Here is a 72,089-nt window from a genome sequence, read left to right on the forward strand (position 1 = left end):
GAGTTGACCTTGGGCGCCTCACGACTGAGACTAAATAGCTTTTGAAAAATGGCCTTTTTGCGGAAGATGGTTCAGGTTTAACCCTTATCTTAAGAGGGGGAAAAATACCTCATGGAAGAACGAGGTTCGGGTTTTGACCCTTGACCTGAACGGGAAAACAGAATTCTTGAAAGGAGAAACCATGATGAAACCTTCAGATTTTGCATAATAAATCCGAGAGGGGTTTGCAAAAGGATGAAAATGGAATTCCCTAAAGCTTGAAAAGGGATTTGATCTTGGATGTCTCATTGTTGAGACTGAATGACTTTTAAAATAGATGACCTTTTGCAAAAACAATTCAGGTTTAACCCTTACCCTGAACGAAAACTGTCTATGGTGGGATAGTGGGGAACACAGAGAAGTGTGTGAATCTGAGAGCTCAGGCGCTCAGATCAAAACAAGAAGGGAAGGATCGTGAAAACTCCTGTTATCAAGTCCTAAAGAGGGACAAAAACAACACCAGGATATATCAAAATAGACATCAAGCCCTCACTTCATGTCAGAATAACTTAAAAAGTATTATTAATAAGATAAAAATTATAGTTGATTCAAGTTAATTGAAATGTAAGTACATTTGTTTGAAAGATATTCCCTCTTCTACCTAGAGTATTACCTCCAACTGAGCTAATTCCATAGAATGCAGAATCAAAATCAAATTTATTGTCATTGAGTTTCTTTAAGGAAGCTATCCATTTTCTTGATATGAAAAGAAAGGAATTTGTTCTCAGTATCATAAAAGAAATTAATGAAAGTATATTGATAAAAGAATTTCACATAAATAAAGATAATTCTTGATATTTTGATATCTGGCGTTTACCCATGATGATCTTTTTGCACTCTTTTGAGACAGAGATTGAACTTTTCTTGGGGTTTGGCAAGAATTTTATCACATCAGCCTTCAACTCGACGATGTTTTGATTTTCCCTGGAAGGTCATGTCACATACTCCTTCAACTCAGAGATGATTCAAGTCTCCTTTGGTCCCAAGAATTATAACAATGTTGTCTCTTTGATTGAGGTCTCTTGATGGTCTTTTGTGCTCTTTTGAGACATGAAAAGTAAGTTCTCTTGAGATTTGGCAAGAACTTCATCACATCAGCCTTCATCTTGGCGATGTTCTAATTTTTCCTGGAAGGGCACGTCACACACTCCTTCAACTTGGAGATGATTCGTGTCTTCTTTAGTCCCAAGAATTATATTGATGGAATTGTCTCATTGGATTGAAAAAAATTTTATGATAACAGTGATCAAATATCTTTTAGCGATTGGCAGGAGGTTCATTGCATCATCCTTCAACTTGTCAATGATTTAAACTTTTCCTTGAAGGACACGTCACATACTCTTTCAACTTGGAGATGATCTGAGTCTCCTTTGACCCTGGGGGTCTAACTCATCCATCAGTCTTCATCTTGACGATGATTGAGAGATCCCTTTTGCAAATAGTTGATTAGAGAGATATTGAAATTGAGATTGAGTGAATTCTTTTATATCACCCAGGATGTTTTCACTGCCTTATTACCAGAAGAATAGATCTTTAAAAATGTGTCATAGATATGATCAATATCGGATCATTTATGGCTTTTCAACATCATTGAATTTTTTCTTTACTGGTCATATCAAAGATTTTTCTTTATCCTTTTGGTTGACCAACAAAAAAGCTTGAATTTTATTCTTTCTTCGCAAAAGCTTTGTCTTTTTGGAAAGAATAGTGAAGGTAATTGAGGTAATTCTTTGTACAATAAAAGTTTGAAAACAACTACTACTTTTTAAGATAAATTGGAAAAAATATTCTTGAAATCCTTGGTAAAAGAAATCGCTTGACATCCAATTGACACATCCATGACTAAATAGTGAACCTTGAAAAAGGCATGGTATTAATAAAAAAATAACTCGAAAGTCGAATTTTGAAAGTGCGACCAGTATGAAAACTGAATTTTGGTGAGAGGACCAATATAAAGTTGGATTTAGTAAAAGGATCGACGCAAGGCTGGATTTTGTAAAAAGACCAACGCAAGGCTGGATTTTGTAAAAGGACCAACGCAAGGCTGGATTTGATGGAAGGACCGATGCTAAACTGGATTTAGAAGGACCAGTGTTAAACTGGATTTGTAAGGACCAACTCAAAAATTGGATTTTATAGAAGGACTGATGCTAAACCGAATTTATAAGGGCCGGTGCTAAACTGGATTTGGAAGGACCAACTCAAAATTTGAATTTTATGGAAGGACTGATACTAAACCGGATTTGAAAGAACTAGCGCTAAACTGGATTTGTATGGACCAACTCAAAAATTGGATTTTATGGAAGGACCGATGCTAAACCGGATTTGGAAGGAAAGTTTGAGTCGGAACTCGAATCTTCGAAGGAAAACTAGACAAATTGGATTTGAAAAAAGGTTCGAGTAGAAACCCAAAATTTTTAAAGAAAAACTAGATGAATTGGATTTGGAAGAAGATTTGAGTCGTAACTCAAATTTTCTAGACCAATTCTTAAATTTGAAGGAAAGAAAATTATATGAATTGGATTTGAAAGAAAATTTGAGTCAAAACTCGGATCTTTTAGACCAATTCTTGAATTTAAAAGAAGGTTCGAGTAGAGACTCAAATTTTCAAAGAAAAACTTGACGAATTAGATTTGGAAGAAAGTTCGAGTCGAAACTCAGATTTTTTAGACCAATTCTTTAATTTAAAAGAAAGAAAATTTAATTCAGAACTTGAATCTTCAAAGGAAAACTAAACCAGCGTGGACTCGGTTCGGAAACATTGACCAGTAAAAATCAAATTTAGAGAGTTCGACCAGTAAAAACTGGATTTAGGAAAAGGCTCAACCCGAAGGTTGATTTCGGCAAGAATAGCGAAAAAAGGTTTTGATAAAAGACTCAACCCGAAGGTCAAACTTGGAAAAGACTAATTTTTAAAAGCGCTTGATGATTGTGATGGGAGATTTTCAATCTTCACCTCCATGATGACTTGGACAACTTGTCGGGGGTCTCAGGATTATCCCTTATCCTGAATGGGTAATGAATTTGTTGCAAATGATACAAACAAATGCAAATGAATACAGATGAATGCCAATAGATGCAAATGAATAAAAATAGATGCAAATGAATGATGAAAGATTTTGTTTAATCCTGCCTGCATACAGGGCATTTTGAAGTAAAGACAAATTTTAAAAAATGCCCTAGTGTAACTAGGAATTAAGATGTTGGACGAAAGGATAAATAATTGATATTTGAAAAGGACAAAGAGCAATAATATATAAAGAGGATGGCACCGTCTATAAGAAAAATTGATGATTTTATTGATACCTTAGAGAGAAAAAATGACAAATGGAGACTAAATTGTTCCTTCAAAATGACAAAAGCAAAATTAAAGAAATGAGGGAACATTGGCGTCATTATCTTCTTGAGCGGTTGGGAAAAGTGTTGACAAGCTAGTTGGTTGACTCTCCTCCTTGCCTTCTATAAGAAGCTTTCGGTCAATGTAATCTTGCATGATGTTTTTGAAGACGAAACAACATTCGATATCATGCCCCATTACTCGGTGAAACTTGCAAAATTGATCTTTCTGTTTGCCCTTTGTGATAGGAGGATCAACAATTTTGGGGAGTTTAACCACTCCCTTGACCAACATATATTCAAGGATCTTTTCGAGGGGCTGATCTAGAGGAGTAAATTTGCGATCGTAACCCCAACTGTCATATCTTATCTTCTGTCAAGTGCTTGCTTTCTGCTGAGAGATGGATTGGAAAGGCTTGGTCAGGATGGCCTGTTGGTCCTCTTCTTCGTTCTCAATGAAGTGATTCTTGTCGATGCAATCTTGGATGATGTTCTTCAAGATGAAGCAGTGCTCAGTGTCATGTCTCATTGCCTAATGAAATTTGCAGGATTGTTCTTTGAATCTGCCCATAGTTGTTGGGGGATCAGCGGCTTTAGGCAAACAGATCATATCTCTCGCGAGCATGTCTTCTAGAACAATCTCGAGTGTCTGGTCCAGAGGGGTGAACTTTCGATCAGTACTCCAGTTCTTGCACTTTGGTTTCTCCCAATCTTTCTCTTTGTGCTGGGGACTAGATTGAAGAGGCTTAACATTGGTGAAGAACTTTCTTTTTTGGCCTTTGAATCCCTTCGAATTGTTATTATGATTATTTTTGTTGCCTTTATTATTGTTGATAGAAAGAGTGAAGTGAGTCTTCTTCTTGGTGGGAGCCTTTCTGAGACTGGCTTCAGCTTGCTCAGACATCATTCTAATCATCATCTTTCGAAACAACGAGTACATGTGAGGATCAATATCATCATTGGACTACTGACTCTGGTCCCTGGTGGATCGTGGAGAGATCATTTCTTGTTCAAATGTGGACGAGTAGCTGATCTGTTTGACGGGTGCGGTTTTCTTGTTGGACCTCGTCTGAACCATGTAGAATCACAAGTGCTCTCTACAGAATAGGATGGGCAATTAGAATAGTTTTAAGGTAAAACAAATAGGAGAAATTTTTTGATGAGAATTAGGTTGACAATTTGAAGGATATCTCATTACCAGAAATTGGGTCATCGCTGGAATCACGACAATTACGTTGTTATTCTTGTAAAGGAAATAAATAACTAAAATATACCTTGTTACCTAGGTGTGATCATCAAATCATGATAAAAAGATCAATTGTTGAAGAAGCATGATTTTTATTAATAATAGACTTGACAGAGAGGGGGTAGACAAACAATCTGCCACTACTCATGATAGTCAGAAGACACTCGAGGACCAAGAAAAATAGTAAGAATGACAAAAGAATTTAAGCTATGTTTGGCAGAATAGTATGTTTCGGACCACTGAGTAGACTTTAGATCAAATTCTAGCATAATGCCTAACAATAATCGAACTTTAATGCGCTTCTACCTCTGTGAGAACTGACTAACACATCGCTCTGGCTGATAATAGATGGAAAAGAAGGGTCTGAGCAACTTGAATCTCTTGCCATATGCATAAGTATACCGAGGGGGTGATTCTTGCCGGTTGAAGTAGTCCCACACGATTTCTTCTTCATGGACGTTCTCGATCAAGAATTTGTACCAAGAAGTAGGTAGTGGCTTCTTGCTATTGTATCTGAATGAGCTGGATCGAGTTGGCACATGCTGAAAGAACCAAGACTGCAAGGCGTAGATGCACCCTTCTACTAAGATCGAATCTTTGAGCATGAAGCGGGTCAATCCACGATATAAGAAGGTAAGTGCGGCCATGGCGATTGAGAGACAGTTGGTCTGCCGACTTCCCCATCTTTGCGAAAGTTATACTATTCTGATGTCAACGTAGTTCTGTCTGTCTTGAAAAAAGGCTAGTCCTACTATGCACAAGACCATCGCATGTTGAATCCTTTCTCATGTTGCTTGGGATAAAGAGTTGACTTCTTCAAAAGTCCCATACTGTCGGTATAGAAATAACTTTGGAAAATTTTGATTTCTTTGAATTCAAACTTTAAAATTGAAAATATAACTTAGAAAAACGAATTTGGAACTTGGAAAATACTTGAAATATCATTGGAAAATCAATGTTTTGAGAAAATTGATTTTTTTGAATAAGACTTAGGAAATTTTGAAGAAAATTGATTTTCTGATTTGGATTTTGAACTTACAAATTGAATGAAATGAATGAATATAGATTTGAAATACTTGATTTTGAAAAATTGAGAAAATCCTTTTGTATTTTTGAGAAATGCAGTGCATTTTGAAGTTAGCCTAAGAGTGTAGGCTGAATGTGGCTAATACGAAGATTACAAATCTAGGTATCATTCGTATTCTAACTATGGCCATAAATACAAATTCCACCGAGTTTGTCAACTCCATAAGAGCTAATGCACGTGTCATTCGTGTAGACCATAGTGAATTGGTAAAAATATGCATGAATAATGCATTCATCAGATATTAAGATTTGCAAGATTAAACTATATGCAATGCATCCTATTCTATGCAGGAATTGAAATTCTAAATCCAAATTTACATTTAATTTACATCACTAATCAAATTTAAATACAGGAATTTAAAAGAAAAATAAAGTCTTCAATGTTCCTGCAAAACTAGAAAAACTGGTTAGTGAAAATATGTTGGCTTTTCTAGATTTATCCAGTAATATCTGGAAATTGTTGGATTTTACTAGATATAAGCCTTTTTGCCATGATTCTCTTAAATCAAAATGATGAAATATGAAATAAGATTGAATAAATAAGGAAGATAAGATATGAAATCTCGAAATTGGGGTCAAAATAACCAAAATACCTCTGATAGCAAGACTATGGCCTTGAAATTAGGGCTTTCAGAAAGATATTTTGTAAAATGCAACTTTTGAAATACAAATAAGAATAAATTGAACTAAGTATGATGTGAAATGATTAAAAATATGAAAATTAGGGTTTAGAATTTCGAAATTGAGGTCAAATGACCAAATTGCCCCCGATAGCAAGACTATGGCCTTGAAATCAGGGTTTTCTAAAATAGATTTTGGTAAAAACTTGGGATTTATTATTGAAATAAGCATAAAATCAAACATAAAACACCCTAATTTGATTTTAAACATGAACAAACCCTAAAAACATGAAATTACAAACGAAAATCGAGAAATATCCCAAATATCATGATTTTAGGAGTGTTTTTGGATCTTTCGGGTACCCTATTTTGCAATTTGATCTATTCAGACATCAAATGAATTTTAAATTTCATGAAAATTGGCACAGACACTTATTATAACCCTAAACTCAGATTGAAATTGCAACAATGTTTTTTTGACATTATTTTAATCCGAAAATTGCATTAAAAGTCTAAAATAAGCTATTTTCAACCTAGGTCACAAACCAGTTTCAGAGTTAGACCCGAATCAGGGGTCAATCCTCCATTAAAACTTCTTAATTTTTACATAGGTAAACTAGAAATAAAAATAGAGATTTTCCAATTTACAGATTGGAAAAATCATCTCTGGTTAGGGAGAAACCCTTCCGGCAATCAGAACTAAAATCTAACAAATCTAATAGGGGTTAAAACAGCCACTTAGGATTTAAAATATAGAACTAAATATCCAACTTAATCAAAAATTTCTGAAATTTTAGAAGTGAACAGAGAACAGAAAAATAATAATACTCACTTTTTACAGATCATAAATCGGATCTGTGGTTTGGGATCTATGAATAAGACAAGTTTGATTAGGGTTTTGGTAAACCCTAACGAGTTTTAAATTTAAAATCAGATTCTCTGACAAAGGAAAAATACTAAACCGAGATAAAAAATTTCCAAAATTTCACAGTAAATATATCTCATCAATATGAATCCATGGCACTTTACAGATCTTGAATCGGACATCGGATGAGAAAACCCACACAAGTGCAAGTTACCCTTCTGATTTTAACAACGATTTTAAAGTTTTAAAACCCCAATTTGATGTCTGATTTTTCTGACAAAGTTCACGAATCCCAAAATCTCTGATTTTTTTACAGTAGTTCATTTACACATTCATGTATCACATATAAAAAAATTATAAATTAACAGTGAATATTTCAATCCCAAACAGCATGCTCTTTTTTGTTCTAAAGTAAGAACACACAGAAATCTAATAAAATCTAATAAAAATGCATTAACTAATAAAAACAATAAAAGAAATACTAAAACAGTAAAATAAAAATTATTTCTATGCTGAAAAACGTATAATAAATATGAACAAACACATAAATAAATAAAACTTAGGGAATCAATGGCTGGAATTTGATGTTACCTTTAAAAGCATGGATTTAACCCATTAAAAGGGTAAATCACATGTTTTATTGGTTAATAATGTAAAAACCAATACTAAAATTGATTCTAATGGATTAGAATCCCTGTAAACACCATAAAACAGAGTTAGATCACTTTCTTGAATCTCTCTTGAGGTTCTTGGACTTGAATCCATGGTTTAATCCATGGAATAGATGGTATTAATGGCTAAAATTGATTTAAAACTATTAAAAACATTAAATAAAAGCTAAAAATTAAAGAAAATATTACCTTGAGGTTGCTGCAATGGACGGAGGGATGGAGAGGAGATAGAAGCTCCAAGAATCAAAGGGGAGAGAGTTGGGAAAATCGATCCCCTATGGGTTTCAATTTATAGAATTTTTTTTAGGTTTTGAAATTTGACAATTTTGAAACTTTTGGACTCTCTAAGGGGGGGGGGGCGATTTTTGGGTGGAGTTACTATACTACCCCTAACCTAAATTATCCTAAATAATGCTTAATTAACCCCTAGCCTATCCTAGAAAATCCTCAAATGTGATGCCACTTGGCATTTTCCACATTTGGGTTTTTAAAGTTCTTTAAAAACCTTTAAAAACACTAGTTTTAAAATCAAAACTTCAAAATGAGTTTTTAAAATAGCTTTTGACTCTTCTAAACCTCTAACACTCACCAAGACACTGACTAACCCTAGTCTAGCCCTGACTTACTCGAATATGGCGCCGCCCCGAGTGGGCCCTACTTGAGTTTTTCAAAAAACGATTTTAAAACTTGAAATTGAGAGAGTTTTCAAAAGCAAACTTGAAATTAAAAGTTTTGAAATGGCATAGGGTCCTATCTGGGTTAGAACTCCTCTGGATATGGTGCCAACTGAGTGGGCCCACATCGATTTTTGAAAATTCTGAAATAAACACTGAAAACAACTTTGCAAAGGGGTTAAAATCAATAATCGAATTTCAAGATTTTTGAAAATAGAGTCTCAAGCGAACTGGAACTCCGGGTTAGAGTCTTGAACTCTTAGGACTCTGAGATTTTGGATTTTAAAAGCCAAATGAAATAATTTTTGAAAAGATTTCATCGAAAATGGTAAAACAAGTCAGAAAATACAGTCAGGGTTAGACTCCTAACTCAATCAGAACTCTGAAATAGAGTCCTGAATTAACTGGACTCTATAAAATGACCTAAATTTTGAAAACAAATGGAAATAAATGAAAATGGAAGTAACAACGGACTTCAAAACAGACTCGTGACTGGACTAGGACTCTGGGACAGAGTCCTGATCGGACTGAAACTCTAGATTTTTTTTGGTATTTTCTGAAAAACAGACAAAAGAACTTGTAAAAACAATGCAAACAATAACAAATATTGAAATAGAACAGAGTTCTGATTCAACTGAGACTCTGAGAACTGAGTCCTGATTGAACTAGGACTCTCATATTTTTGGATTTTCTGAGAAAACAAATGAAAGAATTTTGAAAAACAGTTAAAAACAGGATGAAATGGAAGTTTTAGTTCAGAGTCCTGATCTGATTAGGACTCTGGGAAAGAGTCCTAATTCGATCAGAACTCTAAGAAATTTTGGTTTTCTAGTAAGTAAATGATGAAATTTAAGCAAAGCTTTTGAAAACCATAGAAAATGAAATATGAAAATGAACCTTGGATAGAGTCCTGATTCGATCAGGACTCTGGGGTAGAGTCCTGATTTGACCATGACTCTGGGATAAAACCTCAAAATTTTGAAATTCTTTGATAAAGGTGTAACAGTTTTGATAGATGGAAAGATTTTTGAAAGATTCTTTCAAAATTAAAATCAGGATCAGAGTCCTGATCCAACTAGGATTCTTTGAACAGAGTCCTGTTTTGACTAAAACTCTGAGTTTCTGACTTATTTTGAAAGATTTGATTGAAAATGGATAAAATAGTTGTAAAAGATTAGAGTCCTGATCCGATTAAAACTCTAAAGAAGAGTCCTGATCCGACTGGACTCTTGAAGAAGAGTCCTGATCCAACTAGAACTATGAAATTTTGGCCAAAATAGAAGGTTTTAAATGGTTTTCTCCAAAAATAGGTAAAAAGGTAGTGAAAAATAGAGTTTTGATCCGACTAGGACTCTGGAAAAAGAGTCCTGATCCAACTAGGACTCTAAGATTTTGGCCAAAATGGAGGAAATGGACAAGGGATATGACTATAACTGGTTTAAAATCAGAATGGAGTTTTGAAAATGTTTTAAAAAGATAAAAATACAGATGAAAATACAGAGTCCTGATCTAACTAGGACTCTAAAATTTTTGAGATTTTTGATAAATGAAAGAATCCAGAAGCGACACCACCTAAATGGGCCTCATCTGAGAATTGAAATAAATTGAAATTGAGTTTGAAATGAATCCAGATTTGTCTTTTAAGAAAATACTTCAAAATATAAGGTCCTGGGGGTTGGCAAACGACAGAATGTTGATTAAAAACCCAGGTTTTAAAATTGATTTTGAAAGAAAAGTTTTAAAACTCAATTCTGGATTGAATATTTTGAAAACAAGAATGCTGGATCTCGAAAATGAGATGTGATGACATGCAATGCAATGAAATGGTATGTCGAATAGATGAAATGATATTGTGATGATATATAAAATGTAAACACTAGATGAGGGTGAAAATTTGGGGTGTTTACAGGCATTGCCTATACGGAGAACAATTTAAGATATTCACAAACCACAAAAGTCTTAAATATCCATTCTCACAAAAAGAGCTAAACATGAGACAAAGGAGATGACTAGAATTCATAAAGGATTATGAGTTCACCCTTTCCTACCATCCAAGGAAGATGAACGTTGTAGCAGATGCCCTCAGTCAAAAGTCGGGCAGTGGATTGGCTAGTTTGATAAACATAGAATAAAAGATAGTGGTAAACTTCATAGAATCAAATCCATTCACAATAAACTCTGGTATTACAAGAGTGAACAATCTTATGATACAACCAGAATTTCAAGAGAAGGTGATAGCAAAACAAAAAGAAGATCCCCAGTATGGGAAGATAGAGGCACTGGCCCAACAGGAAAACACTGAATTCAGGTGAAAGGATGATGAAAGCATATGGATGTGGGAAAGACTCCGAGTTCCCAGAGACCTGGAGTTGAGAGAAGAATTACTAAAGGAACCCCACAAAAGCAAGGCATTCGGGGAGTACAAAAATGTTCAAGGATCTACAACGCGGATATTGGTGGAATGGAATGAAACGCGATATCGCTAGGTAAGTAAAGTAAATTATAACTCCCAATCTATTTCGAATTTGGTCAAGAAAACACACTAACTTACACCAATTAAATTATGTAATAGATATGTTGTGAAATGCTTGATTTGCTAACAAGTCAAGATTGAACAACAAAGACCAGGAGGCACGATGCAACTGATGGAGATTCCCCAGTTGAAGTGGGAGAATATCACTATGGACTTTGTAATGGGGTTACCCTGCACACGGAGAAACCATGATGCTATTTGGGTCATCATCGACATACTGACTAAATTGACACATTTTCTACCAATGAGGAAGGGACAATCGTTAGAGAGCTTGACAGAGTTGTACATTCAGGAGATAGTTAGGCTACATGGAGTGCCAGTTTCTATTATCTCAGATTGAGATCCTCGATTCACCTCTCGATTGTTTCAACAACTTCAGTCTACGTTGGGTACCAAATTAAAGTTCAGTATGGCTTTTCACGCACAGACTGACGGACAGTCAGAATGGACCATACAAACATTGAAAGATATGTTGAGAGCTTGCATGTTGGACTGGAAGGGTGAGTGGGATACTCACATGGTACTAGCAGAGTTCACATACAATAATAGTTACCATGCAAGTATTGGAATGGCACCGTTCGAAGCTCTGTATGGAAGACCCTATAGATCGCTTGTACATTAGAATGAAGTAAGCAAAAGAACAATTGAATCTTCGATAGTGCTCTAACATTATACGGAGCAAATTCAAAGGATCCAGAATAGACTATGTACCGCTCAAAGTTGAAAAAAAGTTACGTGGATCAACAACGTAGAGAGCTATCATTCGAGGTGGGAGACTTGGTATTTGTGAAGGTATAGCCAACCAAGAGTGTTTTCTGGTTTGGCAAGAAGGGAAAACTTAGTCCTCGATATATGGGACCATTTAATATATTGGAAAAGATAGGTGAGATGACATACCGAGTAGAGTTACCTCCTCAATTTGCAAATATTCATAACATGTTTCACATATCAATGTTGCGAAAGTACATACCAGATCCATCACATATGATTCCTTTAAAGATCTGCGAGTAAAGGAGGACCTGACAGTGGAAGAGCGACTAATTGAGATCGTAGATCATCGCGAAAGGGTGATGTGAAACAAGACCATCACACTGATTAAAGTCCGATGGCAACATCATGGGCTCAAAGAATGTACCTGGGAGCCCGAAGAAGCAATGAAAGAGAAATGCCCTGACTTATTTGTATTTGACTTGTAATGAATTTCGCGGACAAAATTCTTTTTAAGGGGAAAGGATGTAAAACCCTGAAAAAAATTTGAGTATTTTCAATAAATAAATAAGAAAGGAAGAATGACTCCAGTTGCATAATATTAGAATACTATAATGAGGTGATTCAGACCTTCCGAACAATAGACTTCAGGTTCAAGTAAGAATGCTTCAGAGCACCACACCAACTTAAAAGATATTTACGTAATAAAGAAAATAACAAAAGGAGTGGCGTTGTGGTGGAGTGCACGGCCAGACGTGATGACATCCCAGGTTCGAAGCCTCTCGTCCATGAAAGTGATGTATAAAGACATATCTTTTTGGGGATTTTGTAAAACTTGTCAAAATATTGAAAAAAAGATAAAAAAAATATTATTGCAAGAAAATGCAACGACACAAGCAATAGCGCACTGGTGGGGCTCGTTACCCCTTAAGGAAGAGAACCCCAATTCAAATTCCCCGGTGCACCAGGGAGACTTTTTGCTAAAACCGACATTTTTAAATTAGGCTTGTTGAAATTCAAAACGAGCCATAAATTAGGTATTTAAAAGAGCATTAAAACTAGAGAGTGCATTTTTTTTAGGAGGGCAAAGTGGGTAGCCAAGGTTGGAAAACCAACCATCGGGAATGGGAAAGGTTTATTCCACGACTTTTCAAAATGGGAGGTTTTAGCCCATAATGAGCCTCCCACGAGTTTCAATCTTGTGGGAGTTTCAAGACCTCAATAATGAGGTAGGTTACATAAAGAAGGAAGAAAAAAAAATGGAAACCAGAGGGGGTTTACAAAAAATGAGTTTCATTGAAACTCTTTCCCTTTCTCTCTCAACTTTCCCTCTCAAACGAGTTAGCAGCCCCTTATCCCTTTCTTGCTTGTTTTTCTTTCACCACCATTGTTTTCGGCGATGATCTGTAAGAGGATCTTCGACGTACATGAGGAAGAGAAGCTCCTTAGTGCCGAATTTTGTATCTTCAAGAGGTAGGTGTACATACCTCTATACGTTGTGGGTAGTATCATGAAATCTAATCCATGAATATTTTATTCTAGAAACCATAACAAGTAGATACATGTTGTCCAAGCTGATTTTTTTTTGAAATATTACTAGCTACATCGATGTTACGATTATTCCATCACAAGGCTTCAGTGGGCTTGGAGAGAGAGAGAGAGAGAGAGAGACCGTTCACGCAAGTTAAAGTGTTCACATCTATAGAGGGGCTGAGAACAAATACAATACAGCTGGAATTCAATCCATTTCCAAGCATATAAAGCTTTACTATCGATAGATCATGTAATATCCAACTAAAAATTTATGTAACTATGGTTTACCAACATACAAGTCAAACTCAACCTGAGTCCATGCCGAATGCTCATCCACCATATGTTTGCTTGTATAATACAAACATTTTTAGACAAAGTAGAGCGAACAACGGTAAATGGGTTGGATGTGGATATAAATATGGTAGAAGGCAGTATATGCATGCACTACACATTTAGAAACAGAAAATACAGTTACAATGTGACTGTGATGGAACCAGGGCTGGGCATCGAGCCAGCTATTTGCATGCTACCTGTGCAGCTTTTGCGTCCCAGCATGGTCTGCACAACACATATGCCCAATCAGTGCCATCAGGTTAACATATGACCCGGCCTGGCCGATGGTCCTGCCCCTCCCAAAAGGACAAGCAGCCTGCAAGGCACCAGCGCCTGGTAGGTCTTGGTATCCGCATGCGGAGAAGCAACCATCATGGAAGCACAAACAAATGAAGATGGAAAATATCTTGGAAATAAAATTATCCCAGTAATTCTAAGCTTTTTGTTAAGATCAGTCTACTCGGGCCCGGGTACCCCAGACCCGTGCCTAGGTGATGACGCACGAACCTCGGACGTAGACCGGGAAGGATGCTCTCTCTATGTATGTGCGCAGGGCCATGCAACACCTATATGTATTAGATTACTCGGATATATGTACCATGATACATATAAAACTTTCAGCCTGTTTTACCTAAACGTAATGGTATATATATCTTGTTTAGAAAATGTATTGAAAATCTATACAATCATTATAATAAACTAGCATAGTGATTATTTGTTAACTATGAAAAATGGAGAAGCCATGAGACACGACTACTTCATTTTGTCTTTCATTTTATATTAATATGCTAGTCATATTGGAAACTTCACAAAATTGGCTGTATCCCTATATCCACAACCGTCTCCATGTAATTTAGATACCAAGGTTCCTATTGGAGGAATTGGAGATGCTAGGGTGCTACGTCATCCCACCGTAGGATTCAATTGGACTGTCCTACTACCGATGCATGTGAAAAATAATGAGGACAGTCAAATTGTGGGCTGAATATATTGACCTTGGTTAACATTGGTGTCAAGCCTACAGGTGAGCCTATTGGCTCACATCTTGGTGCTGAGTAAGAGCGCACCGCTTTGGTTAATTACAAAACACATGGTTGTGTATTGAACGACGTGGTGGGAGGGTCATATCATGATGCAGGTAATCCGTGGTTGTTCAAAATACTATGGCATGATAGGGATGTCGGATCCTCCGAACGATAACACTAAACATAAATAAAATAATGATTAATAAGATGAGAACTAGGTATACCGAAAAGGGTGTATGTTACCGGTTTTCATCGGGTCTTTGGGTACACCACAGTGGTGTATGTTACTGGATTCCCGGGTTCTAGGTACACTGGATCACAGTGTATGTTACCAGACCCATGGTCCACTTTGGAGAGAGTGGGTGGTACACACTCCATGGGACATTCTTGTGTTGTGAGAGCAAGACGTCTCACCCGGTCTCCAGTCCGCAGAGTTAGGGGACCAGGACTACCAGTGAGTCCTAGGTGGTAGGTTCTAGTCTTCTGCAAGAGAGTTATGGGTGCATCCAGTGTTAGTAACTTGCCAATTGGAGATTTCTCTCGGTCGAACATGTTTCCCCTTTTGGGTATCCGTACGGCTAATTATACGGGGTATTATATAATGGACCCCTGTATAATCTCGGTCCGCTACGATGTTGAATGTCTGTGCGTACCCACAGGGTTAAGAATGGAATAAAGAACAAGAAAATACAAATGTTGTGACAAATGAAAAGATAGGGATCCAAGGAAAATAGAACTTAGAAATTGAACCCATAAGATCACATGCTAAGTTAGTTTATGTTGCATATGTGTTCAATATAAAATTCGGTTATACTTAGTTCAATTTATTCTTATTTGTATTTCAAAAGTTGTATTTTACAAAATATCTTTCTGAAAGCCCTAATTTCAAGGCCATAGTCTTGCTATCAGAGGTATTTTGGTTATTTTGACCCCAATTTCGAGATTTCATATCTTATCTTCCTTATTTATTCAATCTTATTTCATATTTCATCATTTTGATTTAAGAGAATCATGGCAAAAAGGCTTATATCTAGTAAAATCCAGCAATTTCCAGATATTACTGGATAAATCTAGAAAAGCCAACATATTTTCACTAACCAGTTTTTCTAGTTTTGCAGGAACATTGAAGACTTTATTTTTTTTTTAAATTCTTGTATTTAAATTTGATTAGTGATGTAAATTAAATGTAAATTTGGATTTAGATGTTCAATTCCTGCATAGAATAGGATGCATTGCATATAGTTTAATCTTGCAAATCTTAATATCTGATTAATACATTATTCATGCATATTTTTACCAATTCACTATGGTCTACACAAATGGCACGTGCATTAGCTCTTATGGAGTTGACAAACTCGGTGGAATTTGTATTTATGGTCATAGTTAGAATACGAATGATACCTAGATTTGTAATCTTCGTATTAGCCACATTCAGCCTACACTCTTAGGCTAACTTCAAAATGCACTGCATTTCTTAAAAATACAAAAGGATTTTCTCAATTCTTCAAAATCAAGTATTTCAAATCTATATTCATTCATTTCATTCAATTTGCAAGTTCAAATTCCAAATCAGAAAATCAATTTTCTTCAAAATTTCCTAAGTCTTATTCAAAAAAATTGATTTTTTCAAAACATTGATTTTCCAATGATATTTCAAGTATTTTCCAAGTTCCAAATTCGTTTTTCTAAGTTATATTTTCAATTTCAAAGTTTGAATTCAAATAAATCAAAATTTTCCAAAGTTATTTCACCTTTCTCAAAATCGATTTTCACAAAACCTCTAGATTCTTTAAAAATTGATTTTCATTTTCCTTAGAAATGTTCTTTCTCCATGATTCACGATTTTCCAAGTGACATTTTTTCCAAGAATCTCCAAATATTTTCAAATCTCAAAGCAAGCATCATGTTTTCAAATATGCATTTTCAAAAATTCATAGCACATGCCTGATTCTTTGTGCATTTAGGAAATAGAACACGATTTAGACAAGTTGAGCAAAGCTAAGCACACAATTGATCCTTGGTTTGATTACCTCTGGTAAAGGCGCCAGGAACGGTTGAACCTCGTACCGACAGCGAGTCTCATTCTTCGAAATTATCCCGCATTTTAAAACGAAGGCGAGTTGTTTTCAAAATCTTTTTCAAAAGTCAGTTTGACTCGCAAAAAGTAAAAATTTTGCGATGATAACAATGCCTTCATACTTTTAGAGCGAACACCACCGCTGCCAATTCGAGGTCATGAGTTGGATAGTTCCTCTCATGAATCTTCAATTGTCTTGATGCATAGGCTATAACCTTGCCATGTTGCATCAATACACAGCCCAATCTGGTACCTGAAGCATCAGTGTATATAACAAATCCACTGCTTCCCGAGGGTAACTCTAGTACAGGGGCTGTAGTCAGTTTGGTCTTGAGGTTCTAAAAACTCTCCTCACACTTTTCGTTCCAATCAAACTTCAGTCCCTTTTGTAAGAGCTTCGTCATTGGCATCACAATTTAGAAGAAGTCTTGAATGAACCGTCTATAATATCCCACCAGTCTAAGAAAGCTCCTGATCTCGCTAACATTCTTTGGTGGAGCCCAATTAGTTACAGCCTCCACCTTTGTTGGGTCCACTGAAACTCCATTCTTGGGGATGACATATCCAAGGAACATGACTTGATCGATCCAGAATTCATACTTTGAAAATTTGGCGTATAGTTGGTGTTCTCGTAGGGTTTCCAGCATGATCCTCAGATGTTCTCGGTGTTTGTCTTCATTCTTTGAATATATTAATATATCATCAATGATAACAATGACAAAAGTGTCCTGATATGGCCTGAAGACTCGATTCATCAAGTCTATGAAGGCGGCAGGGGCATTCGTGAGTCCAAAAGGCATCACAACAAACTCATAGTGGTCGTACCTAGTGCGGAAGGCCGACTTAGGGATGTCTTCATCTTTGATCCTCAACTGATAATATCCTGATCTCAAGTCAATCTTCAAAAAGACTTTGGCTTTCCTCAATTGATCAAACAGATCCTCAATACGAGGCAAAAGATATTTGTTCTTTATCGTCGCCTGATTGAGCATTTTGTAATCAATACATAGTCTCATTGATCCATCTTTTTTTTCACGAACAACACTGGTGCACTCCATGGCGATATGCTTGGTCTCACAAACCCATACTCCATCAGTTCTTGTAGTTGCTTTTTTAATTCTGCTGACGCCATTCGGTAAGGTGCCCGGGAGATTGGCTTAGTACCTGGTACTAAGTCAATCCTGAATTTTACTTCTAGAGGTAGAGGTATCCCTGGTAACTCGTTCGAAAATACATCGGGGAAGTCTCTGACAATATCCAAATCGTGGATCTGGACCTTGACCTCACCCCAATCACATTCACCAAGAAAGCAATATCTCCCCTCTAGAGATACCTATTCACTTTTAAGGCTGATATCATCCTCTGTTTTATAATAGGTCTCAAAAGATGAAATTCGACTTCAGATTCATTGGGTCGGGATAAGATTACTTTTTCCTCTCTACATAGGATTTTGGCATAGTGTTCATATAGCTAATCCAAACCTAATATAATGCAAATTTTTAGGGTATTTTTAATAAATAAAATAATAATAATAATAGTAATGAATTTTATGAGAAAGAGATATAAAAATATAAATTAGCCTAAAACAAGATATTAGAAACATCCTATGAAAAATTAAAGTTGATTTGAGTTGATTTAAGTAAAATTCACATTCAGAATCAAATTTCAGAAAAAGATAAAATTTAATAAAATAACTGATAAATTTTATCGAAATAAAGTCGAATGGGATTTCAGACGAATTTAGGATAACTTGATATGTATGTAATGTGAATTCAATAAATTTGAATTTAATTTGAAATCTAATGTATAAAACCAAAATAAAATCAAATATTCAAAACGACAATGGGTCCTGCCAACCGTGGTAGAAATTGTTTTCAAAATGCATTTTTGAGAAAATGGTATTTCTAGAAGAAAAATTTTATAATGATAATTTGACTTAAGTATTGTGCTATTGGGTTTGCAGGATTTAGAAAAAAATCTAAGTATAAGAAATATACCCCTATACGCCCAATAGTTTTATCGACCCTATTGAGTTTCAAATTTTTTAGAAATTATTTTTGAAGAATTAGAATTAACCTCTAAAAAAATATTTAAAATAAATAATTAAAATGTATGAGTTTTTAAATTTTAATAGGTGACATCTAATTGAAATAAAGTCTAATTCAAATTCATTTAATGTCATTTCATTTAAGTTTATATTTCAATTTGTAAAGAATTGAATTTGAATTTAAAATAAATTTAATTTAAATTAATTAAGAATCTCATTTAGTGGAATGGAACTCAAAAAACTTAATTAAAATTTATAAATGGGTAGGATTCCATAGATGGGTCATGCCATTCTATGTGTCACTCCAATTTCAAGTTAAAAAAAAAAAGACACTTTAAAATCAAGTTTTAATTAAAACTTACCAAATTTCAAGACAAGTTTTGAAAAGTCAAAACTTGCCTTAATTCAAAATAAGGCTCTTAGAGAGAGGAATCCCCTCCTAGTGGGTTCTAGGAGGGGGTGGGCTGGGGCCAAAAAAAAAGAAAAGAAAAAGAAAAGAAAGAAAAGAATATATATATATATATATATATACACCTACCTTGTCAACTTGCCAAGCAAGCAAGTTGACAATTAGAAATATGGAAAGGGCTAGACCATGGGGGTCAACCAGCCCATTTGGTCTATTCCCTATATGTTATATAGTATATATAATATATAATAAGTAGGAACTAAATAATATAAGCTAACCATATTAAGAAAAAAATAAATATATGGACATGTTGCCATTTCACAAAACAGAAAAGGGGTCAACACCATGAGGGTTGACCAGCCCATGAGGCTATTTTGTATATATATCATATGAGTTACATAGTACATAATATGTATGAAATAAATCATACGCCCTAAGCCAGTAAAAAGGAGAAAAAGAAAGAAAGTAGGGTTTAGAAAAAAATAGAAAGAGTGCCCTAGATCTAGATAAAGGGCTGGGATTTACTCCAATTCTTGACTTCCCCTACTCCCTATTTAAGCAAGAGAGGGTCTCACAACCCCACTATTTGCTCACCTTAGTTTTTCTTAGTCTTTTTTCCCTTCTCTAAAATCCTTCTTTTCTTCTCTCCTTTTCTCACACTAAAACCTTGGTGTTTTCACCCTTGACTCAATAAGGAAGGCATCCACGTTCATGTGAGGAGCGTAAGAAGGTTGTGAGTGAGGCCATTGTTTGTGTTGGATGGTTGATTTATGCTAGAAGAGCAATCTATGCACATAGAACCGATTTTTCATCAAAAATGTAGGGGGGTTTATACTCTACACATAAAATAGAATTTGTGAGCAAAAATTTCTTCAATTTTTCATAAGTATAGACCCTAAACCATGTCTCCCATATGCGGATTTATCTTAGGCCTATCGAAGTATATAATAGAAAGGGGTTTTCGAAAGAAAACCCTCTAAAAATCATTTTCTTTGAAAACCGATTTCTCTAAAATGAAAACTATAAAATTTTTAAAATACATGTGTTAATTATTTTTCTACAAATTTCGGTTAAGATTAGTAGATCATGATCACATGGATATACTGTAAAACTTAGAATGATTTTCATGGTTGATTTCATAGGAAAATACGTGTTTTATTTTATCGGGTTTCTTAGAAAAATAATTGGTAATTTTAGCAAAATCCATGATATGTCTAATTATTTTCTAGCAAAATTTAATTGGAGATTGTAGTGTATGTGCATGTGAATACTCTGAAATAGTAGCATGAGTTTCTGATTTTTATTTTATAAAAAAATTATGAACCTATCATGTTATATCATAATTTTACTGAAACTATTTCTGAGAAAATAGTCCTTGGTGAGACGGGTCTGTTTTCCAGCCCAACGACTGCAAACATAGGATTTGTCCAATGTAGTTTATCTTAGTTTAGTGTAGTTAAAATTTTATCATTTTTATTGCTTACTTCATACAAAAAAATTGGAAATATGAATTTGGTTTGCCTGTTTTGGCCTCTCCCCAATGCATATACTCATTAGTACATATTTTTGTCTTGATACTCGATCGGTAAATTGCACGTATCTCCCTCATTCGAATGAGTTTTAATAAGCAGTTTATTGCGTTGGAAAGATAACAAACTTTTACACTTACTATAAAATTTTGAGATCTATTTATAGACTGAGCTTTATTTTATGATAGTCAAAACAAAAAAGTATACGTTTATACAAAAATGTTTGTAACTCTCTCATACGAATGAATTTTTACGAACAATTTGCGGCATCAGAAAGCTATCCTACAAACTATGAAAAAATCAGCTCTAACAATCGACTGAATTTTTTTTTATAGTCTCTGTAACAGTCGGACAGAATTGGGTTTTCGCAAGTTTGGACCCGGTTTAGAACTCAACCAGCTAATTGTAGCAAAAACTCTACGAATGTGTATATGCTGTTTTGAATTAATGTTTAGCTGCTATGAACTGTTAAAATTATGAGTTTACTATAGGGAATTAAAGTGTCCACGTATGTGACATGAATTGATAAAAATGTTAAGGCACAAGCATGCCCCTATGGCCTATATCGAATGGATGGACTGAAGTGCCCATTATGCGTATTGAATGCAAATGTTATGTATTATTGAACATGTTGTAATTCCTTGTATATGACTGCCATGTACATGATTTGAATGATGTAAATGAATAAATGCATCTGTTGTTAAAGAAACTTTTATTTCTTTGTTTATGCATTCATGCACGATTTTAAAAGAAATGAAACACATGCTATGGTCTCAAACTAAAGGTTTCAAAAATGCATCCTTAGGCCCCAAGGTGACCGAATTTATTGAATGAGACTGTTAAATGGGTGTTGCATATAAAACAAGTAATTAAAAGTTAAACATATAACATTAAATGATTGATACTAGTCTAGCTTCATAGGTACTGATTTGAGCACAGAAGGTTGTTCCTCCCCAACCACGAAGATAGGGGAACCCTCCACATTAGACTACAACATAGAGGATACAAAATCTCATGAGTAAAGTCTGATGCATTAGGATGGTAGTGTGAGAACTTCTCTTGCTCTTTGCGTCCCTCACCCGATACTGGCAAATTGTTCCTAGCCAGGATAAAGTCACCCTTTGATTGAAAACACCGCCTACATCATGACCTTGACCTAGGACTTTTCTGCCTGTGTTTATACTCACAGGGTTCTAAAAACTATAACCTACATGATTGTGCATTAAATAAGCATAGCATGCATCATATAATAAAGAAAATTCAATTAAAGATAAGAATTAGTTCATGCATGAGAATCGACTTCTGCATTGGTAAGTGCATGCATTTTTAACTGCTTGTGCATCTTTAATTATGTCTATGCAATTTGAATTGTTTAAGTTTGAATGAATTAGTAATAAATGTTAAATTTTGCCATTGTATGCTTACTTGGACTATTTGCAATACATGTTAAATTTGTTTGTATTTAATTTTGTTAAATACATGAAAATTTGATATAATTACGTATTCTAGATTACATGTTTAGTATAACTCTAACCTACTGAGACAATTTTGTTTGACCTATGGTTTAATGTTTTTCAGAAAGTGAGTGAGCTCATGTGCGATGGTGGGAGGTTGCAACGGGGACCAAGCCATACCTTTTCCAAACCTCTGACATTTTGGATTGAGAGCATTTTAAATAGCTCAAAGAGTTTGATATTTGATTTAACTTGTTAATGGACTTTTATAATTAATTTGTACATGTATGGATGTTTGATTCAATTTATAAGCATTTGATTTTTGAATTAAATGCATATATGAATTTGATGTAAACGAGAAGTAACACGCCAAGTTTTAGTCCCGATTGATTTTTCTAATGTAATTTTATAAAGTGATTTAAAGGCATTTAAAAAAAATCCATGATTTTGGGGATTTAAAAATTGGGGTGTTACAGGGAGGAGCTGAAACCCCCTTCGTCAGTGGAGCTTTTCACTAGTTGAGATCACCCGACGGTGGGTTGCCACGATAAACTCGACTAATGACAATGTCTCTGTTGGCCAGAAACTATCCCAACCCTAGGGCACAATTGGCGATGGATTAAAGGTCATTGGCCTCTTTCCCATTGATGGGGCCTCCTCGACTGAGTGCCACCAACGCAAAACCACTGGTGGTGGTCATCCTTCTAGTGGCCTCTCTTGGTTGAGTGGGATTCTGGATTGGGTTTCTACCTTGTTGTAGTCCTGATGGAGCCGATTCAGCTAGATGTTCTCTCATGTTCGTCAATGGGTGATTTAAACCCATGGGCTCCAACCTAAATGGTGATGCCATCTGCTTCAAGATCAACATTTCTGGTGTGAAAATGATTGGTGATTGCGACATACTAACATGGTGATGAGATTCATTGTTGTGGCCTTCTTATGGGGTTTTGAGAATGGGCAATCGCTTGTTCAAAAGTTACATCAACTGTTGCTCCAATCCCACCAATGGTGCCTATCAATGTTTGTATGTTCCAAACTCTCTGATCAACTTGTTCAACTTTCTATCGATTTTAGCTACATAAGCTTGCCGCCCTTTGACATCAGACTCCATCAGATTTACGTGTTCCTCCATAGATTATTCAACATCACCTTTTGAACTTTGTGCCATCACATATCTTGATCAATCAACTTTGGCTCTAATACCAAATTGATGCACCTTCCAACCCAAAGATGTGATAAATCCCTACGTTGCCCTGCTCTTATGCCCAAAAACTAAAATTAAAAAATAATAAAAACTACAAAAAAATTCAAAGAAAATAATAATATTCAACCATCCATCTTCTTAATCCTCTCACATAACAAGTATTTATAAAAAAATAAATCCCTAATCTTACTTTTGGATCTTGGATAAATCCAAAATTCGAATAGAACTCCAAAAACTAATAATAAATTTAAAAAAAAATTAAATGAATTGGATCCAATTGGATCTCGGACCAATAGTAGTCCTCCGACTTCTTCTTGCTCTTCTTCTTTTTGGTAGAATGCCATGTATCCGGATCCGTGGGTGCATCACCTGATAACATATCCTTCTTTTCATGGTTGAGTCCCATCTTGAGTCCAGATATAATTTGGATCTTACAGGATAACCCTAGGTCCAGTTATTGTTCTGAGTCCCTATGGTACTGGATCTGCTGAAATAGGGTAAAATAGTTTGGGTTAGACCTCATTCAAATCAGGATCCATTGTCTGATTTTGGTGATCTGCCTATATTTGTCATGCGTCTGATGCAGATGCTAGCCAGATGAATAGACAATGGTTGGATACTGTTCAGACCTGTAATGGAATGATGAGACTCCAACCAATCTGCTACCTGTTTTGGGAAGCTAAACCGTCTTGGAATGCTTCTACCTAATTAACCTGGTCCAAGTCGTTTCAAATGCAAAATTTAAAGGATCTACGACTTGATATACCTGATTAGGTGGGATAATGCTTTCTTGTTGAGTGAGATCAGTTGGATCCAGATCTTCCCTTGCTTACAAGGCTCTGAACAAGCCAAGCATCCCATGTCAAATCCGCCATGAGGTCTCTCTATCTGGCATAGGTCAATCTAAACTTAGGCATTTGAACTTTGAAGAAGGTGCCTCGTGTCTGGTGTCAGGTTGTTAATGGATCGGGTTTGTATTGGATACCCAACCCGATCCAGACCTGAATAGTACGTAATGCAAACTCTTTAAATTATATACGTATCCAGGTTTACGATTTCATCTTATTGACTTGACCAAAGCCGAACCTAAACCAGAATCTGGCACTTCATTATTTGGGTGGTTTTGAGTACAATTTGATGTGTGGATACCCAACCCACTGACATCCCTAGTTTGTTGCGATGCGGCATTGGGAGCACAGAACTAAATTGCATGCTGTTATACAGCAGGCTTCAATATTATGATGTCATTATTCCTTCCTCTTTCTTGGTATGTACGACCATCCTATTTGTTGCCAACTGTAAGGGAATTTAATCGAAAACCTCATTTTGTGCCACTAGACCAACCCTTTCGTGATCGATGCGACCTAAATAGCATTTAAGAATACTTCTTTTTCTCTGAAAGAGAATCTGCAATTTTGTAAGCGTTGAAGAAAATAATTTCAAATTTCAAATAAAAATCCTTTTTTGAGAGAGAAGAAAACAATTCTTTTTATTAGAAAACCTCATACAAAGAGTAAGCATTGAAGAGACATGAATGACAAGAGAATGAAAGACAACAGGACAACATTTGAAAATTGGCAGAAGCAAATTAGCCGAATCAAGGCTCCACTTATGGCCAACAACAATGATAACGTCCAAAGAAATATTATCACATGTATGGCAATGTTTGTTTTGATCACAGTGCAATTGTAAAAGATTTGTCCCTATGAATAGATTTATTTGACTGACATTATCAAGCATTTTTGCTTTTAGGTTGTGAATTTGACTTGTAACAATGTGTCATGTCATTATTTTTTAACACATTCACAGCTAAACGTTGTAGGTTAGGATCGATAAATAACCAACAGAACTTAGAAATATTGATGATATTGATTTATTTGAATAATATGTATTATTAAAAAATTAATTTATTTGAATAATACATATTGTTAACATAAAGATGCGGATGTCCCAAACTTCATGCAGCCATAGAAATATCTTAGTCATGTTTTAGTGAAGATATATGTATGATTGTTGATATAAAAAAACAATATAACAACATAACAATATTTTCTTTTAGTTCTAACCAAAATTAAGAATATTTTCAAACATGAACAACAACCCATAAGAAAACTTGATTTTCACATAATTCATAAGAATCAATAAAAAAAATACTAAAACAAAATATCATATTCCATGTATTCACTCATGATGCAAGGATGAGTACGTCATGGTCGATGCCCATGTGAGGATGTTGTCGTTCATGTTACATATATTCATGTTTATGCATTATAACATTATAACAACTTGACCATAGTCTATTCAACTACAACATGTCATGATTTATAATAATAAGGTCCACGATGCCAATGGGCCTGGTTTACCAGGACCCAACCCGAACCAAACTCAATAGGATCCAAGTATGGTGATAAATAAGAAAACCCAATTAAGACTCGAGTCTGAACCTAAAGCTTTGATTAATACATGGACTCGAGTATAGTTTGTGAATTTTTATATTAGACCCAGACTCGACCGGAGTTTCGACTAAAACATGTAATTTTTCAATGTAAAAATGATTAAAAAAATGGTTTTACAGGGTATGGTCTGGATTTGGTTTATGTAGTTCTTATCGAGTTCAGGTATGATTTTTCTTATAGTGGACCCGATTAGACCCTGGTCCAAACCCGATACCGTACTCAAAAATTTTTGTCTAAGTTTGGTTCCACCTGAGTCCAAACCAAACCCGACCCATTGACACCCTTAGTCTATGGTTCACACCATTATAAATAAAACAGAATAACATTATAACACCATGAAAAAGAAAAATGTTGTCAGGACAAATGTTGACAACATGAACGATCGACAACATTGATGCATCGAATCAGTGTAAGCACGTGGCGCATCTGACTGCATACATAACCAATGAACTGGCCAATCAAATGTAGTTGATAAGATATTAACAAAATTTAAAATGGCTATTCAAATAAGTAACTAATTTAACATGCTTAAACTAAATAAGAATGGCAAAACATACTTGCTTTTACCTGATGAAGCCTCATAACACGTTGAAAGAGGAAATAAAAAGAAGCACAAGATAAAACCAACATACATTTTCCTCAAGCCACCATAAAAATTTGAACCAGGCTTGAGGTTTTGTGTCCACCCTTGGTATGGGAGAAAACTGAATGGGGGCGGACATTAGGCTTGCCTTTTGACTCAATTACACTAGGTTACCTAGAAGGATTTTTTCATACTCCCTCCAAAGGTGTGACTCTTATTTATAGTGTTGAGGACCCCTTCTACCATTAAGACAGGAGTTCCAGTTGGCCTTATCTCCAACTACACTTTCTTAAACCAAGCCAAACTCTCAGTAATTATTTTAATTAATAAATTCAAACTCTTTTAAAAGAAGATTGTAGAGATTTTAGGGGTAACAAAATAATATTCAAAAACTTTGGTTTTTATAAGCACATCCCTAAAAACTTGATTTATTAAAACTTGTAATGCTCCCAAAATTTTAACCTTAATTATTGTTCAAATATTGAAATTTCGAGACTAATTTTTTTTTTGTAATGTATAAGTAAATAAGATTTTATAATGCAGAATCAATTTTTATAAACGGTTAGGACTTTGAGTGGGGTTACACTAAAGATCACAATTAAATCAAAATATACAGGATCTATACATTTCAAACTACGAACAATATAAGACTGAAATACGAAGAATTTTAATTTTATTTCAAATCAGAGTATAAAAATAATAGATCAGTTTCTACATGATCAAGTACTTAAAACAAAAAGATCATGTCTACCAAGATCGTAAGGTAAGAGTGGAGCCTCAAGGATGTAGCTTGACCAATTTTTTGCTTCACTTAGTCATCATACTATACCTGCATTACCTGTCCCCCATAAAACGAGGTCAGACTCGCTACAGTCCAGTACAACAACCCAAACTCAAACTTAAAGAAAGCATATCAAGCATTCACAAGTAAAAACATGATATATTATTCATCAATCATCAAGTGACAGACAAGGGAACAACACCCCATAAGTCATCCATTCAAGCATTTAAACATAAGGCATTTAAAAGTATTTCATCACTTAATATTTTATTCAACATAAAGTCACATCATAAAGCATAATTCACATGCATTCAAGACATCGCTTGAATATATATATATATATATATATATATATATATATATATATATATATATATATATATATATATATATATATGCATCTAAAACATTCAGGTCATTGCATCATTTTCATATACATTCATAATTCTTATAAATAATAGGTCAAATTATATTTGATCATGGCTAGCATGAAACACACACATATGCTTTCTAAGTAAATTAGTTAGATGTTCATGATACACATCAATCATAATACATAGGTGTGATATATTTCAAATCAGACAATCATAATGCAATCATTTATAACAAAACTATGTAGGCATGATGTGTTATTCACCTAATAAGTCAACCTAGTCATTTATAAGTGTGGTGTGTCATTCACCTATATGCTAACATAAGTGTCACAATCATAACTTCATATCAATATCTAAAATCGATAAGAGTCTAATTCTCATATATGAGTTCAACATATAATCATGTTATAACAGAAAATCAAGTCTATAGATTCATAACTGGCTATCTCAATCAACTCAAAAGATCATCATAATTCATCATAACATTTTATTTAGTTTTTTCTGAAAACTTGCATGAATTTGATTTATGTTTTTTCTTGCCTTTTTGGATTTTTAAAGGATTTCGTACAAAGAATCTGTGATTCTTATTCAGTACTATTTATGTTTTTCACAGGATCTGATGTTCAGTGATGAGGACGACTGCCACAGGGATCCTACGAGATTGCCTTACTTACCTTCTATTATTTTGGACAGTGTGACACTATGATTTTGAATTTTAATTTACTTTTGTTCTCAGACTTTGATTTTTTATTAATAACGTTAGTTATTGTATTTTGATGGTTCAATGAAGAAATACCTTGTGGTTTGGATGTTAAGTTTGTGAGGCCCCAGATCCTTGGGTTTTGGTTTCTGCAATTGTTAAAAAAAAATCTACTTTTCAACGGGGATGAGTTGGGGTCGTTACAAAACTTGTTTGGAAAATCATGGTTTTTATTTAATAAACTTAATTACTATTATATATTAATATAACTCACATTGAAAGATGTATTAGAGGCATGACTTGTATGGTGTGCTCACATTGAGTACCATAACAGGTATTGGAAAAACCCTGCTTACCTTGGACATGAGAACCAATAATTGGCACATTAATTACCCAAGACCAAAGTTCGCTTAGTCAATTTCATCTCATGGTCACCAATGAATGTGTTGTTAACCATTGTTACTGCAGAGGGCTACCTGCCATTCGCACACGAAAAATATCTAACAGATACATAGAGACATTAGGGGCCTCTTTCAAGCATGTGTGTTGCATGTTCCACAAGTTTTTGTTGGGTCCTCAGGTGATTTCCCAATACTGACACCTTGAGTAGGTCCATCTCCTTAAGGCATCTTCTTCAGAAAACCCTACTGCAGAAAAAATAAAAGAAGACACACTATATCACCCCAACTAACTCAGATGTATCCTTAATCTCATATGTGAGACATCCAAGGTAGTGCATCTAATAGTCTCGAGGCTGGGGTTTTTTTATGTCAATTTGACGTATTTCATGTTTAATTTTCAGATGAGCTCAGCCTATATATAACCGATTAGTACCACAATATAATCTTATACAAGCCACAATTACATGCAATAATATGAAATTGTTCATGAACAAAACATGAATTTATTTATTTAAATATCCATGGATTTCATTAAAAAATTATGCAAGGTCATACAAAATCCAACATCTCCCACTTGGCCTAAATATTTTTTTTGAGAGTACAATCTTATACCTATTTCAAAAACATGTTTCACAAATGATCCTGGGTTTAGTGCTTTGGTTAATGGATCTGCAAGCATAGTTGAGGTAAGTATGATAGGATGACCTATCCCTTTTCAACTTCATCTTCAATAAATGAATAACGACCAGCTATATGCTTTCCTTCCATAAAATTTTGGATACTTCAATAATGCAATAAGTGACTGATTATCACAAAATATGGTGACAAAAAATATACATCATTATATATACTCATGCCAATCATAATTTTTTTTATCCATATGGCTTCTTTAACTGCTTCTACAACTACATGAAATTTTGCCTTCATAGTAGATAATATAATACTAGATTGTTTCTTTAAGCACCAAGAGACAATAACACCACTATATCTGAAAGCATATCCAGAAGTGAAAAATCTTTTTCCGGGTCACCTTGACAATCAACATCTGTATATCCCAGAAGAGAGAGATATGTACCTCTATATACAAGAGAAAGAGATTTGGTACATTTAATATAACACAATATCTGATTCATCGTAGTTTAATGCTACAGTCCTAGACCACTCTAATATCATCTCACAAGACCCACAACATAATATATATCTCGTCTAGTGCAAATCATGGCATACATGTGAGGACCCATAACACTAGCATATGTAATTTTCTTCATAGATTGTCATTCATCATCATTCTTGGGTCTCATCTCAACATTGAGCTTAATGGACTTATTCATTGGTGTACTGTTAGGATTATAATTTGTCATATTGAATCTCTCCAAAACATGATTTAGATAACTCTCTTGGGATAAGAAAATAGTCTTGTTAAATCAATCTTTAGTAATTTTGATTCCCAAAACATAACAAGTTTCACCAAGATCTTTCATAGAAAATAAAGATGAAATCCACTTTTTGTCTCATTGAGAGTCTCAAATCATTATTAGCAATGAGAATGACATCTACATAAAGAGACATATAAATAACACTTCTCCCATTATCCTTGTGATATATACAATGGTCACATTAGTTTATAAAAAAAATCATAAGAAACAAGTGAATCATGAAATTTCTTATACCATTGTCTTGATGCTTGCATCAACCCATAAAGAGATTTAAGCAATTTGCATGCCTTGTACACTTTTTCTAAAACTTAAAACCCTTCTGGTTGTGTCATATAAATTTGTTCATTTTGATTTCCATTAAAGAAAGCAATTTTGACATCCAATTGATGTAGTTTAAGATCATGGAAGGCCAAAAGACAACAAAACTTGAATAAAAATGAATTTATCAACTGGAGAGAATGTCTCATTACGATCAATTCTTTCTTGTTGATTATAGCCTTTGGCTACTAAACGAGCTTTATATTTTTCAATAGACCCATTAGCTTTGAGTTTCCTTTTAAAAATTCATTTGCATTTTAAAGTACAATATCCTTCTGGCAAGTCAACAAGAGTCCAAACTTTATTCTACATGATTGAACTATATTCATATTTTATTGCATCTAACACCATGTGAGAAGATCTGTTTGGGATGTTTATATGAATCATATGTGTAATACATAACTCCTTTTATATTGTTTTGCAAATATATTATTCTGATTGATTCTAAAAGGCATATTCTATTGAGATATTAATTATTGGTAGTTTGTATGGCATGAACTGAGTTTAGGTAATGTGTATTCATCTTATTTAAGCATGATTACAATTGAACGTAATTAGGAATATGTGGGTCTTTTTGGTTTAGGCTTATGGAGGCTTGCATCGGGGAAAAAGACTTATGTGTTTTAGTTATGGGTTAGTTGTAATGAGTTCCTTAATGTGTATGCTATCATAGATATTTTAATTAGTTTTAATATGATTTAATGACTGGAATTTTAAAATATTAATTGTAGTCATATCGATTTGATTGGTAAGAATTTATGAGAGCTTTTATCAAAAAAGTCGAGTTAATGACTTCGAATATATTTTGATGTTTTCTTAAACTTTTCATAAATTCAGTGCTTGAGTCATATTTGATCTGAGATAAATATTTATGATAGAGTTAATGATAAGATTTATTGTTTCTATACATGTTGCAAGTGAGATTTGTAGACCTGTTCAATTATAACTGTTTGATTATGTGATTTTTATGATAAATCAATTATGAACATGACTGTAATTGCAAAGCATGTGAAAAATGAATAATGAGCATGTTAATGTTGTTTTATGTTGGCCATAGATGTGGATGCATGACTATGTATATGTGTTATTGTTGCATGTTTATCTTGAAATATTGGAAATAATATGATCATGCACGAGTGGATTGCTAAATGGCATGTTAACATGATTCTGGATTTTTAATAATGCATGCTATGATTTTGGTATGCGATATTTGTAAATACATGTAGGAAGTGTGATATCCCACAGGGTTTGATGGGCACTTGGTATACTTAATAAAATTAAGATAATAATGGTTTCATAAGAGGGAACAATGAGATGAAAAGTGCACTAGCTTAAATGGTAGTTGCATGTGTTACCTATGGCCTAATTTAAAGATACCTTGTGATAGCTCTTCCAGATATGCCTTATTTCGTAGAGGTATGCTTAATTGATTGCTTGGCAGCGATCTACCTTAGAGAGGGTAGAAGGTATGAAATTCTCTGGACCCTTCAGTTTGAATCATAAGAGGTATTTTCTCGACAGGTCCTCCAACTAGGGAGATTAGGGAGACTAAGACTGTCAATTTGTTTTAGGTGGCAGTTTCCGAGTACTTCTGCATAAGAGAGTGATCATGATTATCATTGTGATGCTGGTGTCATGCCTCCGAGTAGAGTTTTCTCAGAGCGTCCATTTTCTCTCACGATTTTGGGCTCCGTCCTTGAGGGATATGACTTAGGAGGCTACTTAGACATAATAAAATATATAGCATAATAAACACCTGAGCTATTCAGGCTGTTTTAGGTTGGTCTACGTCATACCCAAGTAGACCGAGAAATCAAGATGAAACATAAATCACTTTCTCACATTATTTTCCTGCACTTTGCTTTACTTTATCTTATATTATTGCAAATTATTATTGGTCCTGAAGGTTGATAAATTCATGCTCATTGATATATGTCTTATTCTCATCTGGAGTTGATGTTAGCATGCTTAAGATTGTTATTCTATACTTGCTTATGAATTTTGAATTCATGAATAGCTTATAGAAATTTTATATCTGCCTTATTGTTAGTTGTTGCAAATTCTGAGATACTTATATCATGCAAACTTTATGTGTTGTACATTGCATTAGTTGTGTGAGTTTTACTGAGACTTTTCAAAGTCTTATTCTTTCAAAATAAAATGTTTTTCAGATATGCGATGGTAGCAGTTCTCTTAATATAATGTGTCTGAAGATTTAATCAAGAAACCAATTTATAAAATTGATTTCAAAAATCAATCTTTTTCCGCTATGTTTACTCACCTAATAATAACATAAGAATTTTATTATTTGGATGCTTTAACTTCGAACCTTGTTCTACAAAGCTATTAAATGTTGGTGCATGCGCAAACTGACTTTGTAGAGCTTGATTCGATTAAGGTGAAGCCAATGATGAAAAACTTAATATATTAATAATTTCTTTTATGTAATGGTTCAATCGGATTCGTTAATGGATGGTTTTGTATTGGATCTGGTATTAGGAGGCTATGATACGCTCGTGCTTGCACTCAGGCGGGTCATCTAGTACTTGGTATGGTTTGAACGAGTTCGTTGATGAGACTCTTATATTATTACATTTTAGAAAAAAAACAAAGAAAAGAAAGAAATAAGATTCAACCTTAAAAAGAGTTCTAAATTTTTTTTTTGGTATTTTTTGTTTGAAATCATTCAGGTCGTTACACCACTAATGATAGATGAATCAGTTAATTTATATCGTAGATAAGCATGATCACCAGAAAAAATCAAGATAAATCCAACTGCAATAAGAAGATTAACTGAAAGGAGGTTCTTCTTGATGTCTGGGGCATAAATAGCATTTTTAAATTTAATTTTGATATTCTTTGTTTGCAAGAGATATGTACCAACTCCCAAGACCTCAACTTTAGCATATTGCCCATATAGCATTAACTTTTCCTTACAAGTATCTCCTAAAAACTATTTAAACCATCTTTGTGATTTATAATGTGATAGGTGCATCCAAAATCTAGCCACCCTTTGCAAATGCTTGTAGATATCTCAATGTCCAATGAAAAAGTGCACACAACAACAACTGTAGGTGCCTTAAAGTTTCCCTTGTGATTATGAGGCTTGTTATATCTTTGACATTCAAACTTTAATGCCTTATCTTCTTGAAAGCACAACACTTAATATTATTTTCATAAAGAAAATATTTTTTCTTTTGTACTGCTCCCAAGCTTTCTTAGGTATCATGGACTTCTTATTATTCTTGCCTTTTTAGCAAAAAGTATGTTGCTTCATTGATCTGGGTTTCTCTGCAGTTTCACCTGTGGTAAGAAGTATATTATTTGACTTGTTTGCACTATGCATCTCTTCTTCATTTTTTATCATATTGTAGAGTTCCACGAAGCCAATGTCATATTGATCTCTTTGAGCAAAGAGAAGCCCAATCAAATTATGCCATGATGATGGCAAAAACATAAAAGGGCCATCACCTGCATATCCTCATCGATAAGTTTTTCATCAATGGCCAAATCATTCACAGTCGTATTGAATTCAAGAATATGATCTCTAATTTTTGTATCCTCCTTCATTTTCATGCTAAACAATTTCTTATGAAGATTAATAACTCTAACAATAGTAACACTCTCATATTTAGCCTTGAGAGCATCTGAATTTTCTTACTAGCTTTATAATGCTCAAAGGATGGTATGAAATGATCCTTCATCGGATTGATAATGGTATAAACAATTGTATGGTCATCTTTGTTTCACATGTTTCACCAAGTGTGTGCCTCCCTACTTAGAATTGGATCGGGCTCATGAAAAGACATGAGCATGAGTATCCAAGATATACTCCAAATATTTAGAGTTGAGGAAAAACCAGATTTTGCGATGCCACACAGGAAAATTATTTTAATTCAATTTATCCTTTTTTGGTAAACCAAGCATGTAACTTAAATTACCATTAGATGCCATGGCGTATCTAATATAATAATCTATAGGTTATTAATGTAAGCTCTGATACCAATGTTGAAAAAACATGGTAGGTTAAGATTGATAAATAACCTTTTAGAACTTAAAAATATTGATGATATTGATTTATTTGAATAATATATATGATATTAAAAAAAACTAATTTATTTAAATAATACATATTATCAACATAATAAGATATGCAAACTTCCCAACTTCATGCATTGAATCAACAAACCATAGAAACATCTTAGTCATGTTTTAATTAAGATACATGTATGGTTGTTAATATAAAAAATGCTATAATAAAGTGATGACAATATTTTCTTTTAGTTCTAACCAAAATTCAAAATATTTCCAAATATGAATAGCAACTCATAAGAAAACTTGACTTTCACATAATTCATAAGAATCGATAAAAATAAAATACTAAAACAAAATATCATATTCCACATATTAACTTATGATGCAAGGAGGGGTATGTCATGGTTGATGCCCATGTGAGGATGTTGCGTGGTTCATGTTTCACATATTCACGTTTATGCATTATTGCATTATAACAACTTAACTATAGCGTATTCAACTACAACATGCCATGATTTTATAATAATAACGTAAATCGTTCACACCACAACAAATAAAACAAAATAACATTATAACACTATGAAAAGGGAAAACGTCGTTATGATTAAAGGTGAATATATAATTTGGTGATTGCATGCATGGCCAAGATGTGTATGCAAATGTTGCTAACATGAACGATCAACAGCAATGATGCATTAAATCGATTTGAGCATGTGGCCCACCCGACTGCATACATAACCAATGAACCGACCAATCAATGTAGTCGATAACATATTAACAAAACTTAAAACAACTATTCAAATAAGTAACTAATTTAACATGCTTAAACTAAACAAAAATGGACAAACATACATTTCACCGGATTAAGCCTCACAACACGTTGAACGAATAACTAAAAAAAAAAACAAGACCAAACCAACTTACTTTTTCAAGTCACTATAAAAAATTGAACCGAGCCCAAGGTTTTGTCTCCACTCTTGGCAAACTGAATGGGCCGGACCTTAGGCTTGCCTCTTGACTTAATTGCACTAGGCTATTCAGAAGAATTTTTTCATACTCTTCCAAGGGTGAAACCCTTATTTATAATGTTTATGATCCCTTCTCCCATTATGATAGGAGTTCTAATTGGCCTTATCTCAAAGTATATTTTTCTAAATCAAGCTAAATTTTTATTAATTAATTTTAATTAATAAATTAAAACTCTTTTTAAAAAAGATTATAGAGATTTTAGGGTATCAAAATTATATCCAACAACTTTAGTTTTTACATGCATATCTCTAAAAACTTGATTTAAGAAAACTTGTTTGGTAAATCATGATTTTAATTGAATAAACTTAATTATTATTATATATTAATATAATTCACATTGAAAGACTGTACTAGAGGCTTGCCTTGCATAGTGTGCTCACATTGGGTACTTGAACATGTATTGAAAAAGTCTTGCTTGCCTAGTACAAGGACATGCAAACCAATAATTGGCACGTTAATTATGCAAGACCAAAGTTCGCTTAGCCAATTCTATCTCGAAGGTTACCAACGAGTGTGGTTGTTAACCGTCGTCTCTTGAGAAGGCTACCTACCCTTTCTTATGTCGAAAATCTCTAATTGACACAAAAGACAATGAGGGTCTCTTGCAAGCATGTATATGCTCTATGGTTTTCAAGTGGGTTCTCGGGTGATTTTCTTGTACTGGCACCATGAGTAGGTCTATCTTGTAAAAGTCTCTTCTTCAGAAAACCTTACTAAAAAAACAAAAGAAAACATACTGCATCACCCAATAACCTGTATGTGAGACATCAAAAGCAATGCATCTAACAGTTTTCTCTTATCAAATTAACATAATTCATGTTTAATTTTAAGATGAGCTCATTCTATAAATCACCAGTTAGTATCTTAATATAAAATTGTAAGTGTATGCAATAATATAAAATTATTCAGGAACAAAACATGAATTTATTAGTTTAAAATATTTTCATTAAAATATTATGGAAGGCCATGCAAAAATCCAAGTGTAAAACTTTATGAAGTGTTGAGGCTTTAACATTTACACGTCAGAGTTATTTTCAAAGAGCTCCACCCAATTCTCTCTCTTTTTTTTCCTTTTTTTGCACATTCCTCAAGTCTTTTCCATCAATCTGTCCCAAATACCAAGTCGTAAGAACATAAACCGAATAAAGAGGGGGCACCGGGCAGGTAAGCTGTAAGTAGGTAGACCGGTAAGCCTGGGCTTGGGTTAGGTTGAGCCAAACTCGGTGCGGTACAGAGTTGGGGATCGGCTTATCATCAGCCCTGATCTCGCCAGTGGAGAAATAAAAACGGTGTTTCGTCCTTTCCCTTTCTCTTTGGTGAAGGCTTCGATTTCATTCAGGCGGTAAAGAAAGTGGGAGCGAGCGATGGCACGATTCGATCCGTGGAACGTCTTCTTCAAGAGAGAGTTTAATCGGAACTGGCCCTTCCTGGTGGGTTTTGCCATTACCGGAGCCCTCGTTGCCAGGTTCACCGCCAGCCTCACCGGTTAATTCCCTTCTTTTTTTCTCTTTTTGCTCGATTCCTTTTTTGTTTCTTTTCTGGGCTTCTATGAAGGGGAGCAATTTTTCTGGTTCCCTAATTCCGATCTCGTGTTTTCACAGAGGAGGATGCGAAGAATTCCCCGTTCGTGCAGAGGCACAAGAGGTGTGGGATCTCTCCGTCGATTTAGGGTTTCTGTCTTAATCATGGTGTTTTTCTACGATTGCGTTGTTCCATGAATCGGTGGAAATTGTTGTTTCTTGTTTTTCCTTCTCATTTCTCAAGTTTGTGATTTAGGTCCGGAATCACTTTGTGTGGCTAGTGTTGGTCTTCTTATTATCATTTGCGCTGTTTCCGTTGATTGCTTTGCTAGCATAAAATTTCGTTGCTTCTGACCATGTGGAGATGACGATTATAGCTGCGAGTTCTGTCATTGTCGTTGTTAGATGCATCGGAAGAGATGCTTTTCTCTACTGTCTGTTTCATTTTGACAAGCATCTTTTTAGTCCTCACAATAAGATCATGGGAAGGTTTTGCTTGAATTGCTTGGTGTATTTTTTTTCCTGGTGAATTGTTGGCGAATGAACCAAAACATGACGTGAACTGTATGCATCACTTGAAATTTGTAGTAGCTGTATGTTCTTGTTGAGATGCATGGGGTTTCAGTGGTGCAATGGTAGAAGTTGTTTGTGGGCCCTGAGCATAGGTTACGATACTCTTTTTGGGTATTTTTTTATGCATTTTTTGTGGTTTCTTATTATAGAAATCATCTGAAGTATCTTGTACAACAACAACAACAACTACGCCTTCATCCCAAAACAATTGGGGTCAGCGATATGAACCAAAAAAGAAATTCATTTTGGGTCTTCCACATGAATCCTTTTCCTCCAATCATTTCTATCCAATGCCATGTCCTCGGTGAGGTTCAAAGCATTCATATCCTTTCCTATCATCTCCATCCAAGTCTTCCTAGGCCTACCCCGACCTCTTTTAACTAATATATTTTCCCATTTCTCCAACCTTCTAACTGGAGCATCATTAGGCCTTCGCCGAATATGTCCAAACCACAGTAAACGATTCTCTCGCATCTTATTCTCAATGGGTGCAACACCTACCTTCTTACGTATCTCCTCGTTCCGAATCTTATCTTTTATTGTATTTCCACACATCCATCTAAGCATCCGCATCTCAGCTACACTCATTTTTTGAATATGATGTCTCTTGGCAGCCCAACATTCCGTACCATATAGTAAAGCAGGTCTAATAGTCGTCCTATAAAACTTTCCCTTCAACCGCAATGGCATTCTACGATCGCACAACACTCCAGTTGCACTTTTCCATTTCATCCACCCAACCTTTATCCTATGATTTACATCTCCATCAATTTCTCCATACTTTTGAATGATGGATCCCAAATATTTGAAATAATCATTCACCGGTATTTCTTGCTCACCAAGCTTCACTACACTCCCATCACTACTTCGTTGCTTACTAAACCGACATTCCATATATTCAGTCTTACTCTTACTCAACTTAAAACCTCTAGCTTCCAATGTCTGTCTCCATAATTCTAACTTAGCATTAACCCCAGCTCTAGACTCATCAATCAAAACAATATCATCAGCAAACAACATACACCACGGTACATTTTCTTGAATTGATCTCGTAAGCTCATCCATCACTATCGCAAATAGGAAAGGGCTTAAAGCAGATCCTTGATGTAACCCAACCGTTATCGGAAAATTGGTTGTCACCCCTCCACAAGTGCGGACATTGGTTACTACTCCTTCATACATATCTTTAATTATACTAATGTACTTGAGAGAAACACCTTTCTTCATCATTGTCCACCAGAGAACGTCCCTAGGTACTCTATCGTATGCCTTCTCTAAATCAATAAAAACCATATGCAAATCTTTGTTCCTCTCTCTATATCTTTCAATAAGTTGTCTAAGAAGATGTATAGCTTCCATAGTTGATCTTCCAGGCATAAAACCAAATTGATTCTCCAATATCGTGACAACCTTCCTCAACCTAGACTCAATCACCCTCTCCCAAAGTTTCATAGTATGACTCATGAGTTTTATACCACGATAGTTTGTGCAATCTTGTATATCACCCTTATTCTTATATAAAGGCACCAAAGTACTCTTCCTCCGCTCATTAGGCATCTTATTTGTTCGCCAAATCAAGTTAAAAAGATTTGTCAACCATTCTAAACCTTTCTCTCCCAAGCATTTCCAAGCCTCGATAGGTATACCATCTGGGCCAACTGCCCTTCTTGATTTCATTTTCTTCAAAGCCTCTGCAATTTCTTTCTTTTGAATCTTGCGCATGAAGTCACGATTTATCTCATGAAAAGGAATGGAGAAGTCTCCAAGATCTTGAGCATGACTATCATTAAATAGCTTATCAAAATAATCTTTCCATCTCTCCTTAATCTCCTCATCTTTGACTAAAACCCTTTGCGTTTCATCTTTGATACATCTAACCATACCCAAATCCTTCGATTTCCTATCTCTCATCTTTGCAAGCCTATAAATTTCCTATCTGAAGTATCTTGTATGCTAGCAAAATAAACAAGCCTCTTAAAACCAAAGTCCCCCTCTCCTCTATTGTGATTAAAAAGACTAAGAGCTAATTTTGTTATATTATTTAACTCAAAATTTCATGAGGATGGCTAGTAATGTGGTGTGATAAAAAGTAGTGCATAAAATTTTCTAATGTAAGAGTTAGTTTCTTCTTTATCTTTTTTCTAGGGTGTGAGGGGTGGTTGGTTGGTGGGGATGGATAAGAAACAACCAACCTATATTTTAAATCTTTTTTCTAGGGTGTGAGGGGCGGTTACACACACGAAAAAAAAAAGTGAGTCAAAACAGCATAATTATACTTGAAATTGGCGCAAGAATTTGTTAATAAAAGCAAACAACAATTTGAACTAAAGTGCTAAAAGATAGTTACGAAAGTGCCCAAACTCAATGGATGTTTTAGGGATTTTGCTTTTTCAATCTAAAAAGAACAAAAATTGGCTAAAACAAAATCTGTTGGAGTTTTTTCTCCCTCTTTTCAAGACTTTGATTGATGGTTTAAGGGCAAGACTGTATAACAAAAGATGTTCTTCAGATAATAAAAAACTTCATACAAATCAGGGCTTCAGGAGTGCTATTGACGAGGTTAGTCACTGTGCATCAGAGTGATTTATAGTTGAAGAATGTCTAAAGTTCAACATGCAAGCACTAAAGGGGTTTATAGTTGAGGAATATCTAAAGTGAACCAGGAAAAAAAGACCAGAAAAAACAGATGTACTTCAATTATAAGGAACAAAAGTTGGAACACTGTAGTATGTGCCCAATCTAAGTGCTTTGCCTGGTGTAGAGTGAAGCAAAACTCTGCACAGGATACACCTATCTCTGGATTGATGAAATTATGATGCAAATATGGGCATGGTTGGGGGATTTACATAATTAATTAGGTAGCATCCTTGGGAGACATCTTGGTCCATTTAGTTATCCTGATGTAGGATGGATTTATGATTTTCAAGTCGATTAGCACCAGTAAAAGATATCATGGATTAAGGGTAGGAGTTGAAAGGACTTCAAATATGCAGTACATTTCATAGATCCTGCAGACTTAGGGTGGAGCAAAAAATTAAGCCCTTGATTAGCATCACTAGCCTGTTAGGCTGGTCAATTGAGCTTCCTAGCCTAATGTTCATTCTGTTGCTTTATCTTGGATATTATATTCTTCTCGTCTCTCTCATTTGTTGAAAGTTTTATGGTGAAATATCTGATTTGGATTTAGTTTGATTTCATTTTTTGAAATGCTGAAGTTCCACTGTCTTCATATCAACCAAAAGAGTGTTAGTCTTTATAGTTATCTTCTGTGATTCTCTATGATCATTAGTTTTATTGTATCATTAGGAAGAGAGGAAGCATATTGGATATGTATGGCAAGGTGTTTATTTTCAAGCATAATCTCCAAAAGAAGCTGGAAAAGTTTAACTTGGAATATCATTTCTTCCTTTCTATCTAATGTTTGATTACTGCCCTTGACACTGCATTGATGAAAAATGGTTTTATGCTGAAAATCTATGTAACAGGGATTCGGCTAGCAGGGTGCGGCACCCGCGTCGACGCGACTCGACGCGGGTGCGGCACCCGCGTCGACGCGACTCAACACGGGTGCGGTCAACCCGACCCTGGGTCCGGGGGGAACCCCCGGACCCCCCTTCTATATATATACATTTTTGCCCCTGCCGCACCCCTGTACCCAAGGTTTTTGAAAGTGCCGCACCCCCGCACCCGCACCCATGTGACATAGCTGAAAATAATATTGCTAATGGTCTTAGCTGTTATTGATTCACTAAGTTCCATTTTCAATGATGTATTATTAAAACGTTGAATATGTTGCAATATCCTAATTCTGATCATTTCCTCTATGTTTCTATACCTGAATTCTGTTGTTACCATTTCTTATGGGTCTATTATGTACTGTGTGTTTACCTTTGTTCATACTTCATACTGATGGTATTGCCCACAGTTGCAATTTGCCATTGCATGATGTTTCCTATCCTTCTTATTGAATGCATGCCATATGTCAAAATCTAATCTTTCCAAGGCCAGATTTTCTATGATATAAAACCAGAAAACAATGAGAAAAAAATTGAGTTAACAAAAAAACTATAAACTTTGATCAAAATTACCATAACGGTATAACCCATAAAAAGAAAAAATAGTGGTCTGATGACATATTGCCTTCAAATTGGGAGTAGACATTGGGCCAACCTTCAAATTGTGCTTTGGTAATCTTAGTGACCTGGGGCATTGACCCGTGTGTGCCGCATGCGCATTGGCGTGTGCGTGTGCGTGTGCATGTGCACGTGCAGTTTACATAACTTAAAAAATTATAAACCTGTCCTGCTATACTTTTTATAAATATTTTAGAATTTTTTAAAGTTATTATTGTTTTGAAATTATTATATTTTTTTTCTTTTGACATGCTCAAATAGGTGATTTTTAGTGCCTAGGGGATGGGCCACCACTAGGTTATGTGTTTTTAACCTCTAAAGGGTCAAATTGACCACGTTGGTCTAAGAAGCTTTGGCTGCCGAGCCATTTGGATTTTGGAGTGACCCAGCCGAGTGTGACCTATCCTGTACAATGCACAGTTTAGTTTTCGTTCATATTGGACCTGAGTTTAATCCACTCTCTTGATCCACCAATTAGGATAATTGGGCTGGCTTGGCCCAAACTTTGTTCTCGAGCTAATTAAAATTAAAAATTTAATAATAATAAAATATTATTATTATTGTGATTATTATTTTGTTTTCTAAAGAACCATTGGCACATCCATAGGCTCATTTTCGTTGGCCCACAAGACCTGATTCTCATTGCTACACCAAATGCTGGTACCTTGTTCATCCTTGAATCAAAGTGAAAGTGAAAAGTTAGTTGGTTAAAGGAGGATGAAATAAGACATTGAAACTAAATAGAGTGAAAGTAAAAGGTTATTCGGTTAAAGGAGGATGAAATAGGACATTGAAACTTAGTAAGATTTTGGAGGTTTTTAGGAGTTCAGGAAGAGGAGGAATATTAAATGTTCCTTGTTCATGTTGAATGGTAAATATGACAAATATAAACAATGACATCTGCAATTATCAATATAATTTAAAGTGGGTTTGATTTGTATCATTGATAATAATGGCAAACAATTATAAGTAGTATTGACCGGTTGACACACAAAAAATGGTGAAAGTTAAACCTTTAATTTCTCTGTGTTACAAACAGGTATTCAGGATAATTTTCTTTTTTAATTTCTCTGTGTTATTATTAATGCCTACAAGTTGAATAGTTGAGCTCAATTATTTTATTTTTTTTTAATATTCTGTTTCATTCCATTGTCTTACCTGTTAACTGTTGTCATCACTGTTCCATAAAACATTAAAAAGTTATCCCAGATAGCAATGCAGGATGGAACAATGGTGACCAGTGAAGTGGGTTTGTTTATCAGAAGCCTTTTGTTGGGGTTTATGTTTTAAGGACTGCTGAATGTGAAAGATTGAGTTATTGATGAAGAAGATATAGTTAAGAGAGAATATTACTTGCACTCCAGTTTGTGGAAATATACAAACACAAACTAATCCTTTGCATTGCTGAACATGGTGATTCAAGCATGTGATTATATGTTTGTTGTTTTTCCATGGTTTTCTGTGTACCGATTGTCTTGAGGCTTTTATTGTATGAATTGATAACAATGCCAATGATGGCACACAACTAGTTGCTACTACTTTTGAGATGGATATTAGACATTGTTGAGAATGCTTTAGCAATGTTTCTTTGCTTTTCTGTTTTCATATACTATAAGTATGGTCGTTTGGTTAAATGGGTAGATAATACTGCTTTGAATCTTGATGTATTTCTGAGGTGCTTTTCCCAGTTCCCATTAGGTTCTTGTCCTAGGTCATTATTTCATAGCTTTTACCTTCAGGTTTGACAGTTTTCCTCGTTAACAGTGGATCATGCACTTGGGTTCTATGATCTTTCTCATATCTTATGGTTTGGTGGCTGGATATTGTTAGAGTGAATTGTTCATGATGGCGTTTGAGGTGGCCCAGGAAGAAAAATTGGTTGCGTTCGTATGCATCTGATATAGTCTATAGAGCATGAATAAAAATGGTTGTTGTTTGAATTACACGAGAAAGTGGTTTTTGTAACCCTTTAGTTTTCTGGCTGTAGACCCATTTGTCTCCGTTATAATGTTTTGGATGCTTTTGTAGTTAGAGGAATTACATGCATATCTTTCTCCTTCATTGCACTATTTTCTATGTGGAACTTGATTTGTTGTATGACTTCTTGTATTTCCGTAGGTGAACATTTTGTATGCCTGGGTTTCACTGCTGAATATGCTTAATTGAACTTATTCTTGTTTTTTAACTGTTCTTTTGCCGCTGTTGTAGGTAAACTTTTGGATGCCTGGTTTCGCTGCTGAACATGCATCATGGTTTGACCATCTTGAATGGGCACAGGACATTGGCTGTTATGCTTTTTCTTGAACCTTTATGTTTTGTTTTCCTTGTCTTTTGAGGTTGAGTACAGGGCTTAGAAGCTGAAACATGCTTTAGGGTTCTAAGCTTCGGAGCTTGTCTTTCTTGGGGCGCGTCTGCCAGGAGGTAGAAAAATAAGGACCCCGTACAGCATTTTATATAATACCGTTTGAATGTGTCACTAATGTGGTTGCTAGCATAAATATAGACTCGGCCTTTTGTCTTGCAATGAACCATCCTTGATTATGACTTTGCTGTGCAATGTCTCACTATATCAACATTATCGTCTTCCAAGTTCCAACTAGGTGGGATGAGTGAATGTTTCTGATTTTGCTACTCTCCAGTGCTTGGTTGCCCCTTTACTTTCTTTATATGTGTCAATGTCGAGAGAGAGAGAGAGAGAGAGAGAGAGAGAGAGAGAGAGAGAGAGAGAGAGTTATGATGATATTATTAGGAATTCTTGAGAATTGAGATCTTTCCATTCATGCTGGCAAGCTTTTGATTGATGAATGGAGGTCTACATTTGGCTGTATGCAGCCGCTAATCACTCTATCTCTGACCAAAATTCTGTGGGTTTGGTCATGAGATGTGGGTCTGAATGCTTCCGAACGAACTGGAAGGCATACAAATACCGGAATTCTTGTTCTACTTTGTAAGTTGGCCAAATTAGGTGCAAGCGATCAGAAGGGTCTCGATGATGTTTGTGGGTCTGGTATACAAGGTTTTTTTTTTTTGCTCTGTTTTTGTTTGTCTATATTTGACTGTTCTATACCCCTGCTAGGGGTCTGACTAACAGCTTGACTAATCCAAACAAAGGGTTTTGAAGGAGTCCAACAGCTACCAATTCATTGTTTAGATCTCATGAATCTTGATTGTCCAGGTTACAGTTTTGTGCTTGATTCAGGCCCTGCATATCTTTGCGGATCCAGCCTACAATGAGGGGTCTAAAAGCCAAAATAAATGTTATAGCTCCTTGCAAGTTAAGACTGGCCAAAGATGTCAATCTGTACCAAGGATTAAGGTTTGGATGCCACCCTCCATTAACTGATGTTTGATGCTTCACTCTATGGGAAGCAGTGGCGGAGCCAGGGGTGGGGGGCGGTCACCCATCCCAGAATTAGAAACAAAAAAAAAATGGATCGCTCCATCCCAACTTGATGTTGTCTGGGTTTGTCAAGCAGTCCAATGCAGGAGATTGTGCACCAAGACCTAAAATGTGAAGCACAACTAATATCACAAATCTCAGTATCAGGATTTTCTTGGCAAGGGAACATCTTGAAATAAATTAAAGATTTGCTTCATCCAGAAATCCTGAAAAAAAAGAAAATAAAACATGAAAATAGGGGAAGACCTTTCACTTTTACAATTCTTCAACTGCCTCCGATGACTACCTCCCAAATACGGAAGAAACCATGCCCAATCCAAACTATATTTGTCCATAAAACAAGCCAAGCTCTACTTGTGGTTTGTCTCTGAACTTTCTATTAACGTGAATGTCATCTCTCTTGTCTGGATATCATGGCAACTAGACTCGGCCATTTCACACATTAAGGCTCTGTTTAAGAGCATTTTTTTTATGACAAAGGAACCCTCACCAAGAACCAGGTCACTTAATGAGGCCACCTCCCTGCGATGTAAAACTCCAGATTGAGAGCCTTACGTGCCCCAACTATGTTAAAGAAACAACAGCAGCCGTGTGACAGTCAATAGGGGCTATATTGTGGCTTCCCCCGTGTTCTCATGCTCTCTGCTGTTTGGGAGCTGCAGTCATTCATCAAAGGATGCTTTTGGCAACTCCATCCTCAGACGCCACATTTTGGCAGCACATGGACATGGTGTTTCCATCTTAGTGCAAGGCTCTCAAACAGAGCCTAATTAAATCCACAAAAAACACTGCAAATTTCCGTGCAGGCCCAGTCTGAGATTAGTGAAATCAACAAACAAAACACTGTCAAACGACAACCAACAGCATCAAAATGCTTATTTAAGTTTTATCTCTGAACCAAAGACTGTGCCTCCAGCCAAAAATTTCTAGCTCCGCCACTGGTCTGAATAAATGGATCGTTCTTCAAGACCATAGCATTGTCTCAGAGACCCGAAGTCTGCCCACCCAACGAAAAACTTCTGGCTCCGCCACTGATGGGAAGTGTTTTGTGACCTTGTGTAGGGGAGGGAAGCAAGAGATGGTCCCGTTGCATCATCCATGCCATTTTCTAAGTCGTAGTTCAGGAATCGCTCACCAGCGGCATGCCTGGTATTATACGCATGGGCTGGGTATGAATACCCTGTTTGGTTTTGTGGAGTTGAAAAAAAGTCTGTGCGGAGCTGCAATTTCGTGAAAATGCCTTCGGTTGACAGTAGTAGCCTGAGAATGAGATCGAACAAACACAATCCTCTGCCCAGCAAGTAGCGTCTAATATGTAATTTTTGGGAGAACAAATGAATAGGTCCTGGATCCTTTGCAACAGTGGCGTTTTATTTCCGGGTGGCGGCTCCTCCATTCATATAATCTACTTTTGATGGATAAAATGTATGTTGACATCGCTGGTGAGCTTAGAAAATAAGGCTTCGCGAGTCCTGTTGCCAACTTTTCAAGCTAAAGAGAACAAAGATCTCTGTACAATTAGACTGATCAATCAAAAAAAGCAGATGGCAATTCCCAAGCACAGGTGACAGTAAAGGAAAAGGGAGAGTCGGTATCTCATAGGGTTGGACTTCGCTCATTTAGGGCACGTTTAGAAGCAAGAAAATTTCTCATAAGAAAAAAAAATTATCTACGAGAAGTTTTGATATGATAACTTTTTCAAATTCAAAATTTTTGCTTGTTTTGTTTAGCACGAGTAAAATGAAGTGAAAAAATATAAGAAAAATGAGAGATTAAAATTGTGGTGGGTGAGAGGAAGATGAAGATAGACAAAGCTTTTGTTGTGACAGCCTATGAAATGAGATGTGTTGTGGGTGAATGGTTGCCTCAAGTAATAGTCGGATCGTATGCTTATGAAACCCCAATGTGGTGTCCGTTGGGGTGGTATTGATATCGGATTAGTTAATGACGATCATTGCTGAAATGGAACAAAACATAGTTACAATTTCTGGTGTCTATACTCATAGTGAGGCAAGTGAAAGACGAAGGTTGTGGAATTTGTTGGAACAACATCCAAAGGACCCACCCCAGTTAGTTGTTGGTGATTGGAATGCAATAAGATATGACGGAGAAAGGTACAACTCTAGTGTGAACTGTGGGCTAACTGAATTGGATCCTTCATGGCCCAACAGAACAACATGTTCAGTGCTGAAAAATTGGATAGCGCCTTGATAAATGATCAAAGCAGGTTATATGTTCCCCCCCGAACAGGGCCGGTACTGAGATCTCATGTTCGGGGGTTCCAAATAGCGCCACGTATAAGATCCAGACCGGCATGTATCCCGATGTCTGTCCGCATCATACTGCATCGTAATTTGGTGTCGCAGCAAAGACTTAAGTACCCTTTACCGCCATTCGCTTCCTCTTCTTCGAACGGACATAAATGCCCTCCTTCTAGAAAACTGAATCATCGGTTCATGAAAAGGACAAAACTGCCCTCCATCGTTATCGGGCCAAAATGTTCCGCAGAGTTTGCGTATGTAGCAAGCGTTATGTTGTAGGATTCAAATAGTTCAAAACAATCCATTCTCGCTCTAAGCACTCTACCGGAGATTATTTGCTTTCATCTGGAGTCGTCGGAGCATCGATTTTTGTCTTACGCACAGTCGCAGCATAATAACCACCTTCTGTTGCGTATTAATTGTTACCACTGCTTACTCTATAGTTGGAATATCCAAATTCCCATTGTTTCGGTGAGTTTCGTGTAAGGTTTCTTTCTTCAATCTGAAGATTGCTTCTTATACAACGATTTGTTTCTTATGAACCCAAATATTCCGACGATTTTTAATCATGATGATCGTGTAATGTGTTGTGCAGGTTAGCAATGTCTGCGCCTCATCAGATTAAAGATACCCCGTTGTTCTATGGGTTGTCTATTAGAGAAGTGATCCGCCAGTCCCATCTATCTAAGGTTTTTGAAAGATACCAAAATATACTTAAGATTGAGAACGATGAAGACAGGAAAAAAGCCTTGGAATCGTATTATGCGGAGGATTATCCATCAGATATCGAGGCTGCGGATCAAAGGAAGAACTCTGAATTACGAAAGATGCAGAACAAGGATGACGAATTGAAGGCAAAGGCAAGAAATATTGATGAGAATATAAATAGAAGGTGGAGGATTAACACACAGGTGATGGAAAAGAGGAAGAAGAATGTGGAGGAGTTTTAAAGTTATGTTAGCTATTTAGTGGATGAAACTGCAACACAATGTAAGAGGAGAGACTTAGAGCGTAGTGCAATGCGAAACAAGGCAAGGCTACTGAAGGAGGCAGAGGAGAGGCGAAGGCAAATGAATAAGGAGGAGGAACAGAAGGAACAAAATATTCCTTAGTATGAGGAAGAAAAGGAAAGGCGAATGAGGGAGAAGGAGTTTGAGGAAGCTAAGGAAATGCAAAGGTAAGAGAAGGAGAATGAGGAAAAGAAGGAAAGGCAATGGAAGGAGAAGGAGGAGGAAGAAGAAAAGGAAAGAGAAAGAAAGAAGCAGGAGGAAGAATTGCAAGAAAGAAGGAAACAAGAACTGGAAGAGAAAGAAAGGCGGCGGAAGGAGAAGGAGGAGGAAGAAAAGAAAAGGAACAGGAAGAAACAGAAGTGCAGGAAAGGTTAAGGAAGAAGCAGGAGGAAGATGCGAAAAGGGAGAGAGAAAGGAAGCAGAAGGACGAGGAGAAAAAGCAGAGAGAAAGGAAGGAGAAGGAGGAGGAGGCGAAAAAGGAGAGAGAAAGGATGCAGGAGGAGAAAAGGGAGAGGGAAATGAAGCAGAATGAGGAGGAGAAAAGGGAGAGAGAAAGGAAGTAGAAGAAGGAGGAGGATAATAGGGAGAGAGAAAGGAAGCAGAGGAAGGAGGAGGAGAAAAGAGAGAGAGAAAGGAAGGAGAAGAAGGAGGAGGAGAATAGGGAGAGAGAAAGGAAGCAGAAGAAGGAGGATAATAGGGAGAGAGAAAGGAAGTAGAGGAAGGAGGAGGAGAAAAGGGAGAGAGAAAGGAAGGAGAAGAAGGAGGAGGAGAATAGGGAGAGAGAAAGGAAGCAGAAGAAGGAGGAGGAGAAAAGGGAGAGAGAAAGGAAGGAGAAGGAGGATGAGAAAAGGAAGGATAGAGAAAGGATGGAGAAGGAGGGCGAGAAAAGGAAGGCGAGAGAAAGACATGCGATGGTGGAGCCTGTAAAAATGGAGATTGAAAGGCAATTGGAGGCAGTGGACCCACCAGAAAGTCCCAGGTTGGATGGAGAACAGGAGAAAATAGCGACCAAGGTAAATATATCTGTTCTGTCTGTGAAGATTTAATAACATGTTTAGCGATTTTGGTATAGCGATTACTGTGTTAGGTATTAATATATATAGCGATTAATGTGATAGTCTATCTGCAACCAATATTATTTATAGCGGTTAGTAGAATAGTATTTATAAGTACAAATGGAACTAATTTACAATTGGTAGAAATAATATGTTATTTTGTGTTACAGGGAGTTCACAGGAGAAGTAGAGCACCAGGTGAAAAGCTCGGAGGTCGGTGTCAATGGCCTGTAGTTCTGTCATGGTATGGTCAGCTGAGTGCATATCAGAAGGACCGATTACGAAATATGCACTTCGGTGGCCTTTTAGACCAGCAATATTTTGAAACTTGCTGGATACCATGACCCACCTGGTAAATAAATGGAATGATAAGATGAACACATTCTAGTTTGATTTTTTTAAGATCACCATGACTCTAGAAGATGTGGCGATGATCACTGGCCTTAAGTGCGATGGCAGTGCTGTCCTGTTACGACATTCAAACTATAACGCAAGGGAGAAATGCACGGCCCTGTTAGGAATGTCGATGGACGAATGAAGTCAATGTATTTCTGGTGGAATGAATTATACATCAATGAAAGTCTCATTTTTTCGTAATAAATGGAAAGGCCACTCCGCTACTTGTGCATCTGAAATAGTTGACCAAGAGTTGCGCGGCTTCCTTCTATATTTTTTGGTCTTACATTATTTTCCGATTGTTCTGGTTCGAGAATAAGTTCCATGTGGCTGCAGTACTTGGCAGACCTAGACGAAGTCGACGACTATGCATGGGGTGCCGCTATGCTCGCACACTTGTACAGTCAACTCCACCGTGCGAGTAATGGTACGAAAACTGTTGGTGGATTTTGGTCATTTGTTCAGGTATTTGTTGATTACATACTTAGTAATTGTAGACAAATCTCATTGCAGGTTGTGGTGTTACTAATAATATTATTTTTGTTAGGCGTGGGCGTTGAAACATATTATCCCATTGCGTCCACGTTGTGACCCTCTGATTTGTGGTTTTCCAAAGATCGGTCGCTGGGCTAGAATAAACGTCGCAGTTTATAATGCTAAGTTCATTTTAGATGGGCTGCAACTAAACGAGGTAAACGTTCTAAAATTGTTTACAATCGCGTCAGCATTTACCATTGAGTATTATAAATCGTTGTAATGTTCAGCATTCTTAAGTATCCATCGCTGCAAGATTGTCTTCCGTAGTACATATCGTTGTTGCCATATCATGCGTAAATAAATTTTAATATATTTGTCATTCGTTATTAAAAAGAATTACCAATGTACAGGTTTTGTGGAGACCTTATGGAGATGAGGAGGACGATGATGAAGACGTTGTTGCGGAGGCTGCTAGATTGTCTGACCGCGATTTGTGGCTATTCTGCAATTTTGAAGTCGAGTTGCAGCAAGGTAGTCGAGTTCTCCTACAATCTGGCTTGGGGCAGTCTATCCCAAATAAGCCTTTGGAAGTGAGAAGGAAGATGAATAGTGGTGGGGGCAGGAACGTGAATTGGCCCGATCGCTACAGGGATGAATTATTAAATTGGAACTCAGGTGGTTTCCCTGCCGTATCGTATGATCATGAAGGACGACAATTTGATCCCTTCTATTTCGAAAGGTATTGGGAACCAATGCGGAGAAATCTGAAGATTGAAAAAATTGTGAACCCATGCCTCCCAACTGCCCCTTCTCATGTTGCAGCCCAGCCTCTACAACCAAAACGTCGTCTCTCTCCGGTTACTACGACTAGTCCCTCAGTAACAAAGCGCGAGGAAGAGCGAACACTTGCTTTAAAAGAGAATATTGTCTCTGCCGTAAGGTTCGAAGTTATGGAGAGGGAGAATAAGAAATTAAGGGCAGAAGTAAGCACTATGGGGATTCAATTGAATTCAGTGGTAGAGATGATGACCAGTTTTCTTAATAAAGGTCTCGCAACGAAGATGCCACACATGATAGACAGTCCACAAATAAAAAGTGAGAGACAAGTCTATGATATTTCATCTGATTTGTCAAGTGCCTCGGAATAAATCCTAGATTTTCATTTTTATCACGCTAGGTTTTTGTTGTAATTGTATAATGAGTTATAGTAACGTGACATTCTTTTATTGTTTAATTCTTTATTATTACATCTTTTCGTCTGTGGATCTCGGTAATAAATAAACTTTAATCGAAAATAGATGTTTGTTCAGAAATTATGGCATTGCCTAACCTCTCTGGCATCGCTAAGATATAGCATTTCTGTTTAGCAATCACTGTATTTGTCTCTGCCTCGAAAGAATATCGCAAAAAGGATTGGCGATGTAAGCCGTGAACAATAATTTAACGAGTTCTGACGGCGTAAATGATAACAGTCAATAGCGATAAGAAAATGGTTTGTTGTTAAAAAACCGCTGAGGAAAGTATGTTGCATGAATATATCGATGTATCCATATACGATAATCAATAGAATAATCGTGAAAGATTATTCATACCTAAAAGATTGTTATAATGCGACGTATTTTTAATTATTTAAAACGCAAAGGGCGGCTTGTGGAAAGACGTATTTTTAAATACCTCGAACACAATCATTTAATTTGGCGACGGTTATCGAAAAAGGGTGGCATGCGAAAAGACGTATTTTTATTTATTTAAAACGCAATCATTTAATTAGCGGGCTGTTTTCGAAAAAGGGCGACACGTTAAAGGACTTTACCTTTGTATATGACTGAGGACGGCGTTTCCGTATCTGCATTGCAAAGGTGTCATCGATATCTCCGTCCAGGCATGACGCTGAAGAAGGGGACAATCAGAGCAGTACGACCAGCCATGGTGTCCAAGAAGTGGACTACGGGAGCAATACGACCCGACACGGCGCCAAAGACGATGGGAGCACTACGACCGGGCACGGGGGCAACGAAGAGGACGATGGGAGCAAAACGACCAGGCACGGCGGCAACAAAGAGGACGATGGGAGCAAAACGACCAGGCACGGCTCCAAAGGAGTGGATGATGGGAGAAAAATGACCAGGCACGGAGTAAACGGAGAGAACGATGGGAGCGAAACGACCAGGCACAACACCAACAAAGAGGACGATGGGAGCAAAACGGCCAGGCACGACGCCGAAGAAGAAGACAACCACATCCACAGTATCAGCATTAGCGCTTAAGACGTATATTTTTTGAAACGCCTGAGCGGTTTAGTCAACATTTGCCTTTTCATGTCGTATTTGGACTATTGTTGTTTACTGTAGACAATAATTTCAATGTTGAATCCTGAATACCACGCTCATGGTGCACTCAGTTCAACATCCACAGGCAAGGGTGGGCGGCAACGCCCTGACGAGTTCGTAGATGACATCGAGCAGATGCAAGATGATTTGCAGTTGGGAACACTATCAGTAATTTTGTAAGTATTTAACCACTATCAATTTCTAGGTCGTTCCGGTTTGTATGTTTTGAAGTTCATAAATTTGTGCAACCAGACAATGTGTGATTTTGTCAATTACATCCAGAGCAACCCAAAGAGCAATACAGTACGCATCATCATCCCTTATTTCATGGTATGTCTGGTCCGCTGTTGTTTTGTTTGCTTTTATGACATACTCACGTTTCTTGGTGGTTAAATCTTACTATTTTGTGCAACAGATGTACGTCTGGTGAAAGCCATACAGCATTGGATTCACAGATGCACTACCTTGTTGGAACAACGATGATGAGTGCCTAGACATTTCGAAATTTGGAAAGGTAAGTGAACAAACCTCTTCTCCAAGGTTTAGTCGTAACATCCCCATCACGATATGTCTCTGGAATGAAAAATTATTTTATCGATTCGCAGATTTTACTTCCTACACTCTGGCAAAATCCCGACCATTGGGTCCTATACGAGATGAATTTTCTGGAAAAACAACTATGGTGCTACAACTCATTGGACTGCCACAGTGGCGTAGAACGCGACGCTATGCATTTGGTAAGCTTGTGCCCATAGGTGAATCGTAGCTATTCGAGGTGGACCGGACTATAATATATTATCCCTTTATCACAGGCGGGATTCCTTAACGGACTTATGGGTGTCGACATTGCCGAATGGATGTTGCTCTGTGCTGACGATGCTCCTTTACAAAGTAATGGGGTCGATTGTGGCATATTTGTAATGAAGCATATTGAAGCAATATACAATGGAGAAGAACCTTCTTTCCACGCTGTATGAGCTTCGTATCCGATGTTATTGTTTATTCCTGTTATATATTGGTTTCACATTACATGTTTTATTGCAGGATCATATGCCGGAAATACGCTACGAAATATGCGAACAATTGATTGAGTTTAAAAAGAACGACAGACAAAATATGTAAAGTGAAACCTATCGATTGCTCTATCTGTACAACCTAACGAGCTCCGCCATCACCGTTCTCGCCCTCCTCCTCCACAGCAACCCAGTCGGTGCAGTCGTGCTAAGGATGGCCAGCAGGAGCTCCACCACGTCCTCTTCCTCTCCCTAGCGAGGAGGTCTCAGCGGAGCTGCCGTTCCGGTGACGGGTGTTCATCTCGTTCCGGTGATGGGTGTTCTACGAAAAGTAAATCGTATTCAGAAATAGTTTTGTGTTGTATACGCATAACCAATGCTGGTAAAAGATGTTCTTCAATAATGAAAAATACTATACGGCCAAAGATATTTCTAAAAATCACATTCGGTGAACTTATCAATAAGAAAGGTTTGTTCTTAGAAATCGCTGTATTGCTGAACCTACGATAATGCACACCTAAGGCGATTTCTTGGGACGCGTGTGGACGTACTTGTGGATTAATTTAAGATCGAAAAATTCGGTCCAATCGCATTGATTACTATTGAGAATAGCCCTCTGGCATGACATTGTTGTATACGCATACCCAATGCTGGTAAAAGTTATTCTTCAGTAATGAAAAATACTGTAGTGTGAAAGATATTTCTAAAAATCGCATTCGTTGATCTTATCAATGAGAAAGGTTTGTTCTCAGAAATCGCGGTATTGCTGAACCTACGATAATGTACACCTAAGGCGATTTCTTGGGACGCATGTGGACGTACTTGTGGATTTATTTGAGATCGAGCGATTCGGTCCAATCGCATTGATTACTATTGAGAATAGCCCTCTGGCATGACATTGTTCAATTTCATTAATGCGGAGTGCATTTTTACTGAAGATTTGCTTTTGGTTTAATGATACTGACGTATATACTTGAAAACTGACGGAGGGTGATAGGACGTTTCATTAATATTTGAATGACACAACACACAGTTCCACTTTGCTTCGCGAATAAGGAACCGACAAATCGACAATTCCTGCATAAACGACTTGTTCTTGAATCGATTATATAGGCGGTTTCGACGCAGTTGTCATATCCGTTTACACTTTTTCATATGTCTGCAAGATCATAATTGAAGGAAACGTCATTTAAAATTCAAGAAAGTTTCAAATGACGTACACAAGTTTTCATGGTGGTAGCACTGTAGTTGACGTTAGACCACCAAGCGTATCGCTTTATACTATTCGTAAAATATGAAAGCGACATTAATGGCTCTTATTCACCACTTTTTTCATATGCCAGCAATAAAGCGCTGTTTAAGCATACAACATTTCTTAGCGATGTTGAATATTATCAATTCGAACATTAGAAGTCTTTGTTCATTGCATACATCGCAGTTTCACTCTGCGACTGTCAATCACGCGGGTTGAGAGCACATCTTTTATCAATTACAAGCCTTTTAGATCCTCGCGAGGCTGCTGTTTGTTTCTCCCCCGCAATTAGAAAGGACGTCAATTTTTTGCAGAGTTCTTCGCGGAATCCGGGTATATCAACCTGCAAAAACAGATTGTAAAGTAGAAGCAATAGACATGCACTTAATCCCCAATAACAGAGGCGAAGAAATGGCATACACTGTCGAAACAGGGTTTTGCACCATTGTATATCGCTTCAATGTACTTCATTACGAATACGCCGCAATCAACACCATTATCTTGTAAAGGAGCATGGTATGTCGTGCGATAGATCCACTCGCTAACATCGACTCCCAAAATGGCTTTGAGGAAACCGATCTGAGAATAATGCGACCAACAGTAAATTCATGACCCCAGTGCACGACTTGTTCCTCACATAGATATTGAAACTTACGAGATGGGAAATGTCTAGCCGTAAACCACTGTCAACTTCCAACGAATTCTAACACCATAGTTGTTTTTCGTGTAAATCCATCACGTATAAGACCCAATGCTTTTCAGATTGCCAGAGTGTAGGAATCAATATCTGCAAATAGATCGAAAAAATACTGTTAGCACTGTCATGCTGTAATATTGCACTCTAGGTTTGTTTGCTTACCTTTTCACTTGCCAAAAGGTCTCTGCAGTGATTACCATTAACCCAATAAGGTATGCCGTCTTGAAATCCGTTGGAGTATGGCAAACAACGTAAGATAGTCTGCAAACTGAAACATTGCTAACACCAACGTTAACATACGAATCAATTGGACTAAATCAATAATGAAAAGCAACATAAAATACAACCGATATACCATGAAATATGGGCTGACGACTCTTACAGTCTGGCTTGGTGCGTTGCTTTTAATATAACTGACGAAATCGGCTATAGTCTGTTTGCAGCAAATATGTTGTTGTTAACGCACGTACACATGGCTTACGTATATAGAAAACTGCTACTAGTTTCATACTAACAAAATTACTGATAATGTTGTATTGTGCGAATTCACTGCGCATTCGGTTGATGTCCTCCAAGAGTGATTGACTAAGTTTTCACCCAACTTCGTCGGTGGAGGTTCGATTGAAATGAATGCGGACATTGCAACAAACGATATTGAAATTACATTATATAGTAGACAAAAACAAATCGCAAAAAACGACATGAAAGAGACGGATTTTGCTGAACATGTAGACGATGTGTAGACAATATACCCATGATTCACCATTGTTGGTCATGTAGTTGTCTTCGTCTGCGTCACCGACCACAATTTTCTATGTTCGAGGGCATATCGCCAGGTTTATGAAGGAACCGTCGGTTTGATTGTTGCTGGTTCACGAAGTAGAAGACAAACACAACTTCCAGTACTTGTGCGACTATTTATTACCTAAAAGATGTACTGCTCAACCAACATGATCAATGAATACTGTACGACAAATCAAACATTTATGGTTATCCGTTGGAACTGCGTAATTCGACTTCATATTCGCTGCAAAGCGAGTTGTGGTTATCGCGGGAAAGTGATTTGTGCAGCAATACTCGGCCTTTGTAAAGGGTGTTAGTCAACACCGATTTGCGGTGTTAAACGATACTAGTATAACGTGATAATGAACATTTGTTGATAAAAACCCCACGGATCGGAAAGATCCCACGGGTTGAACTACATAGCGATTGTGAGAAATTGTGGAGTACCACTCACACTTGCACTTCCACTGTTAAAGCGAACAAAGTTCCCCCTGTACCAGATGAAGAGGTTTACATACCTCTTAAGAAATAAAGTGAGGAAGAGAAAAGACACATTGAGTAGCCTTTTATTTATAATATATGGATACAACTTTTCACAAGATAACAATAATGATTTCAAAAGGCAATTGGAGGTGTCAAGAACATGAAAGATTTGCGGGAGAAGAAGTTGAATCGACGCTAAGTCATAGCTTTGCCAACTAAAGTTGGTAAATTGACCGGAATTCCTTCTTTGTTCCATGGTTGATCTCTGTTCATCCAGGCATGGCACCGAAGAAGTGTAAGCTTTGATTAGTGATTATCTCTTGGAGCTGCGTAAGTAGAGTTCGTATTCCCTGCGTAGACAGTTGTGGTTAACGCGGGAAAGCGAATGTGCTGTCATCTGGACAAGGATTTGTTGCCATCGCTGGATACTTTGTGCTGTGAGTCGGAGAGTGATTTATGAGTAGCGGCTGTTAGTGATTTTTTGCTTCTGCAGGAAGTCGATTCCTGACATCACTGAATGACGATTTGTGGTTATCGTTGAATAGCAATTTGTGGTATCGCAACATAGTGATTTGAGGGTATTGTTCGACTGTCGATCTAAGCGGGATGAGATAGGTTGTTCAAGTAAGATTTTTTGGGGCATTGAGCAAGGTTGCACTTCATTTTATGATCTAAGTAGGCTATCACCTGCGCGGTGATAGCTTACTCAGATCCTAAAATGAACTGCAACCTTTATCAATGCCACAAAAAAACTTACTTGAACAACCTTTCTCAGCCCGCTTAGCTTGACATTCGAACAATACCCTCAAATTACTATGTTGCGATGCCACAAATCGCTATTCAAAGATAACCACAAATCGTCGTTCAGTGATGTCAGGAATTGACTTCCAGCGGAAGCCACAAATCGCTATCTCTTGATTTAAGCAAACCCAACAACGGACCGCAAGTCGTCAATGACAAATTGCTATAAACTCTTAATAAATCCGACATTGTTGACTTCGGGTCATGCAAAGACTCATGACAACTACATTAATAGCCCACACGGGATTCCTGCGTCCCATACCTATCTGTCGAATGCATCAGAGCCTGTCATGAAAGAGAAAATATAAGACACTGTATTAAGTTTCACAACAAAAGCATACCTCCTCACAACATTGATTACATACCAAAAAACTTGTAAAACTCAAGCGATCGTTGCCAGAAATCTAGTAAGGAGGAATGGAGGTTTCAACATTTGTTGGTACTTCTGTACGGTATTGCTGCATGTTGGACATTACACGAGTTAGATATTGACAAGCTTCACGTAATGGGAAGCAATATAATGTCTTACATACCTGTTCATTCGAAGGGCTTTGTTGTTTTTTATTACAGGTTGATTGTTTCTTAGTCCTTTTCTTGTCAACCAATTCTATTGCACCCTTTGCCCTCCGACGACTGCGATCAGAGACAGGTTTTCTTTTGATACCCTTCGCTTCATGAATATGTCCATCATAATCAACAACGTTCACTACTGACTTGTTGAAGATAATGTTTACGCTTCGGCGCAACTTCTCGAGATTGTCAAGCGAAACATGATTTTGACCTACGTTGTTCGATCCCATTATCTTCGGCTGGTATTCATTTGCTGCAACAGACTTAATGTGAATTAACTCCACGTTTTCAAGTAACTCCGTTGCAACTTTTCTCACACATACATAGCCTTCTTCACTTCTCAATGCCAAATCAGCAACATGCATGAATGACCTACACAGTTGTTGGTAACGGGAGGCTATGTGGCACTTCTCGTCAACACCAGATTTACTCGCATTGTCCATAACGAGCATTTCAAACTTCGCGCGTCTCGTCCATCTTCGCATTACGTAAGACTCAGGTATTTCTTGTATCTTCTCTTGATTGAGTGCCTTTAATGCATGACAGCATAGAATACCTTTGAATTCATACATTTTGCATGAACATTCTACCCTTTCGTTGTCAACATTGTACGTGACATGTGCTTCTTGCCTTTCCTGATGCTTTTCGCCCTGACAAAAAATATGGTATTTGTGCATATTCTCGGTTTGCACGAGTCCTTCTATTTTGCAATTCATGACATGCAACACCTCTTTCTTGAACCATTCAAATACAGCTAGTGTATACAGAGCTGCAGGTCGCATCAATATGTTCATGCCAAAAGTTAGAGGTCGTGTATTGAAGCATTTCACGTCTTGTTCAAGCTCATTCTGTCTTAGACCGTCTATAAATAATTCATATTGTTTCATGAAACGAAACATTGTTAAACATGAATACAGGGTTTTCTTCAGGGTGGCATGCATAGATTCGGCTCTTTGTGTGCTTATCATACCTGCACAAAAGTATTATCTTCCATATGCCAATGCCCACTTCTCTTTTTCTGCATATAAATTTGGTAACCACAGACAGTCAGTAAGGTCATATGTCTTAATCATTTTGTCCCAATCTGACTTAAAGGTGACCTCGTCTACACTATGAAGTACACACCTTGTAAACTTTTTGTCAAACCCTGTATTCTGATTAAATATGTGTCCTATGTTCTTTGCTGCATTTTAAAAGATATGCCACAAACATAGGCGATGATGTGCATCTAGCCACACATGAAGCACTGCAGTCGCAATTGCGTGATCACCATCTGTAAGTACAGTTTCAGGATGCTTCCCGTTCATTGCCTGTGTAAATACTCTAAACAACCACTCAAAGCTTTTCTTGGTCTGGTCATACACAAAAGCACCGCCTAATATACAAGTCTGTGCGTGATGGTTCACCCCCACAAACTGCGCAAATGGCCACTGTTCAATATTAATCTTTACTGTAGTATCAAACACAAGCACATCATTGAAGCATTCATAATCTACTCTAGACTTTGAATCTGCCCAAAACATATTAACAACATATCCATCTTCGTCCACTTGCATTGCACTAAAGAAACCATGTTCATTGCTTGATTTATTCTGTAAGTAACGAACCAAACAACATATTTCTCCGTTCTTTATGTTATTTGTCCTCTTCCTTCTCAAGTGGTTTCTTAGATCCAAAGGTGTGAATGGCACATTTTTGTGACCACCATCTATGCGGGTAAACAAATTGTATGTCTTCCTTGGTGCAATGCCGGCGCTATCGGCTATTTCAGCCATTGCAGCATGCGCTACAGTTACTTTACGATGTGACCTTAGCATAGGAGTCATAAATGATGCAGATAAATCATGATTATGATCACTGATTAAAGTACGCACGACAAATTTCTCATTCGGATGTCTTCTCAAAACCAATCTCGCCTGACATCCACATCTTGATTCTGGCATGCTCTTTGTTGGATTTCTCATTGATTTCTTCCAACCTTGCTTGGAACAGACATATGTCTTTCTAACCAAGACACCCTGTGCATTTTTGGACCAAGAAAACCTTCTCACACTGAAGCCAACTTTTAAGGCATAATCATTGTAAAATTTATATGCATCTTTCTCGTTATTAAACTGCATTCCTTCTACAGGAACATAGTCAAGTGTAATTCTATGTACATTCCCAGTTCCTACGGTTTTATTAAGTGTACTGACATCAAAATCTACCTCATTATTAAATTGCATCTCTTCTCCTGGATCATTCAAGTCAAGTGTACTTACGTGTACATTCCCGGTGCCTACACTTTTATTATGTGCACTGTCATGGTAGTCTACCTCATCATTGAATTGAATTAATTCCACTGGAACATTCAAGTCAAGTGTACTTACATGTACATTCCCAGTTCCTACACTTTTATTATGTGTACTGACATCAAAATCTACCTCATTATTGAATTGCATTTCTTCTACTGGAACATTCAAGTCAAGTGTACTTCCATGTACATTCCCAGTGCCTACACTTTTATTATGTATACTGTCATGGTAATCTACCTCATTATTGAATTGCATTTCTTCTACTGGAACATTCAAGTCAATAGTGGGTCTAATGCCTGCACCCTTCTTTTCATGTGCATCGTTAGTGCAGTTGTTCAAATCTTCAGTTGCATCATAAGTATAGATATTCAATTCTCCAGATCTTTCTATTGATTAAGCTACATCGTCTTTATTACAACCTAATGTTAAGCTCAACAATGTTTTAAGCAATATATCAATTTGTGTTTGCAGCAAAATAGCAAACAAATCGATATTAACTAACAAAAATGTATCTCACAAAAACGGGAGTCTGTTACTAATACAGCGGTTTGAGATACAATGCATATGATGAGTGAATGTAGGATACCTGATGGGGTATAGGCCCTTCCTAGCATCTGCAAACAAGCATTCTTGTCAATAGGTCCCAACGTCTTACAAATATCGATAAGTTTCCAACCTTCGTAAGAACAAGATCTACCTGCAATAACCAAACAATGCCTTAATGGCACACAAGACGATATGCCTTCTTCATCGATAGCATGATGAGATGAAAAGCTACTCATGCTTCCTTAATGGCACTGGAAGGAATGTTTGTGCATCATTGCTTTCTTCCATGATGCCTAACAACAACAACAATGAAGAGAAGACAGTGGAATGTTTTGTAAGCAATTTATTAATTTGCATTACCAAGCGGCATAGGTTTACTACGATTTAATCAGGATGCATATAACAACGGATACCACTAGGGTTAAGCAAGTCAAAGCAATGATTTAATGAATCAAAGTATCAAAGCAAGTGCGGTTTCATGTTTGCTTATACTGAGCATCGACTTGTCGCTTACCATGCCAATAAAATACACATGTCGTACATGTGTGTTGACGATAACGCTCTCATAATATCCACGAGGCTCTAAAGCGAGTTCAATAGAAGTCGCTGAGAGAGCAGCGATATGCATGCGAAAATCGCCCCGCCATGCGTGTAACGATGTGTTTCTGCATCCACACGTTTTCAAAGTCTGTGTACAAATATCTTACACATACATATTACAAAACATATAATATCTTACAAAATGATATGTATAGCGATTTGTAAGATATTGAAAATCGATACGGCAGTTCAGCATAATAACTTACAACTCGACGATACAAAACCATACTATCTAAAAGGTCGATAAATATATCGCACAATAATTACAAATCGATAAGGAAGAACTTGAGCATAATAGCAAACAAATCGATATTAACTAACAAAAATGTATCTCACAAAAACGGGAGTCTGTTACTAATACAGCGGTTTGAGATACAATGCATATGATGAGTGAATGTAGGATACCTGATGGGGTAGAGGCCCTTCCTAGCATCTGCAAACAAGCATTCTTGTCAATAGGTCCCAGCATCTTACAAATATCGATAAGTTTCCAACCTTCGTAAGAACAAGATCTACCTACAATAACCAAACAATGCCTTAATGGCACACAAGACGATATGCCTTCTTCATCGATAGCATGATGAGATGGAAAGCTACTCACGCTTCCTTAATGGCACTGGAAGGAATGTTTGTGCATCATTGCTTTCTTCCATGATGCCTAACAACAACAACAATGAAGAGAAGACACTGGAATGTTTTGTAACACAAGGCAGGCACGAGCAGGCGACAGTGTGTTGTACAACAGGATAAAAAACAAGGCAGAAAGCTCGACGGGAGACGAAAGCAAAGTTTGGGTTGATAATGGGAGCAACTGTTACAACAGATGGCACAAGAGTTTAATGAATAGGGAACGTCTCCACTTTAAATGGTTAACATCAAACTTTCTGGATGGAGGACTTTTTTGTCTTTTTCTCGACCCGTCGTTTCACAACTTTTGAATGAAGGATATTTTTGTCATTTCCTCGAACCGTCATTTCAGGGCAAGAAAAGCAAGTAAGGGTGATTAAGTCTTTGCAACAACACTAGAGTCTGATGCAAAGTTATGTCAACATACACGGGAATACGAGCCCCATGTGCATGAATACGTGGCGCTCATTCGATCCCCCGAACACAGACGTGGGATTCAGTGAATCATCAGGGGCGAACATACACCACCCTCTCATAAATGATCATTGGATTATGGAATTCCCCAATGCCTCTTGCATGCTCACGCCCATATTAGTATCCGACCGACCACAAAGGAGTAATGATTAATACTTCTCTAGGTATGAAAATTGCTTCCTCATTTAAATTTTTTTCCTTTTGGATGAAACATCAAGTATGTTTGAACATTGTTAGAGATGTTTGTTTGGTGAGAATCAGAGGATGTACAATGTTTTCCTTAACTAGGAAACTTGATATGGTGAAAAAGAGGCTAAGCAGATGGTTGAAAACAGTGATTAGTAACATTCCTGTACGCATCAAGCTTGTCATGGACTAGTTAAATACATGTCAGTCCAACTAAGAGGATTAATTAGGAGGAGGTCTAGAGAAAGAGCTACAATTGAGAGAGAATCGAAATATGTTACAAGAGATGGAAGAATCCCTTTGGAAACATAAGACGAGGTGCAAGTGGATTTAATGAAGGGGATAGGAATATGCCACTTTCATTTAATCGTCAAAATAAAAAATATTATGAAGAATAAGATCTTCATCCTGGAAAAAGGTAGACGGGACATGCATCCATTCCAAAGAGGAGACTCGGAAGCTGCATCTTACTTAAAAGATATGTTCACAAGCCAGGAAATTAGCCACTTCAGGCTACAAGGAAGTACCTTCCCAAGCGTCTCAGATGATGAGAACTCTTTTTTGTGTTCGGAAGTCACAAAGCATGATATAAAAAAGGCTGCATTTGAGATGAATCCGGATAGTGCACCCGAGCCAGCTGGGTTTCCGGGCATCTTCTTTCAATCATATTGGAATATCATCGGCTGGGATGTCAGCAGGAATTCTTTTCGAATGGGAAAAATGCTTTGTCAAGTTAATTGCACCAACATTGTTTTAATCCGTAAAATAAAATGGCATCCAAATTAAATCAATTTAGGCCAATTAGTGTGTGTAATGTTTTGTATAAGATAGTCACCAAGATTATGATTAATTGCATCAGCGACATATTAGAGCGCTCAATCAGCCATAATTAGTTCTTGAAAGGTCGATGCATACAAGATAGTATTTTCCTTGCCCACAAAATCGTTGAGCAAAGGCAAAGCGGTGATATTTAAAACAAATCTAGTTAAGGCATATGATCGAGTTATCTAGGACTTCTTGGAAGAAACCCTTGCTCTCTTTGGCTTTGATGTAAATTTGATACAGAGGATTGTGGAATGTGTCCCGACTCCTACATTTACGGTTTTGATTAATGGAGAACCAAGCAGGACCTTCTGGAGTAGTAGGGGTATTCAGCAAAGAGACCCGATGGTGAGTGTTTGACGAGAAGACTGAACCTAGCAGAATCGGATGGGGCTATCAAACCAGTGTAGTTCAAGGCTTTAGTTGGTACCACACCTTATATGTAGATGATGTCTTTCTCTTCTTAAGAGATAAGAAGGATTCCATCTGCAATTTCATAAATGAATTTGAATAAGCGTCTGGGCTCCATATCAACAAGGATAAAACTGTGTTCATTCCATTTAATCTGATGCATTTGACAATCCAGTTAGGGGTGGCAATTTCTGACATGACCCGCCAACCCGCCTCTTAGGCGGGTTCGGGTTGGGCTTAAGCCAACCCGTTTAATAAACGGGTCGACCCGCGTAACCCGTTTATTAAACAGGTCGGGTTCGGGTTGGGGGTATGCCAACCCGCCAACCCGGCTGACCCGTTTAATAAATGGGTTAGGCGGGTGGGTCAACCCGCCAACCCGTCTGCCCGACCCGCCAACCTGCCTACCTGCCAACCCGATCCGTCAACCCGCCAACCCGACCTGCCAACCTGACCCGCGAACCTGAAAACCCGTTTACCCGACCCAACCCATTTATTAAATGGGTTGGCGGGTCGTGTCGGGTTACCCGTTTATTAAATGGGTCGGGTTCGTGTTTGCCACAGCCGACCCGTTTAATAAACGGGTCGGGTTCGGGTTGAGGTATGCTGACCCGCCAACCCGACCCGATTGCCACCCCTAAATCCAGTACATAGAAAGGGCGAGGGAGCTTGATATTAATATTGGAGGCAACTAACTTTCCCATAACCTATTTGGGCATTCATCTTTTTAAAGGTCAATTGAAGAAAGGATTGTGTTCACAATTCATCATAAAATTCAGATCGAAGATCGAAACATTGAATGACAAATTGATGTCAATGGCTGGGCGCTTGATATTAATCAAATCGGGTTTGTCTTTGTCCTCTCTTCCCATTTATGTGATGCATGTTTTTTCAGATTTCTGTAGTTATAAAGGAAAGGGAATCCCTAACTAAGAAGAGTTTTTATGGTTGGACTCGAATCAGGAAAATATGTTAACCATTCAATGAAAGAGGTCTCGGTATCAAGTCCTTTGCGAATATGAATCAAGAATGCTTAACTAAATTAGCATGGCTAGTTAGCTCTCAACCAGACAAACCCATGGGTGCATCTGGTATCAAACAAATACCTTAGGAAGGAATCCATGTGGTGTCAGAAAACAAAGTATGGCTGTTTCATATGGGTGGAAAGGGGTCCAAAAAGGAGCTGCCATTCTTATCAAAGGGGCAAAGTGGCAGATCAGAGATGGAACTCATATTGAATTGTGGCAAGTGGACCGATTGTTTTTTAACTCCCTGAGAACACTAAAAAAGTCATGTTTGAGACTTTGTGAGGAATCTGAATGAAGAAAATGATTAACACAGAGGTTTGGCCCAAATGTTGTTTCAAAGAAATTCCAGAGTCAATTAAAGAAAATATGCAGGGCCAGTCATGGAACCCAGACCTGCAAGACCAATTTATTTGGATTGCGTCCTCCAAGTTCTCAACAAGAGCTTCATGGGAGATTATAAGGATTAAATCACAGGACCATTCAAAGTTTTGGAGAATTTGGGGAGCAGATTCTTTCCCTAGAGCTGCATTGACGTTGCACTTTGGAATGGAAGGGAGGTTGAAAACCCAGGAGAGATTAAAAAGGTTTGGCTTTCAACTTCTTAGTATATGCTACTTCTGCCACCAACAAGGAACCAACGAAACATAATCTTTTTGGATTGCAGGTGGAGTAAATGTATATGGGGCCAAGATCCCAGGGGGATGGCATAGTGGGATGGGCCAGACTGTTTGACGGGCAACCTAGGTTCCAAACCCATGGGAGTCATTCCCTGCTTAAGCTGAAGCTTGGATACTCCTTGGGATTGAGGGGTAAGCTCTTGGAGTTTTACACTGACAGGATAGCGACCCTACTTACAACAGGCTGAGCCAGCGCGACTAGGTTTCTGCACCTGGGGCGGTATCTCCAAAGCAGGTTATATGTTCCCCCCCCCCGAACAGGGCAATTAGCTACATCTCATGTTCGGGGGTCCCAAAGAGCACCACGTATGTAAGCATGTGTGTCTCGTATCCCCATGTTTGTCAGCATTAATTAGCATTGGAGTTTGATGCGATTGCAAAGACTTAAGTACCCTCTCCTCCATTAGTGCAAAAAAAAATGACGATTCTTGAAAAGGAGTGGTTGTAAAGACTTAAGTGCCCCAAAGATGATTATTTAAGACCCAGTCTCTGCAGTGCAGGATTATCTGAGAAAGAAATCTCCCCTGGAGGAGGCCATGAACATCAACCCTCTCTCTCTCCCTTCTCTTTCTGCTTCTATGCACATCCAACAAAAGAACTTACATTGCTCCATCAAGCACCGGCTAACCTGCACATTGACTGTTGTGGAGCTTGATTCAGAGTTTTTACCCTTACAGGAGGAGGGTTTGGGGGCTCCTCCCAGCATGGGTAGCATCATTCAACTAAATGAGTTGTAGATCCTGATTCAGAGTTTTTACCCTTACAGGAGGAGGGTTTGGGGGCTCCTCCCAGCGTGGGTAGCATCATTCAACTTGATTCATTGTGGAGCCTGATTCAGAGTTTTTGCCCTTACAGAAGAGGGGTCTGAGGGCTTATAAACACCCCAAATTTTCCTCACTCATTCTCAAACAATCCTCCTCAGGCAATGCCAACCCTGTCAGGTCAGTGTAGGAGTCAAACCCCGAGTCAGTTTCAGAAAATCACCATTTTACCCATTTTCATTAGGAAAATTACCATTTTACCCCTAGGTCATCCCGGACCCCAGTCAGTCGGAGTCAACCAAGCTCATTGGTCAGTTCAAGACAGTTAGAATATCAGTCATCTCAAGCTCATCTGAGCTCACAATGAACAAACCATTTTCATTTCTGACCATTCCTGCCAAAATGGGATCATTTCTTCAAAAATGAGCTCATTTCTCACTTGAATCCAAGCCAATTGTCTCTAAGTCAGTCATTCTCAGTCAGTCATGTTCCCCAGAGTCTAACTTGAGCTCACCAGGAGTTCAAGTGCTCCAGTTTCAGTTCAAAACCATTTCCAAGTGTCTAGGAGCCCATTTTAGTCCATTTTAGCTCTTTCAGCTGAAATTGAGCTGAGTTCAGTCAATTGAGCTAGTGTTCAAGCTTTGATTTTAGTTCATATCAGTATTACTGACCTTTGTTCTAGCTCAAACCCAGTTCAGGTTCATAATTCACTTCACTCTAGTGATCATTCCGTACCATTTCTCTAAAAATGGCAGCTTTTCTTGAAAATTCAGTCGGAAAGGTCAGTTGAGTCAGTGCCTGGTCTGTTCATTTGAGTTCTGAAACTCTAAAACCCAGCTCAATCCAGCTCACTTCAGTTGAATCCAGCTCAAACCTTAATTTTCAGTGTTACTCTAGCTTGACAGAGCTCGAAAATCATTTCTTCAACCATTTTTGCAAATTTTGTCAATTTTAACACTTTTTGAACTAGTACAAGTGTCAATCGGGGTCTAACATCCAAAATTCTTCATTCAGGGTTAGCATTTCGCATAACATTTCATGTCGTTTCTCATCATTTCATATCATTTCATCACATTTCATTTCATTTTCGAAGTCCAGAACTCCAGTTTTATAAATTTCAATCCAGATTGAGTTTTAAAAGCTTTTAGAAATCAATTTGAAACCCTGGGTTTCCAAAATTGACATTTTTACCCCCGGGAGTCTAAATTTGGAAATATTTTCTCACAAGAAAAATAATCTGGATTTCTTTCAAAATCAAATTTTCAAATTCTACATTGGATTTGCTTCGCAATGGGGTATTGAACTTCAAAATCCGAGCTTGTTTCAAAAACTGCCAAAAATAGCTTATTTTGGTTGAAAGCATTTTCTCGAGAAAAACAATATGGATTTCTTTCAAAATTACATTTTTAAATTCTACATTGGATTTGCTTCGCAACGAGGTATTGAACTTCAAAATCCGAGCTCGTTTCAAAAACTGCCAAAAATAGCTCGTTTCATCTGGAAAGTTTCTGAAAAGACTATTTTACCCCTTTAATCGTCAAAATGAATTTCAAAAGTGGAATTTGGACCCGCTCTGAGATGGCCCATCCATTTGCCTTTTCTGTTTTAATTTATAAAAAAAAAAAAATTTACCTTTTTCTTTATTTTTTTTGTTTGTTTTATTTTATTTTTTTTTTATTTATTATTTTATTTTCCTAAGGTGGGACCCACAAGGGGGTCGACCACCCTAGCCCTCAATCCAGCCCATTTCCTTTCTTTCTTCCTCCATTTTCTTTTTTATTTTTATTTTTATTTTTATTTTTTTACTTTCCTTTTTTTCTTTTTTTTCTTTCTTTTCTTTCTTTTCTTTCTTTTCTTTCTTTCTTCTTTCTTTTTCTTTCTTTCTTTCTTTCCTCCTTTCTTTCCTCTCCCAGCCACTCACGTATACCCTATCCAGCCCCTTCTCTTCCTCTTTCCCTCTCCTTTTCCTCCCTTTCTTTCCTTTTCTTTCTCCCCTCTTCTTTCCTTTTCATTTTCCTTCTTCCCTTCCTTACTCCTTTCTTCCTCCAAAGCCATACGGCTGTAGCCTTGGGCATTACACAACCTTCTTCATTAATCAATGGTAACTTAGGGAAAGATATCATCTTTCCTAAGTTACCAATCAAAAACAAAAGGAAAAAAAGAACGGCTGGCCTCCCAAGCTGAATTCACGTCTCTCTCTTTCTCTCTCTCTCTCTCTCTCTCCCTTGAGCTCTCTCCTTCTCTCTTGGCTGTTGCAGCCACAACAGCCATCCTCCTTGTAGCAGCTCCTCACCATTGCTGCAACATCCACAGCAGCTTCTCCACCTCTCCTTCCTTGACAGCACCACCTACACTTGATGCAACCCATCTTTCACCACAGCACAACAGCTTCATCTTCAAGTTCCAGCAAGCTCCTCCCTAATCAAGGCAGCAGCAACATACTATCATCATTAGCTCCAACTTTCATCGTTGCAGCACCTTCAAACTTCAAGCTCTCCACAGCAGCAGCCTTCTCCAGCCACCTGTGTCAACCACACTTTGACAGCAACACAACCACCTTCACCAGCCGGACCTCCTTCCTCTAGCCATTCCTCCCAGCCGGTTCAGCCACCTTAAAGCCCAGCTCCCCCTTTGCTTCAGCCACATCAAGAGGCTCCTTGATCACCCTTTGCTACCATCCTCTCCTCTATAGTAGCATCAACTACTCTAGCCGGCAGCCACCAAGTGGCAGCTCCACCTCCTTTGCAGCAAGGCGCCACCACCAGCCGGACCTCCATCCAGCTACAATCCTCATTCACCACAGCCCAGCAACAGCCCCTGGGCGATCAGAATCTTCTCCCACTCCAGGTCTCCATTGCTCCAGCTTGCTACCTTCAGCCCCTCGTTTCAAGCCCCAACGCTCTTCCAAACTCCCACGCAGCCTCTTCAAGTCCAACTACCAATCCAAGCGAGCGCAAGGTAAGGCTATGTTCCCCATTTGTGTTGAACGATCTCCTCTAAAATATTTACCCCTTTAAGATGTTGAATCCCATATGAAAACACAGATTTTAGGACAGGTTTTGCGTGGTTGAAAGTTCTTATTTTCTATGATAAGGCTACATAGGTGAGATGATCCATCCCTTTGATGGACTGGATCTCTCACTAATAGCCAATATCAAGTCAACTTCGTACATCCCCGGTTTTTTTTTTTCTTCATTTTAAACATTATATTTATGTTAAATATGCATTTTAGGCATCTCATTAATTTAGTTTTATTATTTTATTAGTAGTTTATTTAATGTCCTTAAGATTCGTATTAAAACTTGTAGATGTTAATTTCAGCATAAGTTGCAGTCATTATTTTACATAGATTTTCGTTTCAATAAATCCAAAAAAAAAATATTTGTAGTTAGGTTTATTTGTCCAAGATCTCATGTTAGAAATTTAGATCCGTTTGAGTTTTGGAACCTTATCAAAAAAATCAAATCCCAAGCTGGGATTTTGGACTTCTCTGAATTTTCAATTTCTGCTTTAGCAGACAAAAACCTCCGGCACCACCCTTGTGGAAGATTCGGATTGTCCTTCAAAAATCACAATGTATTCATAATCGAATCTACTGATGATCTGGAAATTTTTAAGTTTTTCCAGTTAGTTTTGTCCTCTGTCAAAAATCAGATTTCCCAGCCGCCTGGGAAAATCTTGATTTTCCTTTGTCAGGGTATAGACAGACCCTAATGCACCGACTCCTCCAAATCTGTAGTCCGTCTGCAACAACTTTCAACATGAAAGTTGTTCCTAACATGATTTACTGTCATTTCCCAAAATTTGGGAATTTTTTGATCTGTTTCATTATTTTTCCCGGATTTTCTCTTTCTGTCTAACAGATTCCAATGTCCAGAAATTCCAGAGATTTAGGTCTCTGATAACAGTGTGGTCTTTTCCAAACCGTAACCCAAATCCCAATAGTGTCAAAAGATAAAATCTTTCTATGTTTGTCAGGAGCATTTTCCCACAATTTCAGCCATTTTCCCATCTGTCTGCCATTTTTACCACATTTTCTACCGAAACCTGTCTGTTTCCTTCATTTACTAGAGTCGCCGGATTCCGATCCGACTTGCCGGAGTGGCACAGCTCCGACCATAGGTCAAAACCAAAAAGTGTAAAAGGCAAAAATCCTTTATTTACTTTTCTCTGTCATCCCATAAAATTTGGGAAATTTTTATGGAAGTTTGATATCCTAAATCCCCTTTAGAATCAATATTTTAGGCAAAAATCATAAAATTTAGGGTTTTTATTTGAATTTTCATATTTAAAAGTACAAAAAAAATTAGATTTTCGAGCTCCATTCTGTTTTTAGGGTTATTTTAGGTGTTCATGCCAAATTTGGTTTAATTCCAAGTTCATTTGCTCCATGTGTTAGTTTATATTTAAATTCAGAAGCGAAAATCAGGCGAAAATCAGGTTAAAATTGATATTTTATGATATTTTCGCCATTTTAGGGTTTGTATCATGTACATAAGCATGTAGAATCATATTAGGGTTAATTTTAATCTCATTTGCATTTCATATTTTTCAATTTTGCAAAATTTATTTCAGAAAACCCTGGTTTCAAGGCCATAGTCTTGTTATCAGGGGTATTTTGGTCATTTTGACCTAAATTTCGAAATTTCAATTTCTAATTCTCCAAAATTTCATGCATATCATCATATTTTATTATATTATGTTTGATTTATTTCATTTGATTTTCAAAATTCCAAAATTTATAAAAATTCTTTCATAAAACCCTGATTTCAAGGTCATCAGGGGTATTTTGGTCATTTTGAACCCCAATTTCGAATTTTCAAGTTTATTTTCCAAATTTATTCATTATTTATTATGTTTATATCAAAGGGGGGTATGAATTTGGGTTTATATCTGAATAATATCCGATAATTTCTCATATTTTCGGATAAATTCAGAATAACCTACATTTTTGTGCTAACCTTGTTTTCTAGTTTTGCAGGAACATTCAAGAAGAAGACTTAGATTTTATTTTTTTATTTCAATTCAATGTAACCTCAAATGTAATAATTTGGAATAAGAGTTACTTTTCTGCTTAGAATAGGGCTGCATTGCATATAGTTTAATTTATGCAAATTTCGATATTTGATGTATGATTCATGTGCATTTATTTCAAATCCACTATGGTTTACACGAATGACACATACACAAGCTTTTATGGAGTTTATAAACTCGGTGGGATTCGTATTTATGACCATAGTCAGAATACGAAGAAAACCAAGATTTATGATCTTTATATCAGCCACATTCAGCCTACACTCTTAGGCTAACTTCAAAAATGCACTGCATTTCTCAAAGTTTCAAAAGGATTTCCCAATTCCTCAATGAAATTCCCTTTTCAAATTCATTCATTCATTCATATCATTCA

At 37.0% G+C, this 72,089-nt stretch overlaps 1 protein-coding gene across 1 annotated transcript; it reads left to right on the forward strand.

Moving 5' to 3' along the window:
* Positions 1 to 36,793: 36,793 nt before the first annotated feature.
* On the forward strand, positions 36,794 to 44,269 carry LOC149840320 (ATP synthase small subunit 6-A, mitochondrial-like). Its single transcript, XM_090003099.1, has 3 exons — positions 36,794 to 36,987; positions 37,104 to 37,146; positions 43,937 to 44,269. The coding sequence occupies exons 1-3, from the start codon at positions 36,867 to 36,869 to the stop codon at positions 43,938 to 43,940; spliced, it is 168 nt and encodes a 55-aa protein (XP_089859225.1). The 5' UTR covers positions 36,794 to 36,866; the 3' UTR covers positions 43,941 to 44,269.
* Positions 44,270 to 72,089: the final 27,820 nt, after the last annotated feature.

This window comes from Nuphar pumila, chromosome 4, assembly GCF_984573655.1.
Source record: "Nuphar pumila chromosome 4, dmNupPumi1.hap1.1, whole genome shotgun sequence".
Lineage (NCBI taxonomy): Eukaryota > Viridiplantae > Streptophyta > Magnoliopsida > Nymphaeales > Nymphaeaceae > Nuphar > Nuphar pumila.

Excerpts from the sequence above, each read along its gene's own strand:
- LOC149840320 (XM_090003099.1), top strand. The coding sequence starts at position 36,867 with ATGGCACGATTCGATCCGTGGAACGTCTTCTTCAAGAGAGAGTTTAAT. Across the intron at positions 36,988-37,103 it reads GTTCACCGCCAGCCTCACCG|AGGAGGATGCGAAGAATTCC; the intron begins GTTAATTCCCTT and ends GTGTTTTCACAG.